At 40.1% G+C, this 72,089-nt stretch overlaps 1 long non-coding RNA gene across 1 annotated transcript; it reads left to right on the forward strand.

Moving 5' to 3' along the window:
* The first annotated feature begins 7,989 nt into the window (after positions 1-7,989).
* LOC127020353 (uncharacterized) lies at positions 7,990-34,979 on the forward strand. Its single transcript, XR_007767062.1, has 4 exons — positions 7,990-8,055; positions 13,196-13,239; positions 15,579-15,638; positions 34,892-34,979. It is a non-coding gene; the product is annotated as an uncharacterized LOC127020353 (long non-coding RNA).
* Positions 34,980-72,089: the final 37,110 nt, after the last annotated feature.

Consider the following 72,089-nt stretch of genomic DNA (forward strand, 5'->3'; position numbering starts at 1 on the left):
CTGTGCTCCTTCCCCAGTCCTTCTGCATCTCTTACACTGGTGTTTGAAACCAGTGAGCTTTCTGTATAGTCACCAGTCCCTGTCTTCAGTGTTAGTCTCTGCTCAGGGCTGATAAGTAATGAGATGGTGCTGTAAAGAAGATCCAGTGTAGATTATCATGCCTAATGATGATCTGGTTGGCTGAGAAATCCACACACTTGTGTCTCAGCTCACACACACATTTAGTGTCTGTTTCTGTGTGGTGAAGCTGCTTGATTACTATAAGTTGTTACTTAGCTAGATTTGCACCATGTCTGATCTGAATCTTCCCCAGGGGACCAGTAGTGCATAGGGAACAATTATGGTTCACTCCACAGGCTTTGCTAGTCTGTTTTGAGTTTCAAGCCATTTCATGGCCACATTGAGAGGATAGGAAGGAAGACAGATGCCTTACTAGTGAGAGAAGGGAGGAAAATACACATTAGTTGAACACTAGCAGAATTTTAAGTGGTTCCTTTAGCTGCAAAAGCCTTGCCACCCCTCACTTCCTGCACATGCTCACAGTCTTCAGTGTTGCAGAAATACACATCTTGCACCCATTAACAGTTCAGTGATGGCTCTGTGCAACTCCCTTTAGAGACAGGGAAAAGAGTGTGGGAGCAGTTTGGAGTCCCAGCATCCGTTATCCCTTCTGCCAAATTGCTGCAGTATGGCAACCAGATGGGAGTTATGCCATTTCTCCTAAAGAATGAACCACCCTTTGAGTAAGGTTTTTCATTAAGGACAAAATCCTGGAACCTCAGGCACAGCTCTCCCCCTGTGTTTGTGTTTTGTTGTTTTGGGGTTTTTTTGACTGTCAATATATTTTGATTACAGACACTGTATAGTGGAGAGTTTATTTAATAGGATTTAGGTTTAAAATAAAATTATTTTAATCTTGTAAGAGATGAAGGAACAGAAGAAACCAAGGGTATACAGCAGATGGTGAACAGTAAACTCAAAACATCATTCTTTGATAAAAGGTACTGATGTTTATGTTTAGCCACATGCTTTCAGCTTTCCTCATCCATTTCACATGTTAGCACAGGTGAAGATATTTAATTAGTGTTTACATCTTATAGTTGCCTTAGTTTCAAGTGTTGTTAAATGTTTGGGACACACTGTTCAAAACTGCATTATAATGTAAGGCGTGTACACTTTGTGTACAGTAGTGAAATGCAGAGACATCTTTGGTCATCTGAACAGAAACTGTTCACTCAGCTTGTCCATGTAATTATGGTAAATGCATGTGCAATGGCAAGAAAAAAGCACATAGGTTATGAACATTTTTCCTTCAGAAGTCTGTCTTTAGAAATCTAATATCTAGACACTATATGAAATTTAAGTCATACGAATTTAATCCAGGTGGTGATCAACTGCTGTTGAAGGTTTCCTGACGCATTGGATAGAGGCAATAGCCTGAAAGTTATTTGTAGAGAAATTTCATGTACAGCTTCACATGCTTGCAAAACTTTGCCAGCAGTGCACTCTGAGTCATTTAATCCACATCTATATTTGGGCAAACCATTTGCTAAGGTATTTTATGCCATCTGTGAATGTTCATCTGCAGTTTATATGCCAGATGTGTATTGGCAGCATACATGCTACCAAAACCAAGGATTCAGAAACGTAATAGTAAGCCCAGTGTTTCAAATAGATAAAATCTTTGCAATCTACATGATTAGAGTTTGCTAAATGAATGTATTGAACTTACATACAAAGAGCAAAAAATATGACTTGCTGCCTGCCCTCTAAATGTATGTCTCAAGGAAACCATTTTTACAGGTGCATGAGCAACAGCAGATGGGAAGCCATAATTCAGTTGATCCTAGCTGATCTGTCATGGTGACATCACTTAAGTCATTTTCCCATGACTTGAGTATTCCAGTTGTTTTACAGCATACTTTGCGTCACTTAATCCTGGCTGTCTTGTGGAGTATTTCAAAGCCACTGTTTTGGTATTGGATTTCTCTTGATACCACCACTGAACCAATTCCCTTCTCTTGGTCAATGCAGAGGGTGAGGGGAGAGCACTATATACCCCTATTTTAGCATGGTTTCCCTTTGAAATAGGGAGAAGACAAGATGCAGTCCCCAGAAGGGATGCTGGAGGAAGGGGAAGCCTTCTACTTTCTCTGATGTGCTCACTACATGATTACAAAATCTCAACCTTGAAAGAATAGGGGATGGATTTTAAGATAGTTTTCCCCACTCTGCATTTGTGGATAGAGTAGTTTAAAAGGGTAAAATTATAATAGCTCTTCTGCAACATAGCCAGTTAACAACAAACCAGAGGTTGGCCTAGCACAGCCTCAGAGAAAGAAAAAACGCTTAAACAGTGATTGAGTTAATGCAGTGATATATATGTGTGTATATATATAGGAGAGGTGGTGGGAAATTCTCTAAATGTTCAAGTTGTGTGGGAGGTATGCATACAAATCCACTTAACAGTTGAGTTACTGTGAGGCATATTCTTCCCACACAGTATATTGGAAGAATTGAGGAGGTGTATTTTAAGAGAGCATAAGATCTGCTAATAAAAGCATAACCCACAGGCCTGCTAGGCAAGTTAGCTCATGCAGAGCTTTGTGCTCCTGTGGCTATACTAGGTAGCCTGGTATCAACTGTGGTCTAAATTTAACTTGGATATCTTTATATTACCCATATCTGTGACTGCAGCAGACATTCCCTAAGGCAGCACTTAAACTAGTGAGGCCCCCCTCATAAATAGGCATGAAACTTTGCTAATGAGTCCTGAAGCTTCTCACATTCCTCTTCCAAGAGTTGCTTGCTATTGTGCGATGTCAAGGCCTGACTGAAGTCGGGCCCCGGCTAAAAAGCAGATGCACTGCCCCAAGGATCAAAGTAATGCTTTGTATATCCCAGGGACCAGCAGCAGCATGAGCATGACCAGTATCTTTCTAATTCTCAGTTTCTGTAATCAAGACTCCATTAGAGTCTTTGTTTGCTTAAACACTAATATTCCTAGATCCTAGCTGGTAAGAGCTTTCTAAATGTAGCTGCAGCCAGAGCAGCCATACCTGCCCAAGCTGCATGCAGCCTAGAAATGTGTTTTTAAGGTGTGAATTTCTCTCTGTATCTTTGTAGACTAAAAGTCATGGGAGAACCTACCTATGAACCCTGGGGGAATTAGGGATGCAGTAGATCGAGCCCTTGCTCAGGTAGGTGAAGTCCTCTTGTTGGGAGATCTACAGGATCCTTTCTTATAGCCATATTCTTCCTGTGCTGCACAGCTTAAATTCAGCCTTGGTTTTCAGGAATTTGCAGACTACTTGTGATGAATATAGAGAAGCAAATGTGTAGTGGTAGGAGCTATAAAAATGGTGGCCTTTTTTTCTCCTTGCTCTAAGAATGTGGCTAGGAGATTTCTCAGGAGGGTACAGAGTCCGGGTATAACTCCTCACCATGCTTTTAAGGAAACAAATATTATATGCTGTTTTGAAGGCTGAGCTCTAGTCCTTGCCTGACAAGTTTCAGTGCTAGTGCAACAGGGTGTTCTGACTTCTGACTGAAGTTCTGGGAAGTCTCTTTGCATCAAGGCCAAGGAACTAGCCAAAGCAGAGGATCCCAGGCCTGCCTTAGGCTGGCCTTAAAACTGCTGCCTTCTCTTCAGCCGCCTTCTGTGTTCTTGGTGCTGTTATCTCCTTCACAGAAATTCTTACTCTAATGGAACCCAACCTGATAACCCAGAGCTTCTTGGCATGATCTGCACTTATTGCAATGTTTGTGTGTCTCATGATATACACACCCATTTTAAATCATCACATATAGAATGAATGCTATGGCAATATTGTTCCAAGAACACTTAAAAGAAAAATCTTACTTTCTTGCTCCTTGTCCAACACATCTTCATCTTATCTTGTGGTTTGGTGTCATGTCTGCAACCTTAACTTTGCCCTTTTCGTTCATTACTTTCCTTGTGTAAATACCTGGCTACCCCTTTCCATTGCTCTTAAGAATATATTTTTTGCTTGTATTGTGTTAAGAGAAGCAGTTTGATAAATGAGGTATCCTGATGGACAGAACTAGGTTTGCTGTGCTAGTCTGAAAGATTATGATGAGTATAGTTATGGTAAGATGTGAGAGAGCATTCAGAGACTTAATTGTCCTGCATTTAGTTAAGAGACTTAGGTGTATCTAGTGTTACAACTTAGAGCTGATTCTCAGTAAGGGTGTAGCTTTTCCTTGGGGATATTAAAAGCCTTAGCAGGGGTTAAGTAGTATTCAGTCAGTAGCTGAGATGACTGCACAGGGCTCTATCCTGGCTCTTAAAATAAGTCTGCAGAACATAGTTCTTGAAGAGGTCTGTGTGTACTGTCTGCAGAGTATTTCAGCTATAAGTGTCTGAAGAGGAACTAAAATTTTGCACCATTTTCCTAACTAAGCAATCACATTTTATGCTGGAAGTATACAGGATAAAACACCACCAAGATCTTGCTTTGACATTCACCCTTTAGCTGAAAAGTATTGAAAAGCTAGACTACTGCAGACAAGTTTAAGTGGCTTTACATTTGACAAGCTTGAGAATAATTTGCATGGTCTTCACAACATTCAAATTTCTATTTACTTATAGAGATGTTTCTGCTCCGTTATGCAACACTGGGTAGGTCATCCTTGGAGAGGTGCTATTGCCAGGCTGACCTGTATATTTATATGCCAGTACAGTGTGGTGCACCTAGACCATTTTTTTTGGCAATAATCTGGCTATGTCCTTTCCTGCCTCCTTCATCTCCAATGTGAACCATTTGCCATGAGGCTGCTCTTGGCAATGAGGTTCCCTACCATGCAGCGTACCATGTAAAAGCTGTGAGGACATGAAATCAACTTTTCTGAGCATTAATTGTTCAGCCCTCCAGAGCAAGGATGCACAAGTCCACTTTTCCTCTAATCCCAGCAAATGGCTCTGTTCCTGAACATCTTCCATCCACAGAAAACTGTTTTCTGAGCTTCGTGGTGCCTTTAGTCTGGACTAGCTGGTGTGGGTAAGAGTGTGGGTCCTCTTTTTCTGCCCGCTGCTAACCTTCCCACTTTGCCCTGAAGATGAAGAGGAGGTTGTTCAGGTGCTGATAATCTGATGACTTCTATAGTCCCTTCATATGCTCAAAAAAGTTCATTCTCCCCATCCTCATTCTTCTGGAGGAAGAATCCATAGTTCAGCTTCCTGTAGTACAACCTGTCCTGGGACATGCCCCTGAAATCACAGCAATACATAGGACAAAGCACCTTTTGGGAACCAATTTCCTCTAGCCTGGCTTAGCAAAGTGGTGATGCCCACCGTTTGGACTGGGCTAATCCATGTGCAAGTCACCCAAGAAGACACGTCTTATGATTTATGGACACTAATTAATGCTTTTAATTAAAATGGATTAAAAGATACTCTTATTATTTATATTTAAAATGGCTTTTCAAGTCAGAATAGTTTAGTCATGGCTTATAGCCACTTAGTCCTTCTTTGAACACCACCTTTAACCTCTGCTACTTGTGTTTGTAATATGCTTAAAGCTGCTATTCCTTTCATTGGACTTTAATAAGCTACTTAAAGGCATTTTTAAATTATGACCTGATTCCTTGAAGTCAGCTTACCTGGTATTTTAAATGTCAGCTCTAGAACTTCTTTTAGTATATAAGATATTTTTCTATTTTAATTGTTACACTTACAATGCTGAACTTTGTACATGTGCCTGTTAATTATATTCTCATACTGAATGCTCTACCTCAGGTTGAATGGATGATACAGGAGTGTTTGCAATGCATTGTGCAAGCACCTTACTGCGTAGGATGTCCAAAGGCAGAGGATACAATACATTATTCTGTGTTTGAGGTACAGCATATGGCTGTGTCGATACAGAATCAGAAAAAGGTATTGCATAAAGCAAAAGTCAAAGACATTTTGTATGCACAATTGCTGCAGGGAGCTTGGTTGTAGATTTGCATGTAAAATGTGTTCTGGCCATACTTTATAAGAGGCAGGCTTTAATGTGTTTTGGACCCCACTGGGTAGGAGGCTTTAGGTTACCTGTTAATGTTTAATTACATGGAATGTGTGTTTAGTGGATTGTGCAACTGTCACCTGGAAACCTTAAGGTTTGAACCTGTGAGCTGCTGATAGCCCCTGATTGCAGAGCTCTGTAGGTGCTGATGTTGCAAAGATCAGATTTCTCATTTGTGGCATCTTTGCAGTGGACCTTTTCTTTGGCAGTTATCTGCACAGTCCTGTTGAGATAGCTTTGCAGGGTTATTAATAAATGTAGAAAGCTGCTGTGTAATCTGTTAATAGAACTGAGATTTTCAAGTCTGGATAAAAGTAAACACATAGCTAGGTTGATTGAGGCTTTTCCAATGTAATTTGTTTGTTGGGTGGAAATATTTCAATTCTCTGGGCTTTTATTGGTCAGTTTTCCTGTTTGTTGTGTTGTTTGTGTGTTGTGGTAGGGCCAAGCAATGCCTGTTCCCTCTACCCATAGTTTGCGAATGGAATATAACATAGAATTGGAAATAGGAGCACAGTTGCTGCTCCAATGTGTACAAGAAGCAAGTAGGTGGTATAAATAGCTGTGTTTAGTTGACTTTGCCCTGGCTATTTAAAAAGATATTACTATTACCTGTCATTAGGCTTTTCATTTCCTGGAAAAAAAAAAATCTAAAAAAATTGTGTTTTGGAGATGGAATAGCACAGAAAAAAGTAATTTTATTGTCAGGTGGTAGCATATCACTAGCCCAAAACACAGCTGCAAGAAGAAAGGACAAATCAAAAATTAGCAACTGGGGAGAAAAGAAGTAAGCTCATCCGCTGACAAGAAATGAAAGGATGATTCCCTAAAATCAGGAAACTAAAAGGAAAAGTAGCAGTACTTCAGGATAAAAATGAGGCATGTGCAGCAACAGCACAGTCAAAACAAAGTGATGTATGCAAACAAACCTTACACTGAGGAATACCACACAAAAATGTGTCAGTCTGCCTGTTTTTTATCTTCATTTGTAACAGAGTCAAGCAGCTTGGGGGTAAGGGTTTAAGACTCTGTCTTTTGTCACTGGCTTCAATCAAGGCAGGTCAGTAGTGACTAATATTTGTGATAGCTGTGATGGCACCCTTTGGATTTCTCTGAAATTACTCTGTGATATCCCAGCTATTAGCTGACAGAAACCCTTTAACTGCTGGTCCCAGTGAAAGGGGAAATTAAATGCAGTGTCCTTTGAAAGATGCACCCCAGAATAAGCAAATACCTTCAATGTCTAGTTTTGCCTGTGCAGTAACTTAGAGCAGCACTGGAATCATCTTAAAACAGCTTCCAACAGTCAGGGCTCTAATATGTGTCTTGTCTTATGGTAATATGCTAGCTATTCAATGACAGGGCAACAAGAAGAGTTTGTTGAAGAGTTCCACTTGTTTAGAATAACTGTAGGATGCTGCAGTGGCACAAGCTCCTGAATTTTCCTCCAGAGATGCCTATTAGCAGAGTGTGGTGTTTCTATTTCTGTGCTGAGAATGGAAGGATCTCCATCTTCACAAATGCTAAACGCACTTGTGCTGAAAGAATGAATTCATTGGTAGCTGATCTAAGTGTGAGGCTTAACACTGGTGGCGGGAGAGCTTGTGCAGACCTGTCAAAGGCAATTTATTTCTTACTCATAGGAAGACGAGGGCTGATCCTACTCCTATGGAGGAGTTATCTTCAAAGAGAACCCAAACAGACTCCTAAAAAAATTATTCTTTGCCAAATGAGTCTACACCAACCTTACTGTTATTTTCCAGATAGAATATTCTGCCTGATAGGTATCACTGAGTTAGAAGACCCCAGAAAATGAAAATTGCTGCTCTCTGGCAAACATTTGCTGCACTAGTAGTATAACACAGGGAAGGATTTGTGCAAGTAAACTCCATGCACAAGTAACAGTTGCATAATTTCAAAACTGGTCTGTCTTCTCTTGCAGACCTGTGATTGTTCCACTTGTCCTAGAAGTCATGGATGGGCCAGCCAGCTCTTTCAAGGAGAGCTTGAAGTAGCAGCATAAAAGGTAAGAGATTTCAGAGTTGTTTTTCAGGCAAAGTGAAGGATCAGCCAAGGAGTGCTTCTCAGATTTTGAGTGGAAATCTGAAGAAAAGTTCAGATACTCAAACTCTGAATATTGGAACTGATTGAAAAGTATGAATGGTCCCAGTGTTACAGGAGACATACTTAATTCTGAATAAGGGACACGTGATAAAACATACGTGGAGGAGATACCTTACAAAGACAGAGGAAACCTAGCAGTTCAGAAACAAGTAAATAATGCTCCTCTCACATTCGCCAAGATTACTGTTTGTTTCACATTAACAGATAAGGGTTAAAGTCGAGGCTAGACATCAGAAAAAGAACCTGAAGTCATAATAGCATGTATTAGTGGCTCAAGGGGATAGCTGAGGCTCTGTCATTGCAGCTTTTAAGCTGGAGTTGACAAGATGCTGACAGAAGTCTAAGCAAAAATTCCTGTGCAGAATGGGCAGGGAGGTCAGACTAGAGGGCCTAGGGCCTATTACCAATGTGCTATCATCCTAATGAGGCCTGTTTTGTGTTATACAATGGACTACATAATCTTCTCTGCAGATGTAAATTTATACAACTCTAGTCACATCAAATGAAGACTGGTCTGTAACCTTTCAGATCTGGACCTGTACGCTGGATAATGGCTTTTTTTTCTAGTGTGCCATCCATTTCAGTCCATCTTCCTGTCTCTGGATAACCCTCACAGCCTTAACAAAACAATATTGCATAAGGCAGGAATTACTAAATTTGCCTGGTCTTCTCAATTTTGCCACTGTCCCTGGTCACGTTTCAGCTTCAGGATTGCCAAGCTGAAATGCATGGATCCCACACATAAGCATTAATAGGAAACAGTTTCAAAACTGGTCTGTCAGTGGTGTCCTCCACAAGCTGGCATTAGGAAAACTACTCAGACAAGCTCAGTTCACTGAGTATGAACCAGGGTTGTAATGCGCCACGTGAAGATTCAGTCATGGTTCTATGCTTAAGTGTACCAAAGACATGGTCAAGTCATGTAGCCTCGTGTTCACAGAGACATTTAAGAGCTTCAGGGCCCACTGAAATAAACTTTAAATCTAAGCCTTCAACTCTCCTATATATTCTTGTTGGAAAAAGAAGACACTTCCTCTCCAAAAGAACCTTGTCTTTTTAAATAATTGAGAATCATTTCCAATTTCTCTAGCATATCAGAGCCTTGCACTGAAAGCATCTCTGCCTTGGGCTAGACAAAAGACATGTTTTTCCCATAGTCCCTTCTCCCCTCAAGTAGGAGCGGTAAGCAAATGCTCTTTACCCAAGCCAGAGAAAGGTGAAGAAATGCTGATACTTTTTGCATAAGGGAACCAGTGTAATGTAACATCCTAAGCCTCTGGCTGGCATCTTTCCGGTTGCCTGGGTGGTTCCAGAGTCTTATAAGGGCCTGGCAGAGCCTGAACTTACTTTCTGCAGCTGCTAGCACACTCCTGTAGCAGAATGGAGAAAATCATCTGTGGGCAGCAAATATGGGGAGGCTGACTGGGCCTGTAACACTACCATGACAGTTCAGCCTTATACAGACATGAGGTTGGATGCATATGGAAGAGGAAGGGAGACAAGAGGTTGATTTGAGCAATGCGAGTTGAAGTGAACTTGGAAAAGTAAATGACTAGAGTATCTGGGTCTGTAATGAAAGTTGTAAGTAGACATCTATGGAATGTACTTGCAAATGAATGTACTTGCAAATGGAGGGCAGCATCCTTTTTAGCAAGTGGGGCAAGTTCTCCCAAAATCTTAACATGAATGATCTTTCTGTCATTGCTGTTGGATCCCTTTTAAGTTCAGACTGAGTAGTGTTCTTTGACAGCATTTCTAGATAGGTAGCAATTCATGAAGTGCTATTGGAACAATAGAGCCACTTAAACCTATCAACATTTTTTGATTAAAATAAAAGAAGGTACAGAACAGTCTGAGATTGGATTTTCTTAAGCATGAGTTACTGAAGCCAAATCAAAACTCAGTGCCCAAACAAGATTTTAAGCAGCAGAACTCTGAACTAGAACAGCTTCGTAGGCAGTGAGATTTGGTGCATTTCTGAACAGCAGTAGTTTTGCCTTGGATTTTGTGTAAGTAAAAGTGCTGCATTCTATCGCCAGGTCATATTTCCTCAAGAAGGGTACTCCAATTAGACTGATCAGAACCAACTACATGATCCCAACTTGGTGCTAAAAGAAGATTGTGTTGAAATGAACTTCAAGTACAGTCTGTACAAATATGTATTGGGATGGAACCCAAATTTATGTTCAGAAGAGCTGATCTGTGAGAGCAAATGGTTGCATTCAAGAAAGGATGTGTTTCAAGACCAAAAATGTAATGTTGTGGGACTTTAATTATCCACTTAATTTTTCAATGCCTAAACATAGCTATATATGCTTGTGACTATTAATACTTTTTCTAGGGGGTTATTTTATTACTTATATTATTTTATTAACCAGAGAAATCACTGTATTCCAAGCAAGCGTGCCATTTCCCTTCATAATCTATGTAAAATCAATTAATAGAAAACACATCATTAGAAGAAAATAGGAGCAGTTATGTTTCAGGAAAGCAGTGTGAAGATAGATCTCAGTAATCTTGCTTTCATTGGAAGGAGTTTTTGGGAGAAGAATAAATACGTGAGTGAGAGTGATGATTAGGAAGAACTCATCATGTCCCTTTGGAGAGGATGAGAGATAAGGACTGTTACAGGGAAGAAAGAAATGCATCCATTGCAGAGAGAATTGGCAGTTAGGCAGAGATAGCAAATTTAGGCTTGCAATATGTACATGGGCTTAGAGTAATGGGCAAGGTGAATTTTAGAGAAGAGGTCCTGGAAATAAGGGTAGATTTCAGTATAGACAACAGTTGCATTCCAAACCACAGAAGTAGTATGTGCCTGATGATCAAAAGGCTGTAAATGATTGAGGTTACTATGTATCAAAACTGATCCACACTAAATATGTTACACAGTGAAAAGGAAGTCACTTTTATAGTGTATTCTAAATAAGCTAAAAGATTAATGGAGACCTGTTGATTGGGTCCTTAAATCTGTGAACTATTTATGGTTCTGAAAATCAGTTATGTTCAGCAGCCTGAGCTTCTAGCTAGCTTATGACTGTTTCTAATGTAGGAAGATACTGTTGTGCCTCCCCTTCTCTGAATGCAGGAAAGTGCTTTGGTTTGTTTCTTCGATGATGCCTAAAGTGATGCCTCTACACTAAGTGATTTTGTCGGACTGAAAGATCCCCAATTGTCCTCACCATGCCCTTTCCTGCATTCTCCCTAAATACCTACGTATGGGCTAAGAAAACTGCATGGAACAAACTGCTAAACATATGGTATCTGAAAGGATGTGCAGGAGTGCAAATTTGTCTTTTATCATCTCACTTAAGCAGTCCTATTATTCAAAAGCTCTTGCAGTCATTCATTATTCATCAGCCGTCTTTCTCCCAGGTCGATTGCCAAGCAGAGTTGCGATGTGGAACAGCAGCCTTGTTGAGTGTGAAATGGGACAGATACTAGATTGTTGTTATGCAAGGGAATTACCTGTTCTGGTAAAGGTCTAGTTTTCAGGGCTTCTGGCACAACTAAGCGGAAAAAGTAAGTGCAAATGTACGGACATAGTCTTATGCCTTAAAAGATTAAAATATTCACACAAGTAACTCCTTCCTGTAGGACTAAATCAAAGGCAGATTTTGCTGAGGCATTCTAATGTGGATGAGCTTTCATCCTGGTTTGGAAACTGCCTCAAGTGCACAGAACACTAGGAAGTCCAGCCTATATCACCCAGAGTCAGGTGGCTCTTATAGCACACTCTGGCTGTGGAGCAGATGCAGTGTCAGATGCTGTCTTTATATGATGGAGGAGCCAAATCAGGGGATTTAGAGTCACCTGTCTACTGTTTATCTTAAACTTAGAAATAGCTGGCCTATATTCACCCCATAGTGCCCATCTGAAAATGCCTTTTTGAAAAAGACAATGTAGGAATTGTGACTGGATCCTTTGGCTTAATATGTAAAGTAAGCACTTAAAGGTTTGGTGCAGTGATGAATTTACTTTCTAAGGGTATCCCCATTCAGGGATGCCTAGTAGTTCCCTCTAGAGCCTTCCAAGTGGATTACCCCATGATGACCAGATAAGCTTCTGCCTTCCAAAACAAGACACTCCACCTTCTCTAGTTTTCTGCAGGGGCAAGAAAAGCATTTCAGGACCTTCTACCACAGGTGCTATATGTAGGACTTTAAACCCAAAACCATAAAAAAAAGGATTGTACATGTAATTTACCTTGTCTGCCTCGGGCGTCAAATATCACATGTGGCACATCAGCAGTGACTGAAGTAGTTGATATTTGTGCGGGAGATTGGAAGAGCTGTAAGATGTACAATGTAATGAAACAATTTTGACTGACATAAGGAGTTTTCAGCCTTGAAGCAAGAGGCCACCAAGTTTGTGGCTAATTACCAACTAAAGAGAGTACTGTCTGTCAAAGTGTGTTTGAAGCCCATGTCACACAGCTTTGTGGCATGAACTGTGTGATTACTATCAAGTTCACCTGATGGCCTGAGCACTTCCCACTGCCACTACAAATAATGCAGATCTCTAGTGCAGAAATTCGTTTGTGTCTGAATGTTTGTACTAATATGACCAGTATGAAAATAACACTACAAAATAAAATAGCAAGAACAGGGATTAGCTATTTAAGGTCCAAGTCTTTCCTTTTCTAGGACTACCTTGAGATCTTGCATAAGAGCCAATGACTTCTCTGGATAATGTTCAAGCAGAATTGAATTTTTGATTATATAATAAACTCTAAGCCTTAAACAGCTGTAACCACCTGCTAAAATGAAATGAGTGTTTTATGAGAAAGCAACTGCATGAGGAGACATGAGAATATTTTAAAGCAAGGGGGTTTTTTAACCTTTTTTTAGCTGACCTGTTATTATAATGGTCTTTGAGAGATCTTCTAGGCAAGCCTATCAACAATAGACTTCTCTGCTACTAGTACACCATCTAGCTCGACCTCCATCTTCAGTTCAGTGAACAAGAAAAGTACAAACTAGTGATCAGAATGCCAACTCTTGCAAGTTGCATATAACTCTTTGTTCTGCTTAACTTTACAGATCCTATATGGCTGCATGATACTGTACCAAAAGCAATTTAAAAGGTAACTTGTTTCAAATACTTAATATCTGAATCAGACTCTAGGATGTCAACAAAGCCATTTCACAGAGAAGGATGCTCCTTTCTTTTGTGCTGCTTGAACTTCATCACCCTGCTGTGATGCTTAATGGAATCTTTGTGCAAACTGTGAATGCTGATTTTTGAGCCATGTACAACAAACAGTCGCTGTGCTTTTAATCAGCTGTGAGCTGATAGAACCTTGTCACACTTCATCTTTGGAGGCAGCTAACGGACAATCCAAGCAGGTGTTAATATAACATTTATATTCATAAATATGAATATGCTAAAAGAATCTACTGAATTAAAGGAAACTCGTTGTCCAAGGCTGTCTGAATGGGATGGTCTAGCAACAGCTAATTTTCACCAGGACAAGAAAAGTTTTAGGACACTGACAGCTAAAGGGATCTGTACTTTGACTTAGATGCTTTATTCACATGCTGTGGTCAAAGTGTTTTAGGGACAGAAAAACCTCAGGCTGAGCAGCAAGCAAGGAGGGCCTGAAAAGCTTGAAAGGACTTCAGGAGAAAAGAAGTTGTTGTTTTTGCAGATCTGTGTCAATATCTATGAAAATAGTGGACATTTGCAGCATACTTTGCACAGTCCTTGGACTGTAGTAGATATGTCCAGTGAGAGTGAAGTGGCAATCAAGAACCATAGCATCCAAGAAAGTAAAATGCTAGTTATGGATGGAGGATATTAGTGGAGTGCCACTCACTGCAAACTCTCCCAAGGAGAGCCTGAGAATGAGTTGAAGAAGCAATGACTGAATAGTGCTCAGCTGCTAAAAAAGCTGAGTGCTTCAAAATTCAGGTCCCAGGATAGCCTAGCATGAGATGAGGTGCTCCATCAAATCAGCAGGATTTGCTAGCTTATAGCTACAAGTGTAGATTTAACAGCAAGACACTGAAGGCAAACTTACTTCAACAAGATGAAAGGAAGCTGTTTGATACCCAGGTGAGGTGCCTGCAACCTCAATTTCCCAGGTAAAGTGTGCTCTAAGTCAAACCTGCAGTAGAGCACTCAGAAGGAAGTAAATGTTTTACTAAAGTAGGAGACCATTTTGTGATTTAAACCTAGCATAAAGTTCTGAACCAGCTGCGTGTGCCTTTCAGATCAGAACTCCTGAAGAGCTGATGGGTTCCCCAGCTGTTTGTGTAGTAACAGTCTGTTCTTATTTACTTGGCAAGCATAATTTAAGATCTAGAAATATATCCTTACCCTCTTTGCAGTAAAACTCTGTGGTTTTGGCATGTTTTGTGAAATGTGACAGGCAGTTCTCCATGCATTTCCTTGGTTGCTGCTTAAATGCCTTTGTAGTGTATTGTGACTGAGTCCTCTTTAAAGGCAGTTAACATTCCCTAGTTTAGAACATGATTCAAAGCCATCTGAAATCAATGGAGATAACCTGATTCGAGCTTTGGATCAGGCACCCTATGCCATCCCATACGTTATGGGGCAGAAGTAGAGGCAAACTGACACTTTTGAGCAGCTTTTCACACTTCTTGCTTGAAGATGCTAGGAAATAATTACAGTCTAAGCCAGCTTCTTTTTCTGCTTGTGGATTTAAAAAGTTTTTTATTAATGCACCCTCATCTTTAACAGGCAGTGCAAAACTCCTTTTTATTCTAAAAGTCTGCATATCCAAAAGGTGTGTCTGCATGCTCTAGTACCTGGAGACAAAAACTGCAGAGTAAAGAGAGGAACTCTGATGCCTGTATATCTGAATGGCCTACTTTATTCTGCAGGAGAACTTGAGTTGATTCAGTATCTAATTTATGAGTCTAATTTGTCATACACTGATATCAAAGATTATGAATGTCAGTAGCTAATCTTAAAAAGTTTACAATCTGTTGAATGTAAAAAAAAAAAAAAAAAAAAAGCAGCACTAATATCTTCAGTGCATCTGGAAACCCTGTGTGCTTGGGAGATACTATGACTTTACCATGGTGAAGCCATAAAAATAGGTATAGTATATCCAGGTCAGTAATGGTATGTCTTTCTGGATCTCAAAGTTCAGAAAGTTGAAGTCAAATATTTGAAGTAAGATTTATAGTTTATTTCATCATTATATTTGATCACAGTGAGTGCCCTTTATAGAATGTCAGAAGAGTCCCTGTGCTTTTTTATAGTACAAAAGCAAATGAAAATATAAAAAAGTGAAAATGGAAATATATAAAAATATATTTCAGACTTTTCAAGCCAACAAATTCAGCTTTTAATATTTCAAATTAAATGCATAAAACTCTTGCAAAAATAGTATTCATAAATATATTGAATTCAAGTATAGTTTAGCCACACATATTTTTATAATTTATTTTTCAGAAACATACTTGTGCAGTGGTGCACTCCAGAACATCTCCCGTTCTTGAACAGTCAGAAAATGTAAGTATCTTTCATGAGTGTTTATCTGAAGTTTGTCTATAAGTATTAAATATTCAGTATGATGAAGTCACAGTACAAAAACAATTTGAATTTTTTATAGCCTGCATAAAAAACACTGCAGTTTGTGCTTGAGTAGTCTTGAATGAGGCATGAACTGAAATCCAGCTGTGACTGTTTTGATTTTCATTCATGTTAAGTTGTATTAAAGTCCAGTTCAACCAACCCTTCGCTGTATCTCAATCTATCCTATCAATTCCATTGTGTTACACAAGGTAAACACTACATGAGCAAGGATGGCAGAAGCAGATGCTTGTTTCTTTGGAATTTGGCTCCAGTAAAATGCATGACTTACAGCAAAAAAACCCCACAACCCCGAGAACAACAGAAGATAGATAGTAATTTGAGTCATAGCAAGCAACTGTCATAACAGGAAGATGCTAAATGGTCTAAGCAAATACTTTAAGCAAGCATTTGTATTTTAAATTTAGCAAGTTAAGAACGGATCATGCTGTTACACAGCTTTGGCTGGTGACTATATAGTTCCCCCTGAAGCTGAGAAAATTTCCACATGAAGGAAGGACAATGTCTGTGTTAATTTCATGCACTATAAACATAGTCTGCTTGGAGAGAACAGTGCCCTATTTTCCTCCTCTCTGGAAAGGCATATATCATGAGACTGCAAGGAGCATCTCTCTCTGTCGGTATGGGCTGCAATTCCTCCTCAGCCATGCAATAAGTTCCTGATCTCTAGGAACTAGAGAGCATCTAGGGGAAAAATACTAAAGTTGTAGGTATTAAATATTCCAAGTGCATGTTTATACTAAAGTATTTGGTTTTACTGTCTGTCCATGTGTTGTATATGCAAAGGTTGACTGTAGATGTCACAGGCAGGTTTCCACTGTCCTATTTAGATTTTTTTTTTTTTCCTCAGAACAGCAGTCTTGTGGTACTTCAGTTCTTCCATTTGGGACTAAATGTAAGTAGGAGGTTGATAAACAGAAAGCAGAACATTCACACCTCACAAAGGTCAGGGCTGGAACTATGTTTGACCAGGGATATACAGAGCCCGTCATTTCAGTGGCTTGGATGTTGACTTGAAAGCAAACCTCAGTTATCTTAATTTTGACAAATGCTAAGGTCAGAATACAATCTACCATTAGAGAGTGACTGTTTTTTGTAATCATGCCATTCGTCCTGAAGGACTTTGAAAGACATCTATGCTTAGTAATTCCTTTCTCTCAGAAATTATGATCTCTTGTTGAAATTGCTTTCCTAGAAGTATCTTGTTGTTTCCTGCTGGTCCCTGTTTTTACTTCCTCTTCCTTTCAGTTGTGATACTTTTGTGTCACACCTAATGAAACCAGTTTGGCTGAGGAAATTTCAGCCAGCTCTCAGAACCTATATTCTGGATCAGCTCCCAGCTTTGTTTCCTTTTTGTAGGCTAATAGGCTGAAAATGCTGTCATTAACAACCAGCATGCGACAAACTTGAACCTATTAAAAGAGGCTTTAGCATTTGATAAATATTGCTTCCTATGAAGAAACTTAAAACAGGGGCTCTAAAGCAGCAGAAATCTAGGCCCTGATAGTGCTGATGCTGCAGTCTCTGCCTTTATCGGCTTCTCCAAACACTCCCTGTATCTGATTCAAAAAAGAACCTGTGGCATTTGTATTCCTACCACTGATGTTATGCTTCTGTTTGCAGAGAAAGATTAAAGTGTGTCATCCAAAACAAAGCAGAAGCTTAAACTCACCTCTGCAAAGGTCTTTAAGATGAGAAATTACCTTCAGAGCAAATTAACAAAGAACTTCACTCTGTATTTATCAGTGTTCCCTGGAATAGCTGCTCCTGGAAATCTTTCACTTATTCAGATCGTCAGGATGAAAGTATGTCTATTATCAGTAGCGAAGAACTGTCCGAGAGCACTAATGTCTCTACTTGGATTCAGTGCTCACTAATCAAGAATCCTGTATGATCTTGGATATATTGCTGTGATTTTCAATGGTGATATAGTGAAGTTATGAAGATGGTACTACAGAGATGGAACTATGAAAATGAGGTACCTTCAACCGTATGTTCTATACTATATATAGTGTGTGTGCATGTATATAAATATATGGAGAAAATATTTTAAATTAACTTATGAAAGTGGTTATAAACCATTCATTTTTGCAAAATCTTTGATAAATCTTTCAAGTGAATTTCAGGTTGAAATTTTGTTTGGGTTTTTGCATTTATCACATCATCCAGTTCCTTTTAAAGAAAAGCAGTGGAAAGGAAGCCTGCCGAAGAAGAGAGGAAAAATAACCAACCAAATTGAATGTAAATTTAAAGAACTTCAGAAAGCACAATGTTCTCTGAAAAACATGAAGGTTTTAACCAGATTGTGTGATTAAAAACTGGCTCAATCATTTTTTGCATTAAAAATGCAGACGTTTTGGCTGATTCTTATGTTAGCATCAAGCATGTAAATATGCCATTAAGAAGCACTTTTAGTCTAGCATCTGAATTTCAAAAAATGGTGCTTAAAAAAATCCTACTTTCCTGTAATTTGTGGTGAAAATCTTGTGACTGAGTTTTTCACTGGCACTAGTGAGATTTGTACCAGTGAATTCCTGGACTGGCAGGTAATGTAGAAAACACAGAAAACATACTTAGCTCTTGAATAGACACAGTTTAAACATGTGGCCTTTTCCCAAATCTTTTAAGGATTGAAAAAAGTGTTTTCCCAACAAAGTTATAAACAGTAATAAAAATATCTATGGTTGGCTAATGATATTTTTAAGAGCCTGTTTGAGTTGAGGAGGAAGCAGGATAAGGGAAGGAATTTTGAGCAGAGATCACTAGTATTGTGAGATACTTCACAAATCTGTTTATAAGCCAGGAAAGAAGGCTTCTTCCCTCAAGGCTAAGAGGAATGAATCACTGAAGTGGGAGGTAGTGTCATCCAAGAAAACAGAATCTATTCTCCTTTGCACCCGAGCCAGCTGTTTAATAGGTTAAATAATACTTTCAGATACATTGTGTTGCAAAGCAAGGCAAACATCCTCAACTTTTCATGTCGACTACATCAATCACTGTTGTATTTATACATAGTTTGACTCCCCTGTAATATACACATGATAGATGGAGCTATGATTGCAATATATCAAGTAGTCATTTGAAAATTCTGCTTGACCAAGTCTCTCTAAAAGTTCTTTAGCTTGTATATTCAGAAGTCAGTGCTAAATCCCTAACTCTGTCGGTGACCTCCAGTTACTGAGAAGAAACTATTACAGCTTTGTCTTCAGCATCAACAATGCAAGTCCATTAAAGCCAGTCACACTGAATGAAACGCAATGTTGTCTAAGGCATGGCTTCTCTTACCATCTCTCCCAGGATTTGGCAATTGGCAATTTTGGTTCTAAAGTGCTGACTTCTGCATTTTGATGTGGAAAAAAACACATTTACTGATATTCTTCTGTTGGTTCTGGGTTCCAAGCACATGAAGGTAAGTGCTTTTTTTTGTTTCCATCTCCAAAGTAAGAACAACTCTTAAATTCATAACAACTTCTTGGTTTCACCTTAAATGCACAATAAGCTCTAAAAAAGTTCTAGCAAAATGCTTTTATGCAATTGGAAACCTGTGCAAGAGGAAAAAAAAGCAATTTAGAATGTATTTGATACTAATCTTTCTTCGTAGTGTTTGCTTAGGATTTCTCCAAGACTTGTCTTGGACCTTGGAAGTGAAGGACATGTGGTAGTGCTCAGTTTTGTTACTGCCTTTCACAGTGGACTTCAGAGCTATTGTAAGGACTGGCAATCTAACCTTTCTCATCTGCTCCTTGCTCAGTGCCTGTGTGGCTGCATCATCTCCCCTTTAATTCAGGGTGGAACTTCCATTTGTCTCTTCTCTGACTCTTTATTTCAAGTTTTCTCTTCATTTGTCCCATTGTTTCTCAGACAGTGAATTGCAGTCTCCAAGGGAGATCAAAATTAGTAAGGATTATGAAAGTCTTGAGATTGTTAAATGCTCTGTAAAAGTGAAAAGTGTTGTGAAAAGAAAAGCTTTAGTAAAACTATGTTCCCAGCAGCAGCTCAGTTCTTTATTTGCGCTGGCAACCAACTATTTGTAGGAAAGGTGAGTGGCTGCCACTAGCGCAATGTGACTCTTTATTCCGTGGCCGGTATGTTTATAGAAAGACAAATGAGCTAAAGCAGGATCATTTTTCTGAAGCTGGTGACAGCAGAACCTGGCTGCTTTCTTCTCCCCTGCTATCCTGGGTTAGGCTGAGATACCCTTCTGTTTCCTAGGATGTTTGCATTTCTACTGCTAGAAGTGTTTCTTGATTAGAACACTTCTAGCTTATCTTTTCTGAAATGTTAGAAGAGTGGTGCTCATCTATTCACTGTACATTCAAATTATTGAACATATTGCTAGCTTAGCCTTAGCTCTTCAGACACACAAGATGTTGCCTTTGGGCAGATAACAGACTTGGTAGCAGAGAGCTTTGCATTTGTCTGTCCCTCCCTTGCTAGTTTTGGGGCTGCTCCATAAAACTGCTCTTGCAAAGCAAGATCTTTTCATCTTTGTAGATGGATTTGCTAGCATAGGGAAGATACGGGTCTATTGGTGTAAGCCTGTTTGTCTCAGTGCGTTATGTACTTGCATCCTGGCATGACCTCTCTGTACTTTAAGTCTTGAGTGTATAGACTCTAGATGTTTTATTTTTTTTCTCAGACTTCTGAATTGGTTACCTAAGTTTCTCAAAATAAAAGCCTTTAAAAATCAGATAGCTTTACTTTCAGGTAAGAGCAAGTATTTTCAGTTTGTCTACTGGTCGTGACTGTAAGTATTGTCTGTTTCGTAGTCTAAGGCCTAAACTCCACGTGGAATAGCCTAAGTCTTCTCCCTAATTAAGTGCTTTGTTCTTAGCTGCAGTAGTGATGAACTCATTAGAGCTAATGACATCCTATGTGAAAGCATTTAATACTGAGGAAATCTTTGGGGAAAAAATGGGTCAAAGGGAAGTCTCACTTGTCAGTCGATCCCAATTTTTAGAGCATTGACTGAATTGGGTAGTATCTTTTATATGCCATCCTAAATTTATATTCAGTACCAGAACTGTATCTTCACTAGAGGCAGTAAGAGGTATTAGCCATTAAAAAGTAATATTATACTGCACTAAAAAAGGTTGTATGAGGAGCTCCAGATTTAAATGGGAAGAGATAAGCATCCTTTCTCACTCACAGTACTGTAATTACAGAAACCAATCTTTTTTCAAAGGTTTATATAACTTCTGCTTGTTCTTTTACTATCCTGACCATCTATTTGCCATTGTACTCTCTATGTAATTACTTATGATATAGTATACAACTGATTGTGATTCCAAGGTGGTAGTTGGTAGGCAGATAAATTCTACTAAAAAAAAGCCTCTGCTTTCATGAAGCTTCATGATCCGCAGATGGAAAGCAGAGAAATAGAAAAGTGCATTCTAAATTCAATATGTTTTAAAGCTCAAGTTTTTTCACCTATTAAGAGCTCTTTCATCCATCTCTTTAACAGAGTAAATTAGTTCTGCAAAAGTCTTGCAAGGGGGTCAGTGATGTACTTGGAAGCTGTACTGTTGAATTAGTGCTTTCATAACTTCCGTAAATACTGTTCTTAAAGGAGAACTGGTTTTGAAGCCATGCACATTGAAGGCAAAATAGCTGTGCAACCATGATTCAAAAGAATTCTCAATACTCTTTCCTTTTCTGTCTCAGGCCTCAGAATTTTCTGGGCCCGCTCCATCTCCAGTCTAATCGCAGCAAATAACCATTAGAGTTTGATCTCTATTCTGATGTTTTTACAGGAACAAACTCCTTCCAGATTATTAACCTGGCTTAACAGATTGCAATATGGTAATGTGCCCTAGGGCTAGCATCACACTGAGGCAGTTGCAATACTAAGTCATTGCAATGTCAAGTCTTGTACAGTGATGAACAGAAATAAAATGTCCTGAAAAATGTGTGCACTTTGGATTTAGCACAAAGAATATATATGGGAAACAGCCATTCTCCTGTTGCTGGCAGTTTTGCACCTATTTTAAGATGTGTATAAATTTTTGTGTATGAACTGTGTAACAGCTTCAAGCAACAAAAACAACACTGGTGACTTTTCTCAATATCCAAGCTAACGAAATGATATTTTGGCAGATCTAGAAATCCTATTTCCTGTTCAGCTTCTTTCCAATGTTATTTCTAAGGAGGAATGTGGAGGAGTCAGTTAAAATGAAGGGATAACTATTCCAATAGACTCTAGTCACACAATACCAAATGTGTGTGACTACATTACCACTACGTTACTAATTCTCAGTAATGCAGTCATCCTGTTAAAACGAAGCATGTATCCTGGCAAACACCAATGAAGCACTCTTTCCTGAATGGTAGCTGTATATTGAGACTCGTTGTTCTGAGATCGAAATGCCAAGAATGGGTCGGTAATCTGTAGCCTTCTCAATGGCTCCCCCTCCTTCAAAACTGCTTTTGGAAATGATTGTTTGAGTACTCTACAATTTACTTTCACCTTCAGCCTACCTAGTTCTGCCCTAGATTTCTGGGTAGAACACTACCGCTACAAAGTCAGAGTAAGCCAACAGTGTGCTGTCCCAGTACACAAGCTGCCCTACGGCACTGACATGTGGCCACAACGGTCAAAATCCTAACCTCCCAATTCAGTTCTGCTTTTACTGATCTTCAGAGGTCCCTTCCAACTTCAACCATTCTGTGATTTGATAACCAAGTCCTATTTTCAGAACTGGTTTTCATTCTCCATGGAAAAACACATCAAATGTGCCCTCCAGGTTAACAAATTCCAGTAAGGCATTTAAAAGAAAGATGCAGGCTTTTTAAAAAAAGACCTAGGTGCTGTCATTCAGCCATAGAGACTCATTTTCTCTCTGACCTCAAGGTTAGGTTATTACCAATTCAGTTAAGTCATCCTTAATAAGCTATATTTGCTAAGTCCAATCCAGCACACATGGAATTTGTAGCAAGTTTCTGCATCAGTCAGTGCTGCCTGTGAAGCCCTAAAAACAATATGTAAGCCCGGTAACATTTATGTAAGTAGTCTTGCACAGTTCACTGGAGCTGCTGATGCCTTTTGTGTTGTATCATGTATTGAACAGATGTTTGAGCCTTGTGGTTGCCCTCAGCTTTTGGCTCAGAGCAATAGGATGAACCTCTTTTTTGCTAGAGAAACATGAAGCTTATTGTAAAGAGAGCTAGAGCTCTTCCTGAGTTTGAATACCCAGTTTGTTTTTTGGAGCATGATGTGATCTCTACATTAAGGGAAGCACAGAAATGACTACATATCTCTAATATAATCACAGCTTTATGAGAGTAGCAGTCTAAGGAAAACTAAACTAGTCCTATTTAGCCAGACAGAGTAACCTTTGGGCACTCAACATACCTGTTATTTTCTAATAGCTTGTTGACATGTCAAGGTTCTACAAACTTCTGTGATTTTTGATTTAGAGATTGATTTTTTTGAGCTTGAGAAGTAAAGATCAAATTTTGAGATGGAAGTTCCAGGCTCAATCCTTGCACGCACATACCACCACTGATCAGTCTTGGGACAAGTAACTGAAAGGAGAGATATTTTCTCTACGTACACTAATCCTGTACACACTGAGCGTTTAATGATATATCAGTGTATGTTTATAGAAACCCCGCCTTAACCAGTCCATAAGCAGTTGTAAATTGGATTACTAATGCTTCAGAAGTTTCTCTGCATTCTACCTGTAGAAGATGACATCTCTATTGCCCAGATGATATCTAATAAAAAAGACTATGTGTAGCACATGTAGAGGTCCAACTAACAAATGTTTTTGGGAGGGGAAAAAGCCCATAGGCAAATGAACTTGACATACCTGGAAGACAAAAAGAAGTCTGCTGTTGATCCTTCTATTATGATATGAGTTGACTGGTAGACATGTACTCAGGGAATAGCTTGTACTAGGTAAAAAGTTAGCTTTGCAGCAAATCTTGAAGATGTGTTAGGCCACGTTTTCTATACTGAGGAGGAGAATATCTACCTATAACAGGATAAACCAATTTATACATGCATGTGTTCCTAATATAACAGCTATTCAGTAGCTTCATCGGCTTAGAAAAGCCAAAGTAGCAAACCTATGTGATACCTCTAATGAGCAGAAAATTAGCTGATCTCTACAGTACCTAGGCTACCTCCCTTCCCATCTGCCTTGCCATTTTGAAAGGAAATAATTCACTATGTTCTTTCTCCCCTTGCCATAGTGGCGAGGGTTCTAGGAGGGCTGTGTGTATGGCTGTTGCCCAACGTTAGGATGAAAGAAAATGGCTTTGAGTTTCTTATATTTTTTCCAAATAGCAATCCACATAAGGAAAAAAGGTCTTTTTTTTTTAACTGGAAGGGATGGACAATTATAATAGTATGTGAGTATAACTTCTTTTAGTCTTTTTCTCTGTTGTGACTTCATAGTTTTCTATGCAAACCTCCTTTTTATCCTGTTGAATTGTTACCACTCTGCCTCTGGCTAATTCAGTCCTGTGCAGTGAGTGGCACTTGCTTTCTGGGATGCTGAGTCATTTGGGGCTCCTTTTAAGGGTGTGAAGACCTAGGCTGTTACCTTTCTTAATCACTTATCTTTGCTTAAAAGGACTAGTCCTTGATAAACACTGGATCATCAGCAGTTTGATTAATGTGGACTTGTGGCTTTTTTTATAAGGTAGGTATATCTGTGCATAGATGCTGATCAAGTATGTAGTATTGCTTGTGTCCTTTGAGCATAGAGGAGCTGTAAGTTTGGCGCATAATATAATGGTATGAAGACAGTGCCTAATAATAAGGGACTGCAACAACTGATGGGGGGGAAGCTTAGAAAGTATACTGGAAGAAAAAATGGTAGATGAGTAACATGAAGTAGATCTAGCATTGAGAGAAAATGTTCTGAAATATTACACTGAAACAGCCTACTTCAAAAGACTGTAATCCCTTGAGGTGGGCTTTTAATATAAGGCAGAGTATAAAAACTCTTCTTTAATATTGTTTCTGGGAAACCAAAATACAGGAAATCAGATCAGTGGCTCAGAGCTGCACTAGACCTTGACCTTTGTGTGAGCTCTGCCTGGCTGTAGGTGTCCAGGACTCGTTTCCTCTTCAGAATTGTCTGTGAATTGAAAAGATCCTGCTAGTTTTAGCCTGTATGCAAGCTTGTACAGGGAAGGGTTGAGTGGAATGATGTTTAGTTAAGGCAGCTGTTGCACACATATCCAGAATGTATCTAGCTGCTGGTGGTGATTTCCAGTCCCCTGAAATCCATTTGCTAGGCAATAGGGCTGTCACTTGTGTTCTTCATAACTCTCTAGTTTGGTCCAGGCCACTGGGAAAATAACAGAAACACCTCGTTTAGGCAGGGCTTTTTGTAAGTCTGCGTTGGTGTCATTCTTTCCTTGTGAGAGCAAATGGTCTCCACGTGTTTTCGGTGCAGCAGTCACATGAAATGAACAGTTAGAAAATGGGAAAAGCTCATTGCTTCACTGCTGCTGCAGGTAGTTCCAGAAGTGTCTTCAGCTGTGGAAAGAGACCAAGAGTAACAGCATAACTGTAGCCCGAGATCTGTGGAGAGTCTGTTTTCGAACCTGCGTGCATCCAGCCTTCTGTGCTGACTTTAGTCTCTTGAATATTTCACATTAAGTCAATTCTGTACATATGTCCATCTGGGCCTGTAGCACCATAGTTTTGTCTAACAAGATAAAGCACAGCCCATTTACACTTCTTGCCTTTCTTCCTCACCCTTTGTATGACTGTCCTCCTTGGCTCTTTATTAGAAGTGCTGATTTACGTAGATGATTGCTATTTGGTCTCCTAGAGTTTAGAGGATCTTGGCTCAGTGAAAGCTGTAGGACCTGGTCTGCTATGGGGATTACCTTACACTCCTCTGTTAATGGAAGTGTTCTCTAGACCTTGCAGATCTTCTAATCCCTTAGAAGCTGTGAGTCAGAAGGTGCAGGGAGTCAGCTGCTTCTGTGTCACAGTGAGCTCTTGGCTGAGCTCAGCATTAACCCAGTTCTAGTTTACTGCTATTAGGTTAGTTTAGTCAGGTTGATTTTTCCTAGGAAACTTTGGCTATCCTGGAAAATCATTATTCCAAAGGGCTTTTCCTGCTTTTTATGCACTAATTGTAAATCTCTTGTAAATCAGTGAGAAAAGAGTTCTGTCCTAAAACAGATGTTATTTCTGCATTGGAGTGACTTTGCAGTCCTCTTCAAAACACTCCACTGGCATTTGTCTTGCTTTGATAGCTCCTGTGGACTCCAGAAAGATGGACACTCTAGACTAGGATACTGGTTATTGCTTGGCAGTGGCATAACCCTGCAAAACTCAGATTGTATGGGAGCTCTGTTCCAATGGGACCTAAACATTTGATAAAAATCTAATTAAAATGGTGAGGTGAAAATATGGTGTCCTCATGATTAGTAGTACTTTGAGCAACAGCAAATCAAGAGCTACTTGCAAAGTTGCTGTTTTGTCTGAGCAATGGTGGCAGGATTTCTCTAACAAGTAGCTGTTGAATAACTGTTATATTAGGAACACAGATGTGTATAAATTGCTTTATCCCTTTTGTAGTCCTGCACTGTTATCTGAAATAACCACATTATTGAAGAAAGTAAAAAAAACAAAAAAAAATTGCACATAGTTTTGCACTGTCTGCAAAATGAGCTTGCATATTCAGTCTTGAGTTTCTGAATACTTAAACTGGTACTGTAGGGCACAGGCTCAGAGAATTTTGTTATTAAACTTGGAATCCTATTTAAATTCCTCACTTGCCATTGCTTTTGGCCGAAGAATTTGTTGAATTTGGGCTTCAATTCCAGAAATCAATTTTTTTCCTACCTTTTTTTTTCTTCACAGTTTAAAGAAAATAACTGTAAAATTCTGATCATGAAACTGTTTGGGAACAAAGTGTTGTCTTCCTGACTGGTGGAGTTCTTGATACTACTCAAAGCTCTCAGCCAGTGGAATGCCACAGTACGCTTTTGGTTTTCATCTGGTAGAGGTCTGGACCATGTGGTGATCTTTGTGCAAAATGGAGAGATCAGCAGGACTCCAAAGACTTCAAATTTTCGTGGCATTAGTAAAATTTCAGTGAAGCACACAACTGTGCACTCTTTCAGCTGACTTCAATAGCTTCTGTATTGGGCGGATGCATGTTGTTGAATTCTTCAACTTTTAAACTCTGTTTTAATGTTCATGCATCTGAATAACATTATTGGCACCATGGAACAGGGCACATATAAATTGCCATGCTTGTATTAATTGTGCAGGGACATTCTCTAATTTTTTAGCTACATGAAACATCAGTGAAATAAAACCATCTTGTTGTAAGTTAAGCTGAAAAAGCAATAAGCAAAGGCTGAAGAGGTTCCTTTTTCTTATAAGCATATCTTTCTGAGGGAATGGAAAGGTAATGCACAAATCAGATTTTAACAAGACTGACAGTAAAACAGTTTCCCTTGAAACAAGGGCGAACAGAGCTCTTGTACTACCATAATAAAATAAAAAAAAGATGGTGAAAATAGCATCTTTCCCTAAAACGCTGGTGGTTTCCTCTGTTCGGGGGGGGGGGGGGGGGGAATGTCTTCTAATGGTAGGATCTGGAAAACTCTTCTATATGTTTTTTATTTTATTATTTTCTATAAAGCCAATAAGAGTTTGTGGTCACCTGTAAGGTATCATCATTTCTGTGTCTCTAGGAGCTTAGATTTCTTTCTCTATGCTCACATTCCACTGTTCCTGCTGATGTGCTGTGCAGGAAGAATTACATTACATAGCTCTGCTGTGCAGCTGGGACTTCCTGGAGATTTGCATTTTTAAGGCTTTCCCCATCATACCCTGCAACTGAGGCAGCAAATAAATCTTGCTGGTCACATACTGTAGAGAGCATGTGACAGTTGGGGGTGGGGGAGGAATTGCTATCTGTGCCCTGTGGAAGCCAGATTCTTTCATGAGCCCCAGCACTGCTCAGTTCTGTACACATTTCAGTGATCTTATTGACATCTCAGAATTTATCCTTGGGAATACTGCTATGTAGTGGGAGGAAAATGAGACGCTGTTAGCAAACTGATAATTGAAAGTAATAAAAGCCTTAAGCAAATGCATAAAACTCTTCCCAATCATGGTATTTATGGCCCCAAACTGTTATAGAGATATTTATAGGTTCAATGGAAATACAAAGCATATGGTATCTTCATCCGGAAATATTCTTTCAATTATACCCTGCATGGATCTCATAAACATGCCTCTTTCATCTAAAAATTCTTCAGTACATTAGGTAAGAAACATCATTCCATTTTGTAGGGGAATGTGGTAAACAAACATCTTGTTCTAACAGATGTTGAAGTGTGTTTTACAGATTTCAATCAGCAAAAGGAATATTCTATAAGTTTTGGCTCTGGCAGCTCAAAGTACTGCAGCTGTTAGGCCACACATCTTGTATTTTGCTTTTCTATTTGTTATATTGGAGATTGTGTAGGATCAGCATATTTTTTCCTGATTTTCATCTGTTAAAGCATAAGCGTCTTAATCTGCTTTCTTTGCAATGTGCTAAAACTCTCCTGCTTTGCAAATGTAGCAGGATCATACCTTAATGCTTCCTCTACTATATCTATATAAGGAATTTTTGAAAGCACCTTCTCCAGCTTGTTAGTCTCTGGAAATTGTGCTTATAGGAACTGAATTCGCCTCTTCATAATGCACTGTTGTTTCAAAGCAATCCAGTGTTAACTGGGCAAGTGCCTTCCAGAATCTGCAACTGAGGTTTTTACCTAAGCCTAGCAGAAAGGAAGAGACTCTAGGAATATCTGTGAGGGTCAAGTCAAAAGGCAGTTTTATGCTTCATCTTGACTTTGAGAGGACCCTGGTCCGGGCTAGTGCAACTGTTGTCTCTGTCTCTGCCTTTCTTGAAAGGAGGGGATTAGCACTGACTCAGATCTGTCACTTCATTCGGAGTGGGGAATATTGTGCAACCTTTTTGCTGAGGTGGTTGTTTTCTGAGGTACAATTCATAAACCTTGTGCTAGTTTTCTGCATGCGTAGAGATGGAAGCAGACCTGGGATTTTTTTATTGCTTTTTCTTTTTAAACACCTTGACGGATCTTGGAAGATTCTACCTTGTCTGAGGCACTGTGCCTGCAAGAGTTCCCTGGAGGTCAATTTGTCTCTGTACCTATCTTGATCTTGCAGGAGCTGAATTGTAATGCAATGTACACACTGTATTTGAGCTGTTAGTGGGAGCCATAATATTACAGCTCTAGGCTGGAATAGGCATTTTTGCTGGATCCCTTAAGCGTGTTGCTGTCAACTTCGTTCCAGATATTGCTGTTTCTTAAGAACAGATCCCCTCCAGCCTTGCTTGCCATGACTGCAGCTTGATTAGATTAGCCCCTGTTTTGGTAGATCACCTTTTCTGTGCAAAAGTGAGTCTGTCAGACATGCCTCATGTTAAATTGAGATCACTGATTTCTGTTATCTTGTCTTCAAACTGTATTGGACTAATTGATTGCAGTTACTTGGAAGTACTGGGCATATTCATCTCTGCCTAAGAGTTTGTAGGAGGATGTCAGCCTATGGGATGGCTAGTGAAAGATCCTTTGGTATTTGCCACAGGCTTTAAAGCCCTTTTTAGAAAACATCCCTTCCCAAATTTTCTACTTTTTTCAGTTTTAGTGCTACCAATCTCCCGTCTGTCTGCTGATTTGTCTTGCAATATTCATAGAATACCACTTATTCTGGGATCTGCGAAGTTACAAGACTTCCCTTGAAATTCTTCTTCAGGATCCCTGTTGCCTGTAATGGCTGCATACAGTTAAAGTGAGTATCACAAGGTGTAATTTTTTTCTTCCTCAGCTCCTTCTTTCTTCAGTTTATTGTATAATGTGCTAAAGAGCTGTTGTATGTATAGGCAAGGTCTCTGGGTTGTTTGGTTTTTTTTTTAACTGCAGCACAGTGTGAATTGGTACTACGGTGAAAAATACAATTCTTATCATCTTGACATTTTCTGGATTCTTGTAAGGAACGTGGAAGCTATTGGCATGTCTTACGGGTGTGTCTAGGCTACATCTTAAGTGCAGATCATCTTGCTGCTCCCATTCAAGATGGATGTTCAGAATATCTTGGCATGGTAATTCTGTTTATTCAAAATGCAAACCACAGAGAAACAATGTAATTGGATAGGAAAATATGTTCCCTTAAAGTCAGGGAACACTAGAGGACCTAATTTTCTTGATTTTCTCTGACACACGCATCACTGATCGCTGAATATAAATTATTCAGATGTTAAAAAGATCACAGTTGTAAATATGAAAGGAGTTTGTAGCAATAATCGCAACAAACCAATGATACTAAATTACTGAAACACATTACTCATGTCATCATCCTGCAATTTTTTCTGTTTGACCTTTAGGCTCTGCCATATGCTTTTCTGTAGAGTGCTGTGGTAGGAGTAGAAGCTGCGTTAATCATGGCTGAGGGTTCTCTCTGGCTCAGGATGCAGAGCAGCACAGTGAGCAGGAGGTATCAGCAGGGCTTATGGCTCCTCATGAACCTGCACATGAGTGATTTTCTAAATCTTCCATTCTCCAAATGTGAACATTGCTTTAAAAGCATTTGAAGTGACTTTGGGGAAAGGTGATGGTTGAACTTGAAGTCACACAGTTAAAACACACCTAGAGTGACAAGGAAGAGTATAAAGGGTACTCATGGGATTATTGACCTAGGTGTGGAGTGGTGATGAGTATGTGGCTGGTTGGGCTTTGGTACTGTTTGCAGCCTTGTCTGTGGAACTGATTTAGTTGGGAGAATATCTGTGCAATGCTATAAAGCACTCTCAGGCCTTCTGTCCTATCTGCCAGCTCTGTGCTGTGTGGATGATGCAGAAGAGACTGTGGAGTCTGGAAGGAGAAGGAAATGTTGATGGCAGAGCACTGTTTCTGAGCAGGTAGACTGAGGGTCTTGTAAAGATCTTGGGATGCACTTAGAACTTAATGCACAGGATAAAAGTAAAATTTTCTTCTAGTTGATTCACTGGGAAGAATAAATTTATCCTCATAACAGGTGAGAGCCATCTTTCTTTGTTCATGCTCACCAAGGCCCTACTGCTAAGTAGTCGAGCAGCATGTTATTTGACTTTTTCAGGGTGAAAAAGTCCCCATAGAGACAGCTTTGTGGAGCTGATGTTGATGGATGCAGCTTCAGCATTTCACTGTTTATGCGTAAATTAGTGCTACAGAAAAATGGGAAAGGGCGTTATTGCTCACATTTGGTTGCTGCTGCTTCCAATGGTGCAGCGCTTTTGTAATGCTAGTCCAGCCAACTGACTTACAGGCTGTGCAGCAAGCAGGTGGTACCTGAAAAGACCTGATGGGATTCTCTTCCAATATTTTATTAAAGTAGCATTGTCTTGAGAGATATGTTATTCCATGTATGTGAAACTCCATTGGGAAGCGTGAAATCTTCTGAGCTTTTTGTTGCCTTATTTGTGGTTCACCTTATGAATGGCTAAATACAAGCATGATGTCAATAGGCTGAATATCTACCTTAATTTAGAGCAGCAAATTACTAAGCCAGATAGGTTCTGATGTTCATTTGAGAAGGCAAAAGTTCTATACGTGGAGAAACTTGGGGAACAACACTGAGCATCAAAATAACTATTACCCTTTCTGTTAAAGAGAACTTTTTGCATTAAGCACATTGACAAGCAGGAGGCCTGTGTTAGGTCCTGGTATATGCTATTATCTCAGGTCAACCGCCACGTCTTCTAGAGGTGTTGCAGAACTGTGTAACCACTTTTGGGAAAGAAAGAATGTCTTTAGGGGGCCAACACTTGAAAACATACTATGATTTCAACATCTACAGACTGGTTGCTAGATAATGACAGACAGAGCTTTTCTGCTCCACAAGAAGGCGTCCACTGCTGCACTCCCCTATAGAAGAGGATAGGCTGGCATCACACTGAATATCAAGCGATGTGCAATTATTGTTATAAAAACAAATCCTTGAAAAATCTCTTGTTCTTGACAGTTTCCACTAAGTCGTTCCTATAGTGCAAGCACATGAAATTTTGCCTCAGAATCCCATGGCATGCTTTGGTCAGTTTAAGTGAATAATGCAGCTACCTTGTGGCTGTGCAACATCTGTTCTGGGCTGCTGAACTAAGCAAACAACAAGGGTGTGAGAGCAAATCCTTTCTCGCTCTAATTCCAAAAGCTTTAATGATGTTGCACGAAGTATTGATTTGGCCCATTTTAATCTAAGAGCAGAACTCCTGCCAAAATTGAGGATAAGCATGACAACAATTACACTGATTTATCAAAGTAAAAGGGGAGTTGCATTAGGAATTTTGGACTTTAATGTACTGCATAAATGGCATTTCCATCAGCAAAAAATGAGAAGGTTGATTTATAGCAGATAACTCCAATAATTTCTGAATTTCCATATTAATAGGAGTGGTACTTCCATTTTTGCTATTATCCCCATATGTGCCATCTTCTTATAAATATGGAAATTTGGTAATTATCTGTAGAACTACTTTATTTTCAGATTATACCATAGAACTTAATGAATGGAATTTTTATTTTTTGTACTATCATATTTTTTCTAAGTGTTTTATTGGGTCTAGTTTACTGTGTTGAAAGAAACTCTGTTTAGCCATGTTTGATAGCGTATCTAAAAACTAGATGGCTGCTAACTAGTTCATTTTCCTTTAACCAAAAGCACAGAACTGAGCCATACTTAGATTAGATGCTATTGATTTGTTTTATGACTTTAAGGACAATGTGCTGAATAGGAACTTGCAAAAGATCTATTGTTCATTGAAAAGGAATTAATGTAAACAGTATTGACAGTGAATAAAACTAGGGCTAAAACTATACCTCAGCACCATTATGTGGCAATTTTAGCACCTGCATGAATGAGTCCTTCATACATGCTAGTGATCTTCTAGGAATGTAGTAATGCTAGCCATATGTAAGGACTAAAGCTGGGAGTATCAGGCAGAACACATTAGTACTTGATGGATAGTACAGTATCTTGAAAAAGAAGCAGTGTCTGGGGTTGAAGTGGTTCAGAATAAAAATTGTACTGCCGGGGGTTTGATTACACTCGATCCATCTAATCACACCACTTTTAAACTGCGAACAGTCTTAATATCGGAGTCATCCTGTAGTTTTGGGAGTACTACCCAGGAGTTACTCAGCTGTTTTACATTGCCACATGTCTCCTCTGAGTCATTCTTTAGTACTGATGCAATGAAAAGCAGGATGAAAGCTATGGATATGGTATATTTCTAATGAAAAAGACAACTTTTTTCCCCCTATTACAGAAGACATCACAGCAGGTATCTGTTAATGGGGCTTTCCACAATGGAGTTCTTCTGAACCAAGTCAGCCAGTGAAAATTCACCATGTGAAAGTTGTTCTTATTTCTGTAAAGGTGCCTACACCTTTGGAGTCACAGTTCTGTGTCTTAAATTTTGTATCTAGGAGCTTTCATGTTGAGAAGTTAGAACTTCCCCCCAGATATCTCATTCTGATTTCTTTTCTAAGTGCAATGTTCACTTCAGGGGAAATAAATTTCAGAGGGAAGCACCGTTTACCAGGAGAAGCCTTCTTCCTTGGGAGCAAAACACCTTACAAAAACTTGGCTTTGAGTAGTGCTTTTGAATGACCTTTCTATTCTGTGGTGTTAACTAGAAGTTAAACACTTTATGCTGCCCTATATTTATGTGAAAGATTAGAAATCTGTGTATCATGGAATTGTTTCACCTGAAAAGTGGATGTATACAAGGTTACTGCATGCCTTTTTCTCCATCTTAATCATGAGAAATTTATGGTGAGGTCCCCATGCACTTTTCTTGTTGCAACTATTGCTAAAAGGTTAAGTAACAGTCCGTTTCATATCATGCCTGTATTGCGTGTGAATTGATAGGAGGAGAGCTGAGGCACTGAGTTTAGTATACCTTGTTCAAAATTTGGAGCAAGTGTCTTAATGCTTGGCAGGGGGGATTAATATACATTTTTGTGAATCTATTGTACAAAGAAAAGAGTCTGTGTGCAGATATCAGCAGTGGCTGAGAGTACAGTATGGATAAACTGTGACTGGGATGGCCTGTGTGGTGATAAACACAGAGGAAATAGATTGTCAGATGCAGACATTGTGTTAGTAAGGAAAATAGCCTAGAATAGGAACTGGCATTTCCTAAGTATATGAATGTAGTGATGGTCCAAAGTTAATTACCAAAGCATTGATTTTTACCTGAGTGAAAATGGTACTAATCTGAATGTTGTGAAGATCTGTTTTTCTCAGAATGTTCTTTCTGCACCACCTGTAAGATGCACGCTTTGTTTTTTGTCCTTGTGTAGTTGAAAAATCACACACTCTCTGAGCTGTGAATACTGTTGTGGGGTGAAGCCACGTTTGTAATGTCAAGGACTGAAACTATGCTCATTTACAGCACTAGCCACTCTGATCATCAAAATGATTTCATCAGTCTCACTTCAGAAAACAAATGATGTTTGATTTAGCTGGGCAAAGTGATATTTCAGAACTGGCTTCAGCAATCTTTCTATAGCTTGACAGTTGGTCTGCAACAGATGAGACAGAGTAAACAGTCTATCATAGTTGAAATTGGAAGCAGGTACCTTGAAGCATATCTTGAATGTGCTTCTGTTACATATGGAATTAGAAAAGTTAGAAGATTTTTTTAATGCTTCCATGGCCTTCCTGTTAAAATGTTAACTCAGTCTTGGGGACTGGAAAATCAAGAGCTTGGATGCAACGATGCTTACAACATTCTCTTGGATTCAAGTAACTGCAGCTGATGCCCTATTAGATTTTTAAGGAATCACTTTTCCTTTGAAGCTCAGCCACTTTTGTAATCATCAGTTAATATTGCCGATACACCTGAATAACAGTCCGTGGAAGTCATTCTTTCCATCCTGTTCAACTGTATTTTAATCAGGCTCAGGACAACTTCTCTGAGGAGCTAAGTGTCTCAGCTGTGAGGCAGATCTTTTGTTTCGTGTAGATTGGAAGAGCAAGTAAATGGGGAAAATGGGAGGATTGTTGAATGCATTCAGTTTTCTGACGTGATCGTGTCACTACCATGCACTATTGCTTTTCACTGCCTCCCTCTAGAGATAACAATGATTTTAGTCTTTGAATTCATGGAGTTCAATTCTTTTTTTTTTTACAGCTGCTCAGCCTACAGACTTGGCCTCCAACTGGCTCTTCAAATAGAAGTGCTTTGTATGTTTCTTCCATTTTTACTCTGCTGCAGAAGAATCTGTCCACAGGCTGATGACCCTACCTGAACTTGATTCCTGGGTGCATGTGGTCCTACTTCATCTGGCTACACAGTAAGTTTTTCGTGCACGTCAGCATTCGCAACTAGTTAGTATGTTGGTTTCTTTCTTGGACTCCATTTGAGGATGATTGCATGGTGTGGGTAAAGGTAGTAGGCCATGAGTTCTAGCTCTAAGTTTTTCCAGCTGTAGTTGCTTCTGACATCTTAGGCTGAGGAAAAAGCGCATTCACTAGTTACCTGGCAGCTTCAGTTTTCTCACTAATTTTAGTGGAGTTCACATATTGCTACTCTGCTCAGTTGTTCAGTAAGCCATTGGACATTTTGGCCTGGGGAGTTCCTTTCCTTTGGGAATGATTAAATGTAGCTGTTTGAAAGGAGACACGAAAGACTAAAGCAGCACTCTTCAGTCTCTTGCACACTAGATAAATGGATCGGTATTGAAAGGGACTACTCCGTACTTTGGGCAAAACTGCCCCTCTTCTGAAGATAACTCTTAAGCTGGTAACAGGGCGGTGGGCCCCACTTCAGAGTCTGTGTAGATCTGGCTTCCCTAAAGCTGCACTGCCTTTCAGCATGTGAGGCTGGGACTCCAGGGATAAATCTGCATGGCTGGACTTAGAGAGAGGGCTTGTCGCTGGCTCTGCGCCAAAGCTGGTGTTGCTGTGCTGCTCCTGGTGGTAGTCATCTCATGCAAAATTGGCTTATGTCTCTGCAGTATGTTGTACAAAGTCATGAGGTGGGACAGGCATTCAGAGAATTGATTGAGAAAATGAAAGGTGAAGGGCAGCAGTTAAGTATGCTGTTTCAATACCTCAGTTGATTGAAATTGGCCTTCTCTGCAGAATTCATTAGAATGAAGCCTTTTTGTGCCAGCTGAGAATCTGGTCTGGTACACCTGCGGTTGATTTTCATCTTCAATTCAAACTAAAGAAAATACATAGTTCCTAGAAACTAGGACTCTTCTTCCTTATTGCCAGTGATTCCATACGCTTTTTGATCCTTGCCAAAGACCTGGAAGAGATTGCAGTAAGATGCATACAATTCAACTGAACACAGCATTCTTTTGCTTTGTCATGCTGGCCTTGCTGTTGATACAAAGCTTTCTGCTTTTGTCCTCCAATCTCTGGATTTATGTTGGCTCCTGCTAATGAGACTTAAAAGGAATAAGAACTGACCTCAAATTAAGACTGGGCTATTCCTGCAGAGCCATCCAAACCATTTATAATATTGATCAGTTAAGCCCCATGAATTCTTTGAGTCAGTCAATGATGTGAACTGACAAGTTAAATTATTACAGTGAAAGCCCTGCTGTGCTAACTTAATTTATGTTGCAGGGCCTCAAACCAGATTTTTATCAGTATCGTTTTTGATTTTTTTTCTTTAAGACTGAAGTGAAAATGTTCTTTTAGAAAAACAGTGTTTCCTGTGAGGATACATCACATCAAGTCAGTTGTCCAGTGGAACTAGAAATAATGCTGCTTTTATTTTAAATTCAATAATATAGGCATCTGGAGCTATAAAAACTTTTTACACATTGTGTGGCCCTGGGAAGATAAAGACAACTTGTATTTGTATTGTATTACCTGACTTGAGGTATTTAGTTTAGGGGCATGCTTCTATTATGTGAATGATAAATTGGAGAGGAAAGCCACATATGGAAGAGACAAAGTAAAACTTGTGGATTCTGATGGTTACGGCCCTAGGAAAGAAGAGGGGAAATGTCTTCTGCAGTGCTGCAGTCCTCACAAAGAGCACCAGGGCTTGAAGCCATGGAAATAATGCTGGAATGCTGTGCCTAGCCACTCAGGCCTTAAGTGTATGACACAGTTGTGTATTCAAAGCAATGTAAAAGGAGGTTTGGTGTCATGGCAATGAAGCTGATGACAGCCTGAAAGACCAGAAAATAAAATGAAGATTTTGTCTCTACTGTGTACTCACGTAAGCCCTCAAGTGAGACAGCTTAAGAAAAACATTGCTGCCTTACAGAAAAGGAGGAAAAACTAGTTTTGGCAAGCTTCCTTTACATATAATTTGCCCTAGTGCATTACTGCATAATGTCTTCCTGCTGTTGTGTTCCATTTTTTTGAACAAAGAAGTGACTTTTAAATAGTGCCTGTGAATGTATTTATAGGGAACAAGCGTTAAAAATAGTGGTAGAAAAAACTCTAAACTGATAGTGGATTCTGGGCATTGGACTTGCTCCATTTGGATAAAGAACAAAGGCTCCATCCATGACACATGCTTTCCTTGCCATCTCTACATGGGGACAGAGCAGCAATAATCTGTGGCTCTGGGCTGGGTATTAGTATTTGGGGGTTGCTGGACCATGGCACACTGGCAGGTAGAAGTGATTCCAGCTATTCCAAAGACTAAACAGTCATTAATTAAATGATTAATAGTGCAGCAGAATGAAGTGCTAGATCTTAGCCATTAGTAGTTGGGAATGACTTGCTTCACTTGTCATTCTGTTTTGGTTTCACTAATTTCATATTTATGAGGTTTTTTCTCAAATGAAAGAGATCTGTAACTTCATATTTAATTACTTACGTGTTGTTGTCTTGGCAGATAGTCCTTCCCAAAATGCAAATATCTAAAATTTGTCAAAGAGCAAGATTTTTTTTAGGTTAAGGTATGAGCCAGTGATGCTGATTTGCAAGAACTCTGGGAATTAAATCCTAGTTTGTCACTTAAAGAAAAACAAATGTCCCTTAAGTTTTCAAGGACACTGTCTTGCAGTGTAATCAGTATCCTTACAGTCCCCTTCACATGCATTTCTCTGTAGGTGAAGTGTCCAGCCCTTCACCAACAAATGCTATTAAGCCGAAGTGCGGGGGGAAGGAGCCTGCTGTACCAGCTGCAAACCCATACTGCCTATCAGCAGTGATGCTTGAACACTCTGTCCAAATATCAAAGTCTCTCAAAGTGAAGTGGGTACTTTTCTATTGCAGTTTCCCAGTGTATGCACCTTATTTTCTTGCACTTTTTTCTGCTTTAATTATCCTCCTTAACAATGTAGTTATCCATGCTCATGACCTACACACTACCCTTTCATTGTTATATCTTTCTACTGAGTTGTAAGTATTGGGCAGACTGTGCATCTATATGGACACTTATATATCCTGTCACTCTAACAGTGTGCTTGGATAGCTGTCCAGACTATCAAAGGAGCTTTTTAGAGTTGTTTTCAGTTTCTTATGGTTTTTTTTTTTTTTTTTTGCACTTTGACTCTCAGGACATAAGCAAAGAAGTGGGATCAGCTGCTGTCTGCCTACAGTCAAGTTGCAGCTGCTGAGTTGTTCAAAACAATATATGTACTGCATGTATTTTTAGTTTTTTATCAAACAGCCAAAAAGTTTTGCTCTGATTTTTACCCCTACACTCTTGAAGATAGTACTGTATTCATTTTGTTTGAAAGAAATTTTATCTGTAGTGGAGATTTTTCTCCTGACTGCAGTGCTTCCATAGTGCCTTAGGCTGTTTAAGCAAAGGTATAAAATAGGGCAGCATGAGCAAAGCAGTGGAAAAAACAGAGCCAGTCACAGCCTTGACCTGATTCATTGCAGTGAGGTGCTGTAATATTTTAGGCCACGTACTGAAAAGCTCCCTGCAATGCTGTGGTACTCTATGGGACAAGACAAACTGGTGATGTTGGAAAGGATGTGTGCCAGGGTCTCCCAGACTCCTGAGTATGGACTGTTTGAGAGAGGAGGGGAGGAGAGTGTTGGTGCACCAAGGGCAGTGTGCCTGTATATTTGTATATATTTTTTCTTTAACTGAGCAAGACTTCCTGCAGAGGTATCTTAGTGTGTGTAGGGGCAACTCTATAAAATAGTGAGCAGCATACATAAACAAACCTATCACAATTTATAGTGAGTCATTGGCACTAAATTTAGAGCATTTATTTTACTGCTTCTGGCTGATGCTGACCTAAATAGACAATTCCAGTTCTTAACGTGAGTGCTGTGCTCTTTTTAGGTATCTGAACCACCACATGCCCCTTTTGCTTGGAAACTGTGGCTTTTGTGTCATCTTAGTTTAGTTTTCATCTTCATTCCCCAGTCATTAACAGAGGTTCAGTGAATAGCACACATCACAGGCTGTGAGAGACCCACTTGATGTTACTGCTTGAGTCACTGGCAGCAATTACTCTTCTCTCCTCCTTTCAGAAATGTTATCTGTTCCTTGCATTGCCCGTAACCTCTCTTCCCAAGACACTGAGGCAAAGATTTCGGGCAGCATCTACCTGACTGACCCTGGGTTTTATCCTATCTTTTCATGTTCTAGGTGCTGGACTAACATGTCTGGCTGTTCAGGCCACCACCAGGGTGTCCCAGAGTAGGAGTTGCAACAGACCCCTGAAGACCTTTTTCCAGTGATCTCTCCAGAGAGGAATTCTTCCAGACAGAAGACATCCTGTCACCTACACGGGCATTTGCTCACCAAAAATCACTTGAATGTGTCCCCTACAAGGGCATTTTCTCGCCAAAAATCACTTGAATGAATCCTTGGAGGCTAGCACCACTTTACTTCAGCTGATGATTAAAAGCATTTATTTCAAAAATATGCTTTCCTTCCATACGCTGCTCTCATCCCAGCTGCATCTACACACCTTCATGTTATTGGATATTGTCTCTGGACCTGTCAGTCATCCCTCATATCAGGCCTCACTAAGCCCTGCTGAAATTGAGACTAGTCTAGTCATTGTGCAACCGAGTCCCATGGCAGTAAAGATGCTGTACTTTATTCTGCATTTTAATACTTTCTGTGAACATGGCCCTTAGTGACTGCAGGTCCCAGTCAAAGAGGAGGTACCTTCTGCCTCTCAGTTCTTTGCATGTGGCAGCAGCCATGGAAATATGCTTTTTGTAGCAGCTGTACTAGAATGCCTAACAATGTCTAAGCTACCTCAGACTTGGAGGTGCCTCAGGCATCAGTTTCAAACCACAGAACTGACAGGACAAGTGGCTCAGTGGGAATCACTGCTGTTACTGTGATCTGTTACTTTCCTGCAGAGAGAGGATGTTTGACAAAGGTTCTGCTACTCAATTATCCTGTTTTCCTGAACATTCCCATTTGAAACAAATGGTAACTGATTAAAATGAAGAGCTAAATCAGCTCAAAACGTATATTCCCACTCCTTCATTGCCTGCTTTAACTGAAGTTGATCCCAAGCATTCTGGAAAATGCCTATAAACTCCTTTCAAGACCATGCCTTCCCAATAGTGGGTTGGTTTCGGTTTCTGGGAGCACATTTAGTTGATTAAAAACTGCGTCTCTACAAAAATAAAATCTTGAGTGGGACAGTGCAACAAACTCCCTATAAGCTGATAGGACCCATTTATGTTGGGGCTTGCAGAGAGCGTGCATGTTGATGGAAGGTGGAAAGCCACCATTGAGTTGAGTCTCACTTGTCATCACTGCATCATACCTTTTCTCACTCTGAAGACTTCCTTGAAAAATTTTTCCTCTGACTTTTCAAAGGGTGACTGCTAGCTGGTGTTTTGAGGCTTTCCTGCTGTGACAACTGCCTTCAACAGACCTTTCAGAAAACTGAAAGAACAAATGCATTTGGAAAGAGCTTGTTTTAACTGCTTCCTTTGAAAAGTTTTTAAATGTGGCTTTTAGTGCTTAGCTCCCTAAGGTCAAATTTTCTGTCTCTTCCCTTGGAAAAAAAATTGGCTGAATAAGAAGAACAGGCTATATAAAACTGAATATGGGTCTTTGCCACTTTCCATTTGATGGCATAACTCCCAGGCGGATGGATAAATGGTTCCCACCAACAGCCTCTTCTTTCCTAACTCCAGCATTTACTATTAAGCTATCTCACCGGTTCCTGCTGCCTCAGTATTGCTTATGCTGAGAGCACTTGATAGCACAATCTCTAGGCATTAAATTCCAGGTGTTTCTATACCTTTTTCCTGAGGCTTTTGCCATCTTAGAGAAATGTCAGTTCAGTTATACCTTCTGCCAGCTCCTATCTATCCATCCTCAGTGGGCTGTTATAAGATTGTTTCCCATGATATCCTTCCTAGTGACATTTTACATGCATACTATTTTCCCCAAACAAGTTTGCTGCATGCTAAATTTCATGGTAGAATGAATCTCTGCAGCTGAACTGGTACATTAAGCTGGGAAACTTGTGTGTTATAAAGAAAATGCTTTTAGGCACGCTTCTAACAGATGATTTTAACTGGTGTTATGACTGAGTGCTGCTATCTTTCTGTTCACAATTTACAATATAAATGTCTTTTGGTCCTGCAATCCTTAAACACATAGGAAAGAGACAACTAATTTGCATGGGTAATCTTATGAAAGCCACCTTTGTAATTAAGTGCAAACTGTTATTCAATCCACTGCCAGTATATTATGCCACTTTGATAAACTTTCATTTCATTACTGAAAGTCAAGATTCCTTTATTAAACTTTTCTATTAAAACAGAATGTGAAGAAGCTTCCAAAATCCACATTGCTTCTGCTATGTCACTTTTATTCTAATGTAATGTAAATAGACAAATAAGATATCCCATTGTCTTAGCCTAAAGGTGTTAAACATGCCCTTGAAACCAAAGACAAAATAAAGTATAATTAAAAAATCTCATAGCAAGACAGCCCTATGGCACAGCGTCCATTCCTGGCAATGTGAAGCAAGGTATTGGAGACTGAAGGGTGATTAGGAGGCTGAGAACATCTTTAGCAAACTGCCTATGGGTAAATACATTCCTGGGCTGTGAGCTGGGCTTAGCTCACAGTGAGATAGCCTAATAGACAGCAAATCTCTCTCTACAGCTGAGCAGGTTGCTGTCAGCCATAACCTTGAAGCAGGACTGCAGCACTTTAGGTTGCCTAGGAAGCTTTATCCTAAGGCTTTCTGTACTTTGACAACCTAAGGAGGTATTTCAGTGGGACTGTGCTTATCAGCTGGAACAGAGAGACTTCAGTGGTGATCTGGTCTTTGCCTGAGGTGGTGTGCTGAACAGTTCTGGTGTTTTTATGAAACACTTGAGAGAAAGTTGGAACGATTTTATGCCGCAGCATGTCAATAGTCCCGTCCACCTGTCTTCACAGGGGACCACTGGCCCTCCAGGCAGACCACTTATAAATTGGAGAGTAATAAGAGAATATTTGTGATGCAGGACAATGCACATCTAACTCACTTAACACTTGTTTAGAGATCTAGGCAATGCATGGTCTGCATCATACCGTGCAGTGTCAAACAGGGAGGCTACCTCAATTCCTGGAAGCATTATGGTTGTGTTAGTGAAATGCTACAGTGGGTTTAATTATGCCTCCTTAGGTGTCCTCTCTGTGTCTTAATTTACTTGAGGTGTCAAACTGCCAGTGCTTGCAAGAGCAGAATCAGCTCAGTGCACATGAGGATACTGCCTTGGTGTCATACTTGTGCCCAGCCAGCATCTTGTGGGATCTGCACTGTGACCAACTGAAGCATGCCAGGCACAGACACCACTCTTGATTTGAAGGCAGGTAAACAAGAGTTTTCAGCTGGTAACTTGTGTCAGCAACTTATACTATTGGAATAAATTGTGTCCTCTTTGGAGTCAGCTTCCCTTCCCCTGCTTTCCTGCTGTAATTTTCCTCCACTGAACAGCTCTTAACCTAGTGCTTGGTGTGGTGTTGTAGGCATGGTATTGATATACTGTTGTCAAGTTCCTCTGAGTGTTTTTGGTAGGTTGCAAGTATTCTAGTGTAGCTCTTTACATATCTTATTTACTGCCCCCATGTCCCCCACCCCTTAATTTTTGTCCCATTTTGATGCTTTTTCTGTCTTTTGGCCATACTCATCCTTTTGATCATGGAATTGTAATCTTTGGATTATAGTCATCACTTAGAGGTCTGAGTTTGCCTTGTACTTGTTTGTTATCTCTTTGTGTGCTAATTTTTTTTCCTTCAGCTTTGAAAAATGCACTTTTGAAGTACTGAGCAAATACATTGGGAACAGTCCTCAGTCCATGTTGAATGATATGATATCCTCATTTTTCCAGATGCAATGACCAATTTGTGTAATTTCTATCAAACAGTTCCAAATACTTGGCATATCTTTTTATGAAAGAATGTTTTCTGATATTTGTTATTTTTGTAAACTTTAGGTGGCTACATATTTTCTCTGGAATTGAAGTTCTCATATTAAGTTTTGTTTTTACAAATCAGCAAAACAAGGAGGAATTCCAACTAGGTGGATTGACTTAGATATTCTGAATCTAACTAGTAATTTTTTTTTGCGGCCTTTGGTAATTCTTTTACTGACTCATAAGCTATTAAGATCCTTGTGTTTCTCTGTAGAACTGCGTGGATAAGAACAGTTCTGTGCCAGGTATTGGTATTACAAAATCTCTAAAGTTGGAAATGAAATGCGAAAGATTTGAAGTGCCCTTTGAAGGCGAATAGTCCTAGTTGCGGGACAACCTGTTACTTTGTACCTGGAAGCATGTGAATCAGTGCCCTTCCACATGGTGGACTCTGGTAGAGGCATGGATCCTTACAGCACTTATTCATACCGTTTAACTAGTCTTGGTTGACAACTAGTGATTAGGACTAGTAAGGTGCTTTCAGGCATTTTCCTTGCCTTTCATATCTCTAAAAGAAGAGAGTGTATTCTTTTTTCTTATGTTGTTTTGACTCCCCTGTATTGCTTCTGCTTGGTAAAGCTAGTGCAATTGAAGGATGATTATTTGATCCTAGTGGAGAATCTCTACTGTGCCATATTTCCTTGTGGCTGCCAGGAAAGATCAGCCTCAAGTGACTGGAAGCTAGGCAAAGCTGAGGACAGACAATAAGAAAGAACATGATGTGGATATTGTGGGTTTTGGTCCCAGGTCTGAGATGTAATTGGAATTTTCTCATACTGTAAAATGGAAACAGATATTTCCAAGGATGACAGAGCAGCTTATTGGGGTTCTTTTAAAATCTTTTTCTACCAAATGAACTTGCTTTCTTCTGAGGACTTGACTAAAAGAACAGATCATAACATATCCTAGAAATCAATAAATATTCTACTTAAAGTCTGTTTGTTGGCAAAACTCTAAAAGCAGCAATTAAAATTAGTGTAAAATGTTGGGGGAAAGCTCCAGACTTGCTGCTCATGACCAAGCTTTAATTCATCCTTTCCTGTATTGAAGAGGTGGGACCTTTCCTAGATTGATTGTTTCCACTCTAAATGTTATGGAATTATTAAGCGACGCTTCAGAGTGCACTGAATTTATAGCCATTATTTTCTAATGAATTCTGGTTGAACTGACAACTTTAATCAATTCTACCTTTCAGAAGTATAAATAGGAAGTAGAAATAAATAAATAATGCTTTGGCCACAAGGCAGTGCAACGTTTGGAAATGAAGCTTGAAATGTCCAACTGAGTTACATTAATGAAATATTAGGTCTCAAGTTTGTAACCCTGGCTGGGATGTCGTGGAACCCAGTGTTGGCATGTGGAGATTGTCTTGGAGACTTCCTTTAATCTTCTGAGCTGGCAGGGTATGAAAGATTAAAATGCACTGGATCCATCAGACGTGCTACCTCTAGTTCAGGCTAGTTATTAATGTGCTGTGTGGACAGCAATACTTTATTAATTGTATTGCTGGCCAGTGATCAATGTGACAAGCTTAGCAAAGAGCACAGTTATTCATCAGAGAGTTGTCAAGAAGTAATTGCCCTCATATGCATTAGAATAAGCTAGTGTGAAAAGCAGAATGGATGTGCTTTTATCATTTTTAGGTGCAGGTGTCAACGAAATTAAAATCTGCTAAGGTACTAGTAAATAAATTGGAAAGGAATTCATTTTCTCTGACACAATCATACCACTACAAAGTAAGACAAAGGGTCATACTTTAATGGCATTTATATTTTAAAGTGTTTTAAAAGTTTTTTCCACAAATTCTTTTATGTATACAGTACTCGTTATCAGTTACACTTCTGTAAGGGCAGGCACATGGTTTGCAGCTCTTTCCTTATAGAGAAAAGTGGAATAGTTGAGATGAAATTTTGCTGAAAACTGTTATTTAAATTATAAAAAGTACAATGGCACAGCTATTGTTACATGCAGGATATATTTAGATCTACCGTGACATTCTTTCACCTTTTGTGGGAAAGCACATCGGTGATAAAATATCAATGCTTTTTTTTCTGCAGAGGTGAAGACTTACACTTTTCACCAAAGACTGCTATTTTAAGGATTGTCAAAAGCACTGGGGAAGTGACAAAGGTAAGGCTGAATTTGTAATCTCTATCCTGGTCCCTGCTGTACCTGACAATATTAAACTTCCACACGGGATATGTTTTCCCCATCATCCTAGAAAACCTCATGCTTCAGCTGTGGTGCTCACACATGAAGTGATGTCTGCTGGATGCAGTACTACTTTGCACATGTGTGTGCAAGTGGTTATCACTGAACTCAGTGAGAACAGCAGGTGCTCATCTCCATTGGGTTTAAGAGGGTGAAGGAATTGCGCAGCCTTCAAATAGAACTTAATCCAGCCAAACACAGTAGTAGTGTGTGTTTAATGTAACACTTTGGTGAAGTCCCCTTTTGGCTCAGTACTGGCTTGGCACCCAAATGTAGATATAGAATCCTAATGAGTGCTGTGGCTTGCATACTTCGGGTTGAGTCTGACCTTAGTTTTTAGTTTCTTGTCTTGAGTGCCTTGCTCTCTAACATCAATTTTCATGGAGCTTTGTATTTCAATTTGTATTTAATACATGCACAAACTGGACTTACACTATAGACTGCACACTATCTGCGTTTTGCTTTGCTTTTACTCTGTTTACATTGTTTCTGTGGGTTTCTGAGAATCCATTGAACAGAAGGCCTGTAGAAAACCTATCCCAGAAGATAATATTTCAGAATATAGCTGAGGCTAAACCCGACTGTAATGATTGTTTATTTATCATGCACCTAAACAATGATGTATTAGGCTGATTCTCCAGGACTGTCAGTCTAAGACGTTTTAGATTGCTAAACTCACTAAAAGTAATAATGGATTGAGGCCAGACATGGGCAGAATTCTGGGGTAAGGTAGGATTTTGCTGGAAAAATAGAGCACTTTGGTAGGAAAAGATGAACAAAGGGACAAGTCAGTATCTAGGTTATTAAAAGGAAAGCTGGCAATGTATATAGTTTAGATTTGCTCATGATAGTCCATAGCCTGTGTGATAATGAGACCTGTTTAGAATGGATTTCCGTGGCATTCAACAGCATCGTTTTTAATGATCTCATCTGGAAGTTCTGCTTCTGCCTTGCCAGTCAAAATGATCTCATCTAAGTATTAAGGAAAGTGCTGATAGTAAAGACTACTTTATCACACTCCTAATGCATGCCACTAAGATAAGAGAAATAAAATATTCTTAAAGTAGGTATGAGAGATTCTTTGTCCAATTTCAAACCCACACAAACAGACAAGGGTGAAAAACGTGATATGACTTTAAACATCATTAGCGTAATCAGCTTAGAAAGAAAATGAGCAGTGAATGTAAAGTGAGAGGAAGGGGAATTCAGTTATGGAGCACACTGAAGCAGCAAATGAAGGACTGTTTAAGCATTTTCTGCTGTGTCTAGTAAGATGAGGCCCTGTCTCTGATGGAAACTCTCTCATGCTTCATAGTATAAGTGTATATCTTTATTGTACATGATATAAGGCAGCCAGCGTTTTATTACTGACTCAGAACAAACTCAGCCTTTGACAAAAATCTTTTTCTGCAGGGAGGGAGGAGGGGATTGTCAAGAACAAATATTCTGAATGGAAGACTCTTCTAAAGACTAAAGTTAATGCATAAAATTAGTAAAGCCTCATCTCAGCTTCCCCAGCACTAGTGTGAACAGTACTCAAGTCACATAGTCATTGCAAAGCCCTTACTGCATCCTCCAGCAAGACTATGAACTTCACAAAAGCATCCCTTGCAAATTCTCTGCAAAACGGTTTTTCTAGTAACTCATCCAAATGCAACTTTGTTTAGCTACTTTCTGATTTCTGGCCTTGAAACACTTTGCCTCAATGCCTAAAAAATTTTGTTGACAATGCTTTGGGTTATAGTTTGCTTTGATAAGTGTCAGACTGGCTGCTGTAGTTTCTCTTGTTCCTTGATTCCTCCTCGTCTTGGTGTTTGCCTACAGTTTTTAATACTCTGGCCAGTGTTTGTGTGGTCTGTAGAACACTAGAATCTAAGTCTGAGTAGATCCTGGCATTTGTGTGTCACAGTAAATTAGAGACTTTGAATCAGTGCAGTTAGTTTTAAAAATAAATGTTCTAGTATTCTGAAATAAAACTGATTCACTATCCTATCACATTTTCTGTAGATTGGTTTTATTCTCTTCTCTATTGGGTTAAATTGGAGCCTTTGACCCTTGAAAAATGGAGCAGTCATCAAGGGGAGAATAGTTTTAAGGAATAAGCATGGTAGCTAGATACTAATGCTTAGGCAGTTAAAGCTTTCAAATGAACTGATGCTGTCATCTGTTCTAATATTGCACTGAAGGAGTGGGAGCTTTTCACATCCTGCGGACACAGGCAGACACTACCATGTTACTTTCTGCTTGTGTTGTGCATGTATGTAACCAGGGGCATGACTGGTGTACATGCATGTATGTTGCATGAGGAAATCTTATGGCTGTATTCAAGGTGTACTGCCTTTTCTAAACACTACAAAATCCTGTGCTGAATCCTGAAGATGGACAAATTGAAACCAAGTACATTTATAAGAGTTGATCTTTGTCGATTACTTGGTGGCTGTAATATCTGCATTGGAAGCCTCATTTTCAGTCAACCCACTGGTTGCAGGAGGTGCAGAGCAAAATTTGTGTCTGTTATACAGAAGATCATACTGAATTTATCATCTCTTTGCTTTGCTCTTTTGATCCTTAGACTTTCTTCAACTAAAGGTTATGGCTTTTAATGATAAATTTAGATTCTGTAATACATAGCTAGAGACACCAAGCAGCTGGAGCCTTGAATACATACATGGGGACTGCTATGTAATATTTTTTTCTTTCAGGATACTTGTGACTGTTTTTTTGTCCTGATGTGGAGAATGAAAATTCTCTAGGCACAGTTCTCTCCCTGGATGTCAGGAATTGATAATGTGCCCTTTGAATAGTGAACCCCATCCAAACATCAGATGAAATTCAGAAGTAGCTCTAGGGCAATCCAAGATGCTGCACTTAAAAGAATTTAAACATCTGAACTAAAGGCGATGGGGTGGGAATGTGTTGTGGGAGAGCTGAAGCTCTGAAAATAATAGCTGTGTTTTGTTTCTTTCCATTCTGCACAGGTTACAGCTATTTCAGTTTTCAGCGTCATGCCTGACAATTGCAGTGCTTTACAATAGGTAACCTTCAAACTCAACTGGAAAATACTAGCATTTGATGGTATTTTCCATCAGTAGGCAGAGATGGCTTGGTAGGCCACCTGACTAACTCTGGGCAAAGTTGAGCTGAGGGACTTCTCCATGATCCATCCTTCAGCTGGAGAGCACGACAGAAGATGAAAGGTGGTGTGCTGTCAGAAGTCCTGTATGTCAGGCAAGATGCTAAACAAGCTGCCGAATGTGTCAGTTATAAAAGGACGTATTCTGATCTGTTAATCTGTTGTGACTTGGGGTTATTCTAAACTTAAATTGTTACAAAAATCTGACTCAATGATGTTAACTATATGGGCTCCAGAGTATATGTAGTAAATGTTTCTAAAGCAGTATCTGCTCAATCAGGTAGGCCTGATTATAACAGCTTGCCAGTTACAATTAAAAATTTTCCCCTTACAGTCTATCTCAAATGTCCTTCCCAGTCTGTAGACTTACAGTGACCCTCCAGCATGACACCAACACATGGCATGACTGTCCACACTAATTCAGTCTGGCATTCCCTCTTGTGTTCTCTCCTGTTGAACTTCTTCATCTGTTGCTACTGAGAGTTTCAGGCTTCGAAACAGGAAGAATGTGGGTTCATTCTGCCTCTGTAGTATTATATATGTGTGTGTATATATGTACTCTATAGTTGGGCCAAAGCCCAACTAGAACTTAATCTGGCTGCTGCCATAAAAGACAATTAAAAATGTTTCTATAAATACATTAGGAACAAAAGGAGGGCTAAGGAGAATCTCCATCCTTTATTGGATGCGGGGGGAAACATAGTGACAAAGAATGAGGAAAAAGCTGAGGTACTTAATGCCGCCTTTGCCTCAGTCTTTAATAGTAAGACCAGTTGTTCTCCAGGTACCCAGCCTCCTGAGCTGGAGGACAGGGAAGAGGAGCAGAATGAAGCCACCATAATTCAAGGGGAAATGGTTAGCAACCTGCTGCACCACTTAGACACACACAAGTCTATGGGGCCGGATGGGATCCACCCAAGGGTACTGAGGGAGCTGGTGGAAGTGCTCAGCAAGCCACCTTCCATCATTTATCAGCAGTCCTGGCTAACCGGGCAGGTCCCAGTTGACTGGGGGTTAGCAAATGTGATGCCCATCTACAAGAAGGACCGGAAGGAGGATCCGGGGAGCTACAGGCCTGTCAGTCTGACCTTGGTGCCGGGGAAGGTTATGGAGCAGATCATCTTGAGTGCCATTGTGCGGCACGTACGGGACAACCAAGCGATCAGGCCCAGTCAGCGTGGGTTTATGAAAGGCAGGTCCTGCTTGACTAGCCTGATCTCCTTCTATGACTAGGTGACCTGCTTAGTGGATGAGGGAAAGGCCATGGATGTTGTCTACCTAAACTTTAGTAAAGCCTTTGACACTGTTTGCCACAGCATTCTCCTGGAGAAGCTGGCTGCTCATGGCTTGGACACGCGTACGCTTCACTGGGTAAAAAACTGCCTGGATGGCCAGGCCCAAAGAGTGGTGGTGAATGGAGTTAAATCCAGTTGGCAGCCAGTCACAAGTGGTGTTCCCCAGGGCTCAGTATGGGGGCCAGTTCTGTTTAATATCTTTATCAATGATCTGGACAAGCCGATCGAATGCACCCTCAGTAGGTCTGCAGATGACACCAAGCTGGGCAGGAGTGTGGATCTGCTTGAGGGTAGGAAGGCTCTACAGAGGGATCTGGACAGGCTGGATCAGTGGGCCAAGGCCAACTGTATGCGACTCAACAAGGCTAAGCGCCGGGTCCTGCACTTGGGTCACAACAACCCCATGCAATGCTACAGGCTTGGGGAAGAGTGGCTGGAAAGCTGCCTGGCGGGAAAGGACCTGGGGGTGTTGGTCAACAGCCGGCTCAATATGAGCCGGCAGCGTGCCCAGGTGGCCAAGAAGGCCAATAGCATGCTGGCTTGTATCAGAAGTAGTGTGGCCAGTAGGACTAGGGTATTGATCATTCCCCTGTACTCAGCACTGGTGAGGCTGCACCTCGAATACTGTGTTCAGTTTTGGGCCCCTCACTACAAGAAAGACATTGAGGTGCTGGACCACGTCCAAAGAAGGGCAACAAAGCTGGTGAAGGGTCTAGAGCACAAGTCTTATGAGGAGCGGCTGAGGGAACTGGGGTTGTTTAGCCTGGAGAAAAGGAGGCTGAGGGGAGACCTTATCACTCTCTACAACTACCTGAAAGGAGGTTACAGTGAGGTGGGGGTTGGTCTCTTCTCCCAAGTAACAAGCGACAGGGTGAGAGGAAATGGCCTGAAGTTGCACCAGGGGAGGTTTAGATTGGGTATTAGGAAAAATTTCTTCACTGAAAGGGTTGTCAAGCATTGGAACAGGCTGCCCAGGGAAGTGGTGGAGTCACCAACCCTGGAGGTATTTGAAAGACGTGTAGATGTGGTGGTTAGGGACATGGTTTAGTGGTGGACTTGGCAGTGTTAGGTTAATGGTTGGGCTCAATGATCTTAAAGGTCCCTTCCAACCTCAACGATTCTATGATTCTATATGTGTATGTGTGTATATATAAAAGAACGAGTTTTTTTACTTCCTCATACACAAAGCTTTCTGTTTCTCTTTTGGAATATTTTTTCCTATTTTACATTGTCATAGTATGTAGACATGACAACTGAAATCAGGAGTTGTCTGCACTGGATACTGTACAGAAATTTACAGTATGTCTTGAGTTTACTCCAGGTGAGAGAAAGTATGCAGTAAGAGAAGTATAACCTCTTGTTAGGACAGCAGAGGTTATGTCAGAGAGGCACAAAATGCTCCTTCCAGATTTAAAAAAAAAAACAAGGGTCAGATGTTTCTGTCCCATCCCCATGCCCAAACCACAGAAGAAGACTTCTTGAAAGTCTTGTTTGATCCATATGCAGTCCTACTTGGTGTCATTAAGTCATGCTTATCTTAATGTCATTCTGATTAGCATTTTCCTGTAGGAATGTTTGAATTGTGTATTGTAGACAATTAATATAAAAGCCCTCTTAGTGGTGCTTTTCATCTCAAGAGTCTAAGGATTTTTCAGTTTTGAAAAATGAAGATGAGAAATGTTCTCTTTTCTGGTCTCTTTATGCTTTGCTTTATTAAAGAGCTCTTGTGGTTGGCATCACACCATTAAAAAGCTAGAAGCTGATAGCCACGTTATTTCATGTGTGGTAGACTTTACAACAAATTACAACACTGACTGCTGAGACTATCTAAGTTGCTGGAAAAATGGGTTTAATTGTCCATTCTGAAACTATTTCCAGGATCAAATAGAATTTCTTTAACTACTAATGCTCTTTATAACCCTGGTTCAATTCTGTTGCAGTAAATCTGATGGGAAAGCAGAACGGCAAGTTAAAAACAGCACTGATGTTTTATAGCACGAACATTAAACTATATGTCATTTTCAAATTAAAGTACTGGGCTGAAAGGTTTTCTAGTTGTAATGATTTGTTACTGTCTGGAGATCTAATTTGCATTTTAAAAACTCTTCTTAACCAATGGTTAGGGGCAGCGTGTGTGCGTGGCAGGGTGTGTTTCTTTACAATCTCTATTTAGTTCACTAGCCTGTTGACTTTTCATCTTGCTCAGGTTTGAAAAGGAAGTTGCTCCTGTTTAATGAGAACTCTGATGTGTTGCTATCACTGGTTACTTAAGCATTTAAATGACAAATGGGGACAAAATGAACATTGAGCACAAACAATGTATTGTTCAGACTAGTCATTACTGGACCTTACAGTCCTTACTGGACTCAATTTTCAATGTGTATTCATATATGAAGTTAGTATAGATACTTCTATTTTGTCCTGGTTTAAGTGGCTGCTGGAGATGCAAGACAATGAAAAATTTGGCTGCTTATGCCTTACACTTTTTCTGGAATATATAATTTTAAACAGTTTGACACTTTTAATATTTGTAAGGTCCTGTGGTAAAGGGTATTGCTCTATATAAGTTACATATGATTGCATTTAAGTCACCTAGTGTAGGAAAGGTGAATTCTTCCAGATAGGTCAGAGAAGCATGAAAGAATATCTTTCTGCAGCCTGGCTGATTCTTTTTCCAGTTCTGATACTCCTGGCTCATTACACCAGCCTTAGGCAGTGAACTGCTTCCCATGTAGTACTCACGGTGCATGTCTTGGGTCTAACTAGCTTGCACCTTGCTACTGTAGCAGAAGAGACCAAGGCAGGGTCTTGTTCTTCCTTGCCATTTGCTAAGGCTAGTGCAATTCCTAATAGCACTTGTATAGGTGAGGCCTCAAGCCTGTAGGTCAGTGAAAGTGGGCTGTTGCACCCACATAACCTTTTGTTGTACCCAACAGAGCTCCAAATACATGCAGCAGCTCTCAGCATCAGGCACCAAAGTTGTTTTTTCTTGAAGTAACTTGAAGTGTCTGAGGGTGTGATTTCCTTTTTTCAGCTTTGGAACAAGCAAGGATACTGAGATGTATCACAGAGTGGTTGAGGTTGGAAGGAACTTCTGGAGGTCATCTTGTCCCCCAGCAGGGGGGCTCAAGCAGGGCCACCTAGAGCCGGTTGCCCAGAACCATGACCAGATGACTTTTGAATACCTCCGATAATGAAGACTCCACAACCTCCGTGGGCAACCTGTGCCGGTCACCCTCACAGTAAAAAAAGTGTTTCCTGATGTTCAGCACCTCCTGTGTTTCAGTTTGTGCCCATTGACTCTTGTCCTTTCACTGGACACCACTGAAAAGAGCCTGGCTCCATCTTCTCAACACCTTCCATTCAGGTATTTATATATATTGGTAAGAGCCCCCTGAGCCTTCTCTTCTCCGTGCAGAACAGTCCCAGCTTTCTCAGCATTTCCTCGTATATGAGGTGCTCCTGTCCCTTAATCATCTTAATGGCCCTTTGTTGGACTCCCTCCAGTATGTTCATGTCTCTGCTGTACTGTGGAGCCCAGAACTGGACTCAGCACTCCAGGTGTGGCCTCACCAGTGCTGAGTAGAAGGATCACATCTGTCGACCTGCTGTGAATGCTCTGCCTGATGCAGCCCAGGATACCTACGTTAGCCTTCTCTGTGGCAAGGGCCCATTGCTGGCTCATGTTCAACTTGATGTCCACCAGGGCCCCAGGGTCAGGGGAGAAAGATACAGGATTTGAACCCAGCGAGTGGTTTTTCTTGGATTCAGACATTGGCTATACCTTACTAGGACGAACCTCCAGGGACCCCTGTGACTTGCATGTGCTCTTATAGAGGAAAAGGGCAAGGCTTCAGCTTGTGTGGGTACACATCTCCTTTCATCAGTCCCACTTGTAGCTGTCATAGACTGAGATGAATTGCCTGGCCTGCAGGTCCGCCTTCAGGATTTCACTTGCTGAGGGTGGTAGTTAAGTGTTTGAGCCTCAGGTTTGTAGTTGCTATGAAGGATATTGAATCTCAGGAAGTGAAGTTGAAGGGATCAACGTGGGATTTGGAGATGGGATGTGAATTCTTGACTGCCAGTTCAGAGCTGTGGAGTGTTTTATTGGTGTAAGGGGATGAATCTGGTGATAGCATTTGCTTTTTTTAATTTTATGAGCACAATCGTTGCAAAGGCCATGCTCACTTTACAGCATATTTGTATCTTTGTTTGCTTAGTTTAAAGTGCATTTTATTTCCATGTTTATGCCCTGGGGACTTTACAAACTGATCTAGTTTGAAAGTATATGGGATTCCTTCTGAGAATACTTGCTGTGCCAAAGTTTTCTTTTTAAATAATGAGCAATGCTCAAATTGGATAATTTCAGAATTTAAGAAACAGGATGGGGGGGGGAAAGGAGGGAGGGGCATGCCAGGAAGCATCTTCACTGTGTTTTTTCCTTTGAAGGGAGTAGCCCATAAAAGTCTTCTGAAGTGGTTTTAAAAACGTATATTTGTGTATATTGCCAACATGCTTCCTGAGAATTCAGTAGTGAATTACGTCTCAGGAGATTTGACTTGTTTCCTTGGCTGTGTTCTAAAACCTCTTATAGCCTCGGACAAATTCTGGTTTCTTCATACTCATATTCCTTGCCTGTGAAAAGAATAATTGTAGATTTCTAAGAAACTGTACCTCCTTTGTCTCTTTAAGATAGTAAACTTTGGAGAGGGGGACTTTCTAACTGTACATTTGTATGGCACTTAATGCACTTTGCAGATTCTGCCTTGAATGAAATTTTGAAAATGAGTGATTTCAGACTAAAACCTTCAGACTTTTGCTTCCAAGTAAAAGGGATGCTGTCCAAACCAGAAAAAAAACATACAAGTGAGGGGGAAAAAATAAATCTCTTGGTTAATAAAATAAAGGTACTTCTTAATATCAACCAGGTTACTACTTTTTTGAAAAAATTACAGGGAGGATGCCTTGAAATTAACAGAATATGAACACCATAATTCATAGTACTCTTGAAAAAAGAGCGCAAGGGCAGCTCCACCAAAATCTTAGTCCCAATCTCCTGTATTTGAACGTAGAACTCTTGGGACCTGATTGTGAAGTCCCTTTTTCATCCCCCAGCTCTTCCAGTGCACTTTTTGTGACAGTGTTTTGTATTGCCTATGAAGAAGGTGCTTTAACTCAGTGGAAACTGAGATTGGAACAAGGGGAAAATGTTGAATTGAAATGGCACAGCAAGATAGTACTTTAGTGTTGCTCACCTTGTGCTTCAATGAAGATGTATTGCTAATAAAGTGCTCATCAATGTTTCTTGAAGCAGAATTGCTTGGGTAGCAAACTGAGGCAGATTTCTACCTTTGTTTAATGAAATATTCCTGTCAAACCTTGAATGAAATAGGTTTCTGGAGATCAGCTGATGTGTTTGCAGTGCTGTTGCCCAAGGGACTTGGACATACTGTGGTATGTTGTTGTGTTTTGGGGAGCAAATTTTTTGTTTAAAAAACGCTCTATTGGAAGAGGAGGGTATGAGCAGAAGAGTAACTCCCAATACTATACACAATGAGAAATTTTAAATGGAGGGCTCCACTTTAATTTCAGATGGAAGAAAGAAGATTAATGCATCACTGTAATGTGTTCATGAAAAATTTGTCTGCATAGTTGTATATTACAAGTCATAAACGTCATGAATCAAAAGTGGGTTTATTTTAAATATATTAACAAGTTTCTTTACAACAAATTAACTTACAAAAGTGAACAGAACATTGTTCTGCTGTATTTTTGGATCATTTTTTTTTAAGCAGTGTGCTTCTCAATTCCTGGAATGCATGACGAACAGACTTTTCATTTGGAGATGTAGAGAATTTCACTGGCAGGAAACTGAGTAACGTTATGATAGAGTAACTTAGTTGCATCAGGCCTGGGTAGACCAGTTGTGATAAATCTAAAACTGATGTTAATCAAACCTGAATCTTCCTAGATTTTTATTTAAATTGCTAGTTTTGCCTATTCTTTTTTAGTACTATCTGTTTAAGATGGAGCTAGTAATAAAAAACCCAAAGCACTGTAAGAATGTGACTATTCTTTCATTATGTAGCACTTCGTGAAGCATGGCAGCATACTTGTGAGGAAGCCTATTCTGAGAAATTGATATTTTGAAGAACTAGAAGATTTGGGTAGTTTACCTAGCTGTCAATTTTTCAGGCTTTTCAGCCAAGGTTGCTACTGCATGCCAGATCTTGCAGAGGCTTAATTTGAGATACAGCACCAGTTCAACAAAACTGTGTCTGTCCAAAGCAGAATTGAAGGTGATAAGATTAAGTGAATAGCTACCCTGTTTCCAGGGTAATCAAATTCAGTAATTAGGAGTTCAGTAAGCTTGGTTCTTTTACGTAGTCCCTCAGTGTTATAATTAATTCAGTATTCAGTTTGCCAGGTTGTGGATTATGTTTAGATTATTGCTCAGATGTGTCCCAGCTGGACTTCATTGCACCTGAAGGCCTTTAATTTGAAGGTTTTCTGGAACCTTGATCCTAATGCTAGTGACCTCTGTTATCTCTGGTCTTCAGAAAGTGTTTCTTTAATGGTACATTTGCACTGAGGAGCATGGCAGGCAGTCATCCACAGTATTTGTGTAGGTTCTGCTAATGAGTTAGGATCAGCACCTACCTTCCAATTACATTTTACTAATCTAGAAACTCACAGCTGCTGAGGTTTTTCTGTGGCTTTGTAGAAGTCTGATATTTCTCTTCTGTATCTAAATGAAGAACTGTGGAATGGTTTTGATTAGGAGTTAGAAGAGCTACAGGCACAGTGGTGCTGTCTGCCTGATTAACTAAGTCTGAACCTTTAATATAACTGGCTTTAGAAGTCAGTCAGACTGGGAATTGAGTGGGGATATGTTTTTTAGAGCAATCTGTGAGCAGAAAACAGAAGAGATCCTTCTAAAAAGTAAACTCATCTGCTTACTGTTTATAGGTCCATCTCCTTGATCTAACATGAAGTTGTTGCCTCCCTTCTGTTCAATGGAATTAAGATTAAAAGCTTGTTTAAGGGTTTTAAATAGCTCCATGTGTAAATGCAGATTTCTAAGGTATAGACCAAAATCCTTTAAAAAGACACTTTCAAAAAACAGGTATTAGAAACTTTTTAAAGTACTGCTATTCTTATAAACTTATGTTCACGCAATATTATGTCAAATGTATAGCAAAACAATTCACCACACATGGCACTACTCTGGAGGAGTTAGGCATTAGAGGCACTGGATGTAATTCTGCTCTTAGTTGTACCTGTTCCACACTCAAACTTTACCCCTATTTTTCACCAGTATAAATGAAAGTTGGATTACCAGCTGTTGGCATTAATTTTTCTGCTCTGTGCAACATGCTAGAGGCTGGAAAGAAACATTCAAAGTTATGTGGCGTTATTGGCAACAAATACATTCGTGAAGCAGACTTAAACATGCAAGGAGAATAATGCAAAGAGACTGTGTCGCGCTAGCTTTGAACATTTGTCAGGCATGTTAGCCTGACCTTGTATCTGGAGCAGCCATACTGTTTGCTGCTATTTGTACTGTCATCCATGGAATTACTTTGCAACTGGCAGATATTAGGTTTTGGCTCAGACTGGGATGTCATGCACACCTGTATTTTCCAGCATCTCTGCTGATACAGTAGCAGATAAATTTTCAGTGTGATGTGCTGTCCCCATAGCTCACATTACTGTTAATGGGAAACTCACAATCAAATCCCGCAGCAAGCACAGCACTGAATTTAATTCAAACTTGTGAATAATTTGACCTAAATATTTTATTTTTTCCCTCAGGTAGCTACCTTGAGTAGAGGCATGCCTCAAACTTTAAGATGACAAAAGTTTTAGGGAGAGAATCTTTTTATGCAACTGATACAGTCATAATAAATGGCCTTTTGGGGAACACACTGCTTATATCTAAAGACTATTCCAGTTACCAGAGTATGTTTTAAAGAGGATTTGTGTGTTCAGCACAAGATCTGGATTTACAGAGCTTAACTTGTAAGTTTCAGTCAATGGGCGCTTTGCCTGAAACCTCTAAAATACTTTTCCAAACCACAAAACCGACAAGACTCCTTCTGAATCAATTCTCAGACTATTTCCATCATCTGTTTACTTTGAGCCTTTTGAATTAGTCTGTCAGTGCCTCTAGAAAGTTACCAAAATGGGGTACTGCTGTTGGAGCCACCAAAAAAAAAAATCCCTTCTGTGATGGGAAACTTGTTGCATGAAGTGTCCAGAAAGTACCTCTTCCTCTGAGGTTGCTTCAGTGCTGCAGTGACTTCCTCTGCTCAAAACCTGAGTGTTACAAAGTGTTATTCATAGGAACCTGTTAAAACAGCCTACCAGTCTGTGACAGCGGTGACGGACAGGTGGTTAGTTCTATTTATGGCTTTACTTGTAGGTAGCTCTCCTCCAGCTTTTCTCATAACATGTTTCCAAAAGTTATAAAGCGCTGTACACAATCTGTGTGTCTTAATCCACATTCTTTACAACTATTGAAATAGCAGGGCTTTTGTTCTTATTATTTGGCTATGAAACTGGTGGATAGTCCTTTCTAGTTAATCCAAAATGTTCAGACATTAAAGAAAAATTTTTTAAATTAAAACATTTCCTCTTATTTTTAAGGTATAAACAGCTTTGGGAAAAATATCCAAAATGTTTTATTTAGAAAAAAATAATAAAAAAAATTAAACTTCTGAACTGTATTTTTCTCAGACTCTTTGTGTTCAGTCCAAATATATGAATAATATAGATATCAAACTACAGATTTTTTAAAGCAAATGTAATAAGGAAAAAATCTTGGCAGGCTCTACTTGTCTTATTTTCCTTTGAGCATAGCAGAGAACATTTGGACAAAAAGTGAGCTAAACTTATTTTCTTCATTTCAGTACTGTCTGTGCCTCCTGATCTTCTCAGATTGTGCATAGAAATGCCCTCTGCAGCTTAAAATGGAGTTTTGGGAGAACCTTGCAGAGTGTGGCCCCTGCTACCGAAATCTGGCTTGAAAGAGCTATCCCTTAAAAATTTTAAGAATGAATTTCTATTGCAGATCGGTTCCTGTGTTCAGTATGTGAGGCTGAGGATGAAATTGATATGTTGATACGTTAACAGGCCCAGCTCCTCATCTGGGGCTGCTTAAGTGCCACTCTCCTTAGTGAAGTTATACAGTTTCATGCCAGCTCAGGGTTTGGTGCACAGTTTATTTTCTGAGACAGAGAACCCTTTGGCAACTCAAGAATAACTCACAGCTATGAAATTTGATAGCATCCTTTCACCCTATTACAAAGCAATCCATGGTGCCTCTAGGCATGTGATGTGTGGGAGGATGTTTCATCAATACTACACTGATACTGTGTAAAAGCCTTCGTAAATAAGTCCCTTCTTGTATCTGCAATACCTCTGTGTTAAAGGTGGTCAACAGTTAAAGGCTTTTCTGTTCCTCTATGTGACTTAGAATCTGACAAGTGTTTGAGCCTTTTTTGAAGAAGTGGGATTTCAGCTGCAGGAATGTCTCTCTCTTTGAAGGAGTTTTCTGCTGAAGTGGGTAATTGCTTTTCACCAAGATAGATTTGTGAGGCGGGGCGGGGGGGAGTTGATAGCTGTGACCACTTACAAGTAGCTTCCTGATTTGGATAAATTAATGCAGATTGAAAATGTTGTAATGCACACTCAAATGCAATATCCTCTGTGCACAGTGAGATACCCCAGAACTTTGCACCACTGTGAAAACATTTATTGCCACATGACTTTCTATAGGGAGGAGTTCAAACAGTTGTATCTAGGAAGCTGTGGATTGGAAAACATCAGCTCCCTGTGCAATTAGCTGTTTTGTTTCTAATTGATCATCCAGAGCATCAGCCCTGAGCTGGATTGTGGAATTTACTGGATAGTCTAAGGAACTTGGAACAACTTGTGTAACTTGTATTTGAGAGGATCATTGTTTGGTGCCCACCTCTAAAGATGCTGCTTATATCACTTAAACTGCTGAGGAGATAAATGTTTCTGCAATGGCAGCATATGGAGAAAAGTTCAGCAGCATTAAACACTTAAGTCCCATGGAGCATCTTTGGGATGTAGGATCATGTGTCATTAATGTAAAACACTGAAGTACCTAGAATGTTATTGCGAGTGTCTGTCTGATATATAATGAGGTCAGAAGGGTGAGAGCTTTGTCTGATTCATTGCTTAACTCAAACACTTAGCATTTTCTGCATCTTCAATTTAAGGCTTGGTTAGCTTCACAGAGAAAAATTTATATTTTTTTAATGATACTATTGTTTTATAGTCTTAAGACTTGATTCTCTCATGCAGACAGACTTTGGAAGCTTTCTGTTCAGTTCTTAAGATTCCTTCCTCACACCCTATCGGCCTTTCTTTCAATTTCTTTGGAAGCTTATTCTCTTGGGGAAAGTTCTTCCTGCTTTGAAGATGTCAGGTTGCAGGCATCTGAACTTCTCAAAACCAAATTTGTTTTCTCATGCAAAGCACCTCTTTGGAGCTAGGGCCTTTTGTTTTTAAAGGGATATTGCCAATTAAAATTGGCCACCAAGGGTAGTTATATCAACTTCAGGCCTCTAAATTCTCATGGAAGTATTTCTTAAGAAAATAAATATTCCCTTTGCAGTATTTAGAACCTAAACATTTTAGGATCAAAAAACTTGTGGTGAGGTTGATAAACAAAAAGCCCTTATTCCCCTACTATTCTCAAGCCCCCTAAGTTCTGAGGTGCCAGCAAGTGGCTGTACAAAAATGCTTGCTTAAATTAGCTTTTGCTTGATTTCTAATTTTCAGTCCAAAAACTGAATGAGCCATTAAAGGAAACCACACTAACGAGATGCGCTACAAAGCAAAATAAGCCTAAGGCAAAAAGCAGGCTTTTAATTTGTTCAACTTAAATCTCTAACATCTGGCTGTGACGGATGATGTCACTAGGCACATTAAGAATATCAGAAATAGACTTTAGTAATCAGTGCCTCCACTGTTTGCTTTTCTCAGTTTGCTCACTCATTTTCTTGGCACACAGTGATACAGGAAAATACTTAAAGGGCAAAGACGCCAAGACATAAGTTGAACTTTGGTTTGGATGTGGACCGTTGGGCCTGGTCGCCAACCCCTTGTCCGGTCAGCTTGTACCACAGCTGATATGGAACACACACAGAGCTGCTCTTAACATTGGGTATGTCAGGGCTGCTCAGGAGTTAGGGATGGGTTCATCACTTAGAACAACAATCTCAAGAAGGTGGGGAGATGGGGACTTCAAGCAGCAGTAAGTCAGAGCAGTTTTGTGCTTCTCCTTCTGTTTCAGAGGCCTGGTTTGATTGCTGGTGGGCCTGGGCTTGGGAGGTAGTCATAACAGCTGGGGCTAGTACTCCCATGTAGTCAGAGCTGATGAAGCAAGAACTTTGGAGCACAGCTGGACTCATAAATTCTGCTGCTTGTCACAGGCCTGAACAGCTTCCTCTTGAGAACGGCTGCCTTGTGGTGACTCAATTACAGCATCAGTGTGGCTAGCACCTGACAGCATTTGGCAAAGTGTACCAGCACAGGCACAGCCAGCTGGGCTGCCTTATTCATCTAGTTAGGACAGTTTTTCCTTTTCTCTTTTGCTACCAAAACCAAAAGGCTGTTCATGGATGTTTAGCTTGGTCACAGAGAAAAAATGTTGCACGTTGTCCCCCCATGAAATGTGGTGCCTCATTATGTTTGTGTTTGCACTGTTAACTGGATACCCAACCTTAGAATTGCCCAGGTGGGAGAAATAGGTTTGTTGACCACCAATCCTTGTAAGCAGGCTAAAATGAGATCTGAGGGATCCTATAATCAGTTATTGTCTGTAAAACTCTTCTTGATTACCTTCAGTCAAGTTGTTTCCAGATAAGGTGAATGGTGAGCTCTGAACTGCTCCATTAAAAGTGGTGGAATCAACCCAGATGGCTTGCAGGAGCGGTTTGTTGGGTGGCTCCCCAGTCATGTCAGGTGTGTACAGTTATATCTGTTGAATGAAGGCTGTAGTAGGAATTTTGTCTGTGCAGCCACCCTTTATTGTGGATTTCCTTGTGAAGCACTGTAAGCTTTATTTTCATCTAGCAGCAGTTTCTCTCCTCTGCCTGGAGTAGTGATTGCTCTTTCTGAGGCCCACTGTCCAATGGAAAGTCCTCCATCCTCTGCAGGTAACTGGTGTGTGCGGAGTTGGATTTGTAGTTGTAAAGTAGTCTGATTCCACCAGCTTCCTTTTCTGTGTCTCTTTCTAAAAAGGAGCAAATCTAAGTGGAACAGGACTATTGTTCTGTCTCGTAGAAATACAGGTTATTTTGTTTTGCTGAGCTTTAGTTTTGAGAGAATCCTAGAAAACTCAGGCAATTCTTTCATGAGAGGTGTTTTAAAAACTAGGTGGTTGTTATAATTCACAGCTTCTGCTCTGTGGATCTTTCATACTTCATTGTCCTTTGAACATTTTAGTGCACTGGCCTATCTCTTTCTGCTTTGAATGTACTTGAAATCATATCTGTGTAGTCACGCTTTTCCCATTTGCCAAATGTAGCAAATGTCATTCCACCATTTCCGTTTGCCAGGACACTTTTATATTGCTTACAATAAAAATAGGGCTGCATGTAGAAACTTCTCTGTTTGTGATGAATAAAACTTAATGATGGGAAACCAAGGATCACTAGCACCATCTATTAATTGAGAAGCAGAATGTGTGTGTATCTTGTTCCTGGCTGTGCAGAATTAGGACACAAACCTGAATAACTTGAACTGTGAGAACCACTCCTTTTATTGGTTCCCTCTAATTCGAGGGCACTCTGCCAAGTGGAGTATCCCACCTTTGCTGATTCATGCCTAAATTCCAAGTAACACAAATTCCCAGCTTCTCCACTCCTTGATTCCAGCAGAATTATAAAGAACCAAAATTCCAAGCTTCTTTCTGGTCCTTATTGTTCAAGGAAAAAAATCATATTGGCAAATTCCAGGGACAACTGAAAGAGAGGTTGACTTTCATTTATGTCTGGGAAGCACTGATGGCGAGACCTCTGGTCTAAGAGCAGTGGGGGGCCCTGTCAAGTCTTTCACTGGAGGATCTAATCCATCTCTCTTAGGAGGTTCACAGAAGACATAATCAGATTGTTTAGTCTGATCCACTTGGTGTCACAGGTCACTGCATTTCATGCAGATTGCTCTGTAATGAGTCTTATCCTGACATTCTCAAGCATTGACAACAGCCAAAGGGTCACAGCACTGTGGCAGTGGAGCCAAGGCCATGGAAAACTTTCCTCTTGAGTGGTTTTAGCTTCTGCATTGTCTTAATTTGTGTCTAAAATTTGACCCCAGTTTCATTGCAGTGCTTAAGTGTGTAACTCCATCAATTCCAATAGTTGCTGTCCTTCTAAATATCTCTTGATGCCTGGGTCTTAGTGTGTACAGCTGGGTTTTTAGATTCTACAGTGTAACAATCGCATGGGTGTGTTTTGCAACTGCAGAACATGTTGGTGAAGTGAGCTGTAAAATGAACCTGAAGTTGCAAATGGTAATCTGAAGTGAAATGCAAGCAACCTCTCTTACTCCAAATGTACTTTTCTACCACGTTGTTTAGAAATGTCTCCAGTACTTAGAAATACGGGATGAAAAGTTACATTTGTATTTTCTTCTACAGCTAACACCTTTGTAGGGAAAATAATCTGAAATGTACTTTCAACAGCAGGAGAGAGGAGAGGAGAGAAACTTATAATCAGTAATGTTAAGAACTGGATACGATGGAGGACAGAAATTTGGAGCTGAATTTGTAATGCGAGAAGGCAACTTGGCAGCCTTCTGCACAGTTTTCAGTTTTTAAAGGGGGCATAATGCCATAGAACAGGAAGGTATTGGACCTCTCTGAGGCATGCGAAGGGGAGAGGTTCTGGGCTCTGTTCCTAAATTGCAGGTCTGTGGTGGGTTGACCCTGGCCGGATGCCAGGTGCCCACCAAAGCCGCTCTATCACTCCCCCTGCTCAAGTGGACAGGGGAGAGAAAATATAACGAAAGGCTCGTGGGTCGAGATAAGGACAGGGAGATCACTCACCGATTACCGTCACGGGCAAAACAGACTCGACTTGGGGAAAAATTAGTTTAATTTATTACTAGTCAAATCAGAGTAGGATAATGAGAAATAAAACCAAATCTTAAAAACACCTTCCCCCCACCCCTCCCTTCTTCCCGGGCTCAACTTTACTCCTGATTTTCTCTACCTCCTTCCTGCCAGCAGCGCAGGGGGACGGGGAATGGGGGTTTCAGTCAGTTCATCACACATTGTTTCTGCTGCTCCTTCCTCCTCAGGGGGAGGACTCCTCACACTCTTCCCCTGCTCCAGCGTGGGGTCCCTCCCATGGGAGACAGTCCTCCACAAACTTCTCCAATGTGAGTCCTTCCCACGGGCTACAGTTCTTCACAAACTGCTCCAGCGTGGGTCCCATCCATGGGGTGCAGTCCTTCAGGAACAGACTGCTCCAGCGTGGGTCCCCCGCAGGGTCACAAGCCCTGCCAGCAAACCTGCTCCAGTGTGGGCTCCTCTCTCCACAGGGCCACAGGTCCTGCCAGGAGCCTGCTCCAGCACGGGCTTCCCACAGGGTCACAGCGTCCTTCGGGCATCCCCCTGCTCTGGCATGGGATCCTCCACGGGCTGCAGGTGGATATCTGCTCCCCTGTGGACCTCCATGGGCTGCAGGGGGACAGCCTGCCTCACCATGGTCTTCCCCACGGGCTGCAAGGAAATCTCTACTCCGGCGCCTGGAGCACCTCCTCCCCCTCCTTCTTCACTGACCTTGGTGTCTGCAGAGTTGTTCCTCTCACATCTTCTCACTCCTCCCTCTCTCTCTGGCTGCAACTGCTACTCCCCTGTAACTTCTTTTCCCTTTCTTAAATATGTTATCCCAGAGGCGCTACCACTGTTGCTGATGGGCTCGGCCTTGGCCAGCAGCAGGTCCCTCTTGGAACGCGCTGGCATTAACTTTATCAGACATAATATCGGCAGCTTCTAGCAGCTTCTCACAGAAGCCACCCCTGTAGCCCCCCTGCTACCAAAACCTTGCCATGCAAACCCAATACAAGGTCTAACTAATCAAAGCAAATGTGATGAGGAAGCTGGGAAATTACCTGCTTTAGAAACTCTCAGAAGTTGAAAAAATAACATCATTGGGTCATGAGTTACAGTATGTAATTGCAGTTTATGAATATTTTGTTTTGTGAAAGAAAGGGGTACTGAATGGTAGATAGGGAAAGTTGTAATACTTTGGGGACAGGGAAAGTCTTAATACTTTGGGGAAAGATCCTGCACTAGCCAAGGAGTATCATCCCCATGAACAAAAGGCTGATCCCTAAAGATATTTCAATATGGATTCATCAGATTCATGTGGCTGAAAGTGAGATGCTCTTGGTCTTCTAAACCTAATTAACTTAATGATCTTGCACTAGTACAATTAGATGAAAGCCCAAAAATGAATGGTTGAGGTAGGTTGGACTAATGTAATTTTTATCTAAGGTCGATTACATGTTGTCTATATATCCCCTCATTTGGTTATTTTAACTTGTAGCATGTAGCTTCATTTGATGGTCCCCTTCTCTTGCACTGGGAGAGACTGTGAACAATTGATCCCTATTCTTTCATACTACTTTTAATTTCATCATATCCCTCTAAATTATTTTTTTCTATTTGGAAATTAATTTCTTTTGTATACACAATTTTATGCAAATAGAGAACAAATACAGCAGTTGAGTCTCCCTTAAAACATATAAATGCATTCTGTTCTCCTGTTGGCAACCACAGCGCAGCCTTATTTGAAGTTGCCTCTTGTCACCCTGCCACTGGCCGCCTCAGAAGATCTACATTCTCATTTGGATGGACTTTAGGTTCAGAGTACTCTGAAATGGCTGAGGTGGCATGTGGTTTGTGTAAGCAAGAGACACATATTTTAAAATTTGATATGCCTGGAGATGTCAGTCTGCTGGGTCAAAATTTGCTGGCCTTTGGGGAGTTCTGCAAAAGTATAACAATCTGTTTATAAGGTGCCGTATCTTTTTTTATTAGATTATTTATTGTTGCCAAGGAGAAGAAAGAGCTCATTTCAGTGCATATGTGAAGCCCTGGGTCAATACAGCATGTGCACTCACAGCCTGAGCTGTGCTTTTGAGCTATACAAAGCTAAAAGCCATCAGAGGAGTGCATGCTGCAGAACTTGTAATCCGACAGTCTTGGAGCTTTTGTGATCTTTCTGCTACAACTTAACAGAAAACAAGCTTTTCATCAGGCAGAAGTGCTAAGAATAGCAAACCCCACACTCAGACTCTGTGAATAGAAGACCAAACTTGTGAAACTGAAACATATGGCAGAAAGTGAGCTGAAGTGCATCCGTCTTAGCTTTGAGTTTGCAAATGAGAGAGAGATTTTTGCCAGCTGGGTGTGGAAAAATGTGAAACCAAAGACCCTGTAGGTAACTGAGTTCAGAGGAATGTAGAAAGCTTAGTTACTTCACCCTGCACAAATACAGGTATACAGTCTTGAATTATATCAGATTACTTGGCTTCATTTATATTGCTCTATATTGCTCTTAATCAGAGTCAGCCCCTCAGTTCAGCTGATAGTCAGTTCTGTAATATTAATTTTTGAGTTTTATGTCCACGTGATTCTCTGAATCTAGTATTTGAAGTAGTGAGAAGCCTCAAGATGTCTTGAGGCAGCAAAATTAATGGAAAGTTGGTTTGGTAGGCATGATCCTTGCCAAATAGAAAATGAGGGGGGCAAAAGCATTCTTCTGAGTTGAAGAACACTTGATTTTCCTATTCAGAAAAAGTGAGATGAGGTTATTACCCTGATGTGCGGTTAAGTGTGCTAAAATATGTTTATTTGGTAAGGGAATAATGCTGGAATATAAGATATCTGAGATCAACCAAGAATGACAGTCCAAGTCTCCTCTCCCGAGAAATTTTTTCCATCCAAATATAGAGATCATTTATTTGTTCTTTTGGACTTTGTTAGTGCTGGATCTCCATCAATCTTCTGTATGTTTATGTAGCATTTCATTGGGCACCACTGGAACATGATGTATTTCCAATAGTGAAAAATATAAGATTTTAAGGACATCTAATATCAAACTGGAAAGAGACAGTTTGATGTGTCATGTGCACTCTTCTACTGAATTTTGTGATGATATTGACAACAGTAGGATAGAATGAAAAAATTATCCAGTAAATCTTTACAGGAAGACTAAAAGGACAAAACTGATTGCAGTGCACGGTTCAGGCTTTACTTCTTGAGTGAGAGAATCAGTGGAAACTTGCAGTAATGAATTTTCATATGTTATTCACAAAGTACGAATTGTGGTGCTGGGAGAAGTGGGGAGCCTTTTTCTTATCTGCTGGGACTTTCTCAAACTGAAAGATATTTGCTATGCTGAGAAATCAATGCAAGAGCTATTTCAAGGACATATCCCACAGATCCCATTATTCAGTAGACCTGAAATTCATATTCCAATTTGACACTGAAAATAGAAAGTTTAGCATACAAGTGCAACAAAGTGTTTCAGCATTCTGATAAGGACATACTGTATTGACTGCTTGTTATTGACCGGTAGGCAAGTATTGATAACATTGTCATACTTTATCTACTATAAAGACATGAATCTACTAAATGAAGGAAACTATGTAGAGAATGGAAGGTGTATGTATGTTTGTGCTGTCGTAGATCATAGAAGGTTTAGGAACTCCATGACACAGGCTCCTAACTAAAGACATGAGATATTAAGAGGAGAAATGAGGAGAGCGTCCAATTTACTGAGTAACGTGTTGAGTTGCACAGGGAGGATCATCTGTCACCAGTCCTGAAACTGTGGCCAGGACTACCGTGTCCAAGCCCACCGTACCAACTTCATATTCTGTGCTGTGTAAAGACAGAATCTCCACTATGAAACATAGCTTATCTTTGCCACACGAATCAGCCTTACTGTAGTTTTGCAGACATTTTATAGCTTTTTATAGGTGCAAATAAATACAGAAAATAGCTAACAATGCTGAAGAGCAGTGCAGTTATCCAGGGCACTTTGGTTTTAAGTATTTTTTCAGTTCCTACTGACTTACCCAGGGAGAGACCTCCCCAGCCACAGGACTTCTGTTTTCCCCAAGCCTGTACTCCCTGCTGGCAGATGACCTGAAATATTACAGAACCTGGCAGGGATGATTTGAACAAAATGCTTTTTACGAAAATAGAAGTTTGCTTCTCTAGTAAGTACCTTGAAGCTTCATCAGCAGTGCTGTATTCAACTAATTCATATTAAAATGAGTTGTAGTTAGGCTGAGGCTTCTTATCGTTACATACTACTGCAAAAAAATAATTGATAGCTAATTAATGTCTTAAAAATTTTGATGTGATGTTAATTGGCAGCTGTAAAATGCAGAATCTAACAATGTATTTGAGTTTAAACAAAAAGTAATTTGGACAAGTCCTGTGGTCTGTGTTGTGTAAACTCAGACAAGATTATCCAAAGCAGTAGTCTGGGATTGTCTCTGAACAGAAGGCAAAAAGGCTGGGTCTTTCAGTATTTCTTACATTCCCTATCAATATATAAGGACTCTACAGAACAGGAAAGTGATGTTCCCTGCCTACAGACTAAACACATCTTTCTCCCTACCCTGCAGCAAAAATACTTTAACCTAAATCTAGTGTTCTTACCACTTGAATTAATGTGCAGTTGAATGTTACTTCTGCTGAGTCTTAACTGCCCTGGTTTTTCTTGCACTGGGGCATTATGGACATCTTTTAAAGTGAAAGCTGATCATACTTCTTTGACTGATGAACTGAGGCTTTCAAGTTAACAGGCATACTAAGCTGTTTCAATCTTTTTTTTTTTTTTTAAATTTGCTTCTCCTGTTCTTCATATATTTCCAGTGTAATCTATGTGTTCAGAACTGTTACTTTGTTTCTGTAGTTGCGTAAAATGGCATAGAAAGGCATGCCCTCAAAATATATAGCTACTAAATTATGCATATTTATTTCTAGTAGATGATATCTGTGTCTTATAACTGTAGTGGACCTGATGATTCCTTGAGCTGAAATAAATCAACTCTCTGCACTTTAGCTGTATTTAATCATATTCAGATGTTATTCTGATGCACATGGCTTAACTTAAGATTGTGACATTGAATTTTTGTCCATTTATCCAAATATGGTAGCGTTTCTTTCAGATTATCAGATAATAGTTATTCAAAATCTGTCCACTAGAGTATGCACTCTTCTGTACAGTCTGAAATATTGTCATTCTTTTTCCCTCTATATAACAAATGGAAAATGTCAAATATGCACATGCACCTAGGTTTCCTATTAATTCCTACAGTATTTAATTTCTTATGGGAAATTATGATTTATGAGATGATTAGTATAATTCTTCCTGAGGTGGTAAAAAAAATAAAAATTGATTGTTTTGGTGTCCTACCCCTTCCCCCCCCTTTTTTTTTTCTCATCTGGAGATTCCAGCTTTAAGATGTTCCAAGCCTTTGCTTTGGAAAGGATGCAGGTCACTCCAGGAAGTGCTTGCAACTCTGCTGAAGTAAGTACAACACTCGGGGTGGGAGCATGCTGCCAATGATCACCTCGGGCTACTCACCCTTCAAACAGGCTGCTTGTGCACAACTATTGCTGCATTGGTGTTTTATGTGTTGGAAAGGTGGAAGAGCTTTGGTTAGTTGAGGTTAAAACTCCTGTTCTGGTATTGTTTCAACTGAGAGATGGTAAAGAGGGCCTGCCAGGGTGGGTTATCAAAGCAAACAGTAAGCATGGTTTCAATAGAAGGAAAGCCTGTTTCACTTTTCTGAGGCAGGATATCTCTTGTCTTGTTGTGAGCATTGTCTAGGAGCTGTATATAAGAAATTCCAAAAGATAAGCAAAAAGCTAGGACTTCCCATTAGTTTTACATGAAACAGAAAAATTTCGATGAGATTTTGCTGAGTTTAGGTGATAGTTATTTATCAGCAGCAAAATCTTGTTTGCTGCTGGAAACCTTTGCTTCACACTATGACCTGGCCACCCACTCTCCATCTGCTAAACATGATGCTGCTTAATTAAAAAAAGAAAAATGAATATGATGTTTATGGAGAAAGTATTTTGGGTTTTGTATGTATTTAAGTGTTGAATAGCTCAACTGATGGTCCCTCTTCTGCACTGCTGTTTCCTAGCCAGCCCATCCCTAACCTGTGGCAGTACATGGGTTTATGTCTTAAGTTCAGCATTTTGCCTTTGACTTTGCTGAAGTGCATGGTGCTCATCAGCCCATTTCTCCTGTTTGTCAAGGCCCCTCTGCAGCAGCTCTGATCTGCAGTCCATCAACCATCCCTCCAATCTGGTGTCATCCGCAAACATGCTGGTGGTGCGCTCTGCCCCATTGTCCAGCCTGTTGAAGATATTTGATAATGTCAGTCCCAGCATATCAGTGGTTTTGGGACAGATGGCTATTTGAAGTGCACCAGCACTTTATGAAATTGGTATGAGTGGTGAGTCTGTACCTCTGTGGGAGACTGCAGGTGGTTTGTGCACACAGGAGGGTGTGAGCGTGTTGTGATTCAACAGTTTCCTGTCTGGCCCATAGCTCAGTGTCTACACTGGTGAACAAATTGGGTGAGGGATGTGTCATCTCTTTAGGACTCTCAGCTAGCAATAGCTGGTTGATATGTAGTTGTGCTGGTGGGCTGCCCAGCAGTCCTGCAATAACCTGCGTATGGCTGCAGAGATCTACCTGTATGACCCTGCTTTGGGCCCAATGTCCCAGCCCCTTTTCTCAACCAGCCCCTGATGGTTTGAGGTCTTTTGGGGCTCTCCTTGCTCTTTTTATTGCCGGAAGCCTTGTGTTTTCAGGGCCCAACAGATACAGGTGTATTCGTGAAGGTGGTCTGAAAGGATTTTACCTAAGCTTGCTAAGCACTGCAAAGTGTTGGACAAATTTAAACACCAAATTTGACATTGGCACCATGGGCATTAGTAACATTGCAGGTCTCTTAAATCTGTTCTGAAAAGGAGCAACCTATCATTGAATTTATGAAAAAGTATATTGGGAGCGAGCAGCATCTGGCTAAATACCTGCAAATTTTATTTTTTTTGTATGTAGCCCTGTAACATGTGTCATGGTCTCTAACATATGTCCTCATAGTTTGGAACCTTGTTAGTAAATCTCTCCTTGGCAATTGCCTTAGTTTCAATGTGGATCATTTGTTACACTTTAACTATGATTTCTACCTTAATTCTTGTCTAGTCCAAGTGATTAAGATAGCAAATCCTATGTAGATTATGTGAAAAGTTTTTATCTTGGTTGAAGGAATTGGATCATGATCTACTTTACTAAGCTCCTATCTTGAGTCTATAATTTTCCATGGCCCTTCCACTATTCCACTAGATTATTAGGGGTAATAGTTAATGACAGGTATAATGTAAAACAGGACTGCTAGATAATATATACTATTAAATGTCCTATTTCGGGTTTATAAAAGTGGGTGTCAAATGTTATTTCATGAGATGATGAACTGAATCTCATTAGCACGAGAATGTACAAAATGACCCCAAATCATTACAGTGCCATGAAAGTTGGTTAAAGAACAGAGAGGCATACCTTAGGGGAGAAAAAAAAAACCCATAAAAACAGGCAGTCCTGAGTTTGCTATAATGCATTGCAAATGCAAAGTAACAAGAACAAATTCCACTGTAACAGAAGGAAAAATGAACTCTACAGAGAGCATAGTAACTGCCATGTCAGACATCTGCAATAAATATTTTTGTGCATGATTTGGTGAAGTCAAACAATTGCATTTCCAAGTGTAACTATTGATTTTTCTTCTAGGTCGACATACATAGTTATAAAGGTCACAGTTTTAGAAAATTTGGGCCTGATCTTTTGGAAACCACTTTGTCACAATCATCTTGTACGTGCCAGTGCTCTTAAATGAAGCTTATGTTGTTGCGAAGGTCTCGTGCATAACCGGGTACTGAATTAGTAGCTGCTTTTGAAAAACACTTTTAAAATTCTTCTGCTTCCTTATTCCTCGGATGAGATATGTCCAAGTTCACAGGAATAATGTAGGGCTTAATTTATTAAAGGCTGTAAAGTAATTTCAGGTCTTCTGCAAGTTTCTATACAAGAATAAAATCTTAGAAGATAATTTTGTGCTTGATCTTAGATTTGTTTGAAGTTAGTGGTGAATTTCCCATTGATTTCATTAGCATGGTATGAGGCTCCTGGGGCAAAAGTCTCAGATCCATGGAGTGTATTTTGGTCTATTTTTGGACTTATGTTTGCATGAAGAGTGGAATGAGTGCAGGCATCTCTCATGAG

This window comes from Gymnogyps californianus, chromosome 10 (assembly GCF_018139145.2).
Source record: "Gymnogyps californianus isolate 813 chromosome 10, ASM1813914v2, whole genome shotgun sequence".
Classification (NCBI taxonomy): domain Eukaryota; kingdom Metazoa; phylum Chordata; class Aves; order Accipitriformes; family Cathartidae; genus Gymnogyps; species Gymnogyps californianus.